At 38.5% G+C, this 60,948-nt stretch overlaps 3 protein-coding genes across 3 annotated transcripts; 2 read left to right on the top strand and 1 right to left on the bottom strand.

Annotated features, from left to right (window-relative positions):
• Window positions 1-431: 431 nt before the first annotated feature.
• On the bottom strand, window positions 432-10,984 carry si:dkey-12h9.6 (macoilin-1). Its single transcript, XM_034699938.1, has 11 exons — window positions 10,779-10,984; window positions 9,376-9,517; window positions 8,697-8,823; window positions 8,444-8,567; window positions 7,967-8,145; window positions 5,694-6,159; window positions 5,449-5,607; window positions 4,015-4,185; window positions 2,398-2,524; window positions 1,560-1,734; window positions 432-648 (listed from the first exon to the last, which is right to left on the bottom strand). Exons 1-11 carry the CDS (start codon window positions 10,853-10,855, stop codon window positions 458-460), a joined length of 1,938 nt encoding a protein of 645 aa, XP_034555829.1. The 5' UTR covers window positions 10,856-10,984; the 3' UTR covers window positions 432-457.
• Window positions 10,985-19,917: 8,933 nt separating this feature from the next.
• Window positions 19,918-22,936, top strand: LOC117824454 (cysteine-rich secretory protein 2-like). The gene is made up of 8 exons (XM_034699941.1): window positions 19,918-19,972; window positions 20,076-20,096; window positions 20,173-20,273; window positions 20,520-20,610; window positions 20,776-20,918; window positions 21,055-21,149; window positions 21,459-21,541; window positions 22,802-22,936. The coding sequence occupies exons 1-8, from the start codon at window positions 19,966-19,968 to the stop codon at window positions 22,927-22,929; spliced, it is 669 nt and encodes a 222-aa protein (XP_034555832.1). The 5' UTR covers window positions 19,918-19,965; the 3' UTR covers window positions 22,930-22,936.
• Window positions 22,937-25,520: 2,584 nt separating this feature from the next.
• On the top strand, window positions 25,521-28,315 carry LOC117824453 (cysteine-rich venom protein triflin-like). The gene is made up of 8 exons (XM_034699940.1): window positions 25,521-25,575; window positions 25,679-25,699; window positions 25,776-25,876; window positions 26,152-26,242; window positions 26,423-26,565; window positions 26,702-26,796; window positions 27,207-27,289; window positions 28,119-28,315. Exons 1-8 carry the CDS (start codon window positions 25,569-25,571, stop codon window positions 28,244-28,246), a joined length of 669 nt encoding a protein of 222 aa, XP_034555831.1. The 5' UTR covers window positions 25,521-25,568; the 3' UTR covers window positions 28,247-28,315.
• Window positions 28,316-60,948: the final 32,633 nt, after the last annotated feature.

The following is a 60,948-nucleotide window of genomic DNA, read 5'->3' as shown; positions in this document are numbered from 1 at the left end:
AGAAAAAGGAGGAAGGATTTATTCCATAGTTTTATCTCTGCACCATGCAGAGGGCTGTGTTTGAGACAAATCTGGCCTGATTTGAAAGAAATTGTGCTTTTCTTGGTTGCATTCCCTCTAGATGCCTTAAGGACCAGTGTGTGTTATAAAAAAATGTGCCTATCGCAGCTCTGCATATCAGATTTCTTACTCTGGAGTGAAAGTGATCACCCCTTGATGTGGCAGGAATCAGCAAATATAAATGATAACGTCAAGTTAGCACCATCAGTGCAGCAAAAGGCATTTCCGTCGTGGAGGCTCTGGTTCTCCTCGTGGCTGGAAGAAAATGATCATCATGTCAATTAGAAGATGCCTTTGTAAATGATGTCTCTGGGATGAATTCTTCCCCCCTCCTGTTTTAAGATGAAGGGGTCTGCTGAAGAGGTGTAAGGGTCTGAATAAAAAGACAATCCTTGTATTATTTCTTCAGACACTGGTACATCAGTGCTCGTGGATTCAGCACGTAGCGCTCAGAGTTGAGTAACTTAGTGAGATATTGCGGCACAGGAGGCCGAGGAGCCATGTAGGACACGCCGGGGCTGACGGCCATCACCTCTGCTATCTTCTGCTTCATCTCCTTTATCTCCCGGTCCCGCTTCATCACTTTATCTGCAGGACAAACAAAGGTATTACATGAGGGGGTGGACACTGAGGGACACAGTGATTCATTATATGGTTTCCCGATGTAAAACTAGCTTTATAAAGTGGTCCTGTGGTGATTGTCTCTGAGCTTCAATCCTCTTAAGGAAAGAATAAAATACTATTATTAATTATTATTACTATTTATAATAATCCCTCCTAATTTAAATAAATAATGAGACACTATTTACTATGTACGTTCAGTTACATAAGTAGAGAGAGAGAGAGAGAGAGAGAGAGAGAGAGAGAGAGAGAGAGAGAGAGAGAGAGAGAGAGAGAGAGAGAGTAGATCAAACATAACTGGCTACATATAAAATGTAAATTTTCAAAGTGTTTGCTGTATGTTTTTGCTGATTGTTAATGTTCTGTTTTTTGTTTTTAACTCTGTAAAGCACTTTGAATTGCTCTTTGTATGAATGGTGCTTTATAAATAAACTTGCCTTGCCTTGCCTATTAAAAAAACAAAATAAATGTGTCACCCTGTCTCAAATTTTTTGATTTTGTTGTTTTGTTCGAAGGGTTAAAAATCTGTTAAAGAAAAATAAGTGTCATGGCAGATATTTGTTCAAAAAATAATCTGTGCAGCCAAAGCTGAAACATTTGTGTGTGTGGGGAGGGGGGGGACTTCTTATAATGTTCCTGATGATGTCTTCCGGCCACATGGTGGTGCTGTAGGATCAAAGTTTCAAAGAGAAACTCTTCACTTGTTCCTTGAATCATGGTCTACAGGCCAATATTTCAGATGTCTTCTGAACAGGCACAAGGTCAGTGGCCTTTTTTTTTCAAGTCAAAGCAGTAAGTCATAAAATCAAACAAAGGACTCTGCATGAAGAATTAGGAAGAGGTTGTTTGGAAAAAGTGTTAAAGGAAAGAGCGGGAACCTTGAGCGATTTCCAGTTGTCTGCGTGCATCCCCCAGAGCAGAGAACAGGTCCAGCTTGATGCGAGTCTCAGCGCTCAGGTTGTACTCCAGATGTTGAGCTTTCTCCTGCATGGCTGACAGAGTGGACAGCAGCATGTCCGTCTCTTTCTCCACACAGCGGTACTTCCCCAAAGCCTGAGTCCAAATCAAAAGTGGAATATAAATCAGAAGTCTGGGATGACTACAAGAATAATAAAAAAAAGGTGTTTTGATTCCCCAAGTGTTTGTCAAATTACAGTTGTATTTTTTTCCCTCCATAGACATGCGTGCAGGATCGTACACTTGGGAGACCAATGCACCACACAGAAAACAACTTCCACACACTGATGATGAGTTGGCAAGCCAGTCAAAAAACATGAAAGCTTAACATTATCACAGAAACACTCTGAGAGGTGATAGTTTCTGTGTTCGAGGGAGGCGTCCGCTGATCTTATATCAAGGCGGTGCAATGTTTTCATGAAAGACCCAGCATCTGTTTCAGCATGCTTCATGAAGAATATACCACCAACATGAATCAAAACTCACACAGTACAACAATGTGCATACCTAATTTCAAAACAACAAAAACAACCACACATAACTGCAAACTGATGTCATGACAAAGTGCAAAAAAATAAAATAATTAAAGGTCTCAAAGAAACAACAACATTCTGTTTCTACAAAAATACACGAACCATCATAAACACACGATCAAAGAACACAACAAAGCTGCATGGGGATGACCAGATACTGAACCACTTAAGACTGACAGACACTGAAAACCACAAGTTCATTCCCAAATAGTGTAAAAATGGATACCTCAACATCACTCTCTAGATCTATCACACGACTCTCTTTGACTTGAAACTCCAGCTGTAGTTGTTTGTACTCTGTCTCTAGATCTTTTACTCTTTTCCTTAACATTTGGGTTTCACAGTGTTCCTGCCTGGTGTAGGAGACGGAGAAAATCACAGGGTTGAGTGTCAAGAAAAAATAAGAGGGGGGAGGGGGGGGCTCACACAGAAAGAAAACATGACATTTCAACTTTTGTTTTTTTTTCACATGTTTTTGTTTTTTAGATTTTCTGACTAATTAATAACTTATTGTGTGTGTTAAGGGAAATACTTCGACTTTTGGGGACATATCGTCATTCAGATCCCTTCAAATACTAGATGCAAAGATGGATTACACATTACATATGTCATCTATCATATAATATTACTTATCAGGAATATTGAGACGTTTAAAAGTAAATTAAAGACCCATGTATTAAGTCTGTCTTTTATGTAGTTTATTTTGTAACTTCATATAATTTTTCATTTTAATATCACTTAATATTTATTTTAATATTCTATTGTTTGAAGTCTTCAATTTTTATTATCTAGCTACAAATTTGTATTGCTATTTGTAGTAATTTTATTTATCTTAGACTTTTATTTTAGTTATGTTTTATGTTGTATTTACCCATTACTTAACTATTTCCCTTTATTGTTTATTTATATACATTTAATTACAATTGGTTTGCATTAGTATCTACTTCTAAATCAATTTCTGTTCTATGTTTAGTTGCTGTAAATAACTTTGAATTGCATTTGATTTGTATGAAATTTGTAAGTAAAACTTGATTGATGGATGGATGGATGGATGGATGGATGGATGGATGGATGGATGGATGGATGGATGGATGGATTGATTGATTGATTGATTGATTGATTGATTGATTGATTGATTGATTGATTGATTGATTGATTGATTGATTGATTGATTGATTGATTGATACCTGATTTTGAATAAAAGGTGGCAGCTACAGTTTGCCTAGCTTAGCCCAAAGACTGGAAACAGACATGACTGTCAAAATGGAACCAAATTTCCCTGCTGGTGTCTTAAAACTTCACTGATACACTTTGATTAAAGTCATATGTTTGTATTATTTGTCTTTTGTCTTGTCTTATTATTTGTCTATGATTATTACAGCTGCCACATTTTTAATCCAAAATAATTGTTTTCATAAAGTGTTGTCCACAACTATTCCTGGGCCTACACTGAAAAATGTTTGTGTTGAATCTACTAACTGTCTTTGGTTCTTAAATGTAAAATACCTCTGGCACATCATTCTGTGAGCTTTAGGGTTGCTATTTCTTACCCTTTGACACAGTCAGGATATCTGTTTCCCCTTGTATCAAATGTATGCTAAGCTATGCTAATCACGTTCTGGTCAAGGGTCATACTGAAAACAGAGAGAGAGAGAGAGTTGTCTTCGTTCTCTTTATTTCAGCTATAAAATAAATAAGCCTGATTTAAACCATTTTTTAAATTTTTTAAGAGAAACCCTTACAGAATAATTTTATTCTACTCAGTAGCCAACCAAGGGAGGTCAAAATTTCATTCCAGGTCTCAGTAAAAAACGAATTTACAGGTTTGTTGGGTGTGATGTACCTGTTTGTCATGCTCCGTGCTGTGTTGGCTGCTTCCTCCAGTTTCTGAGCCTGAAGCTCAGCCAACTGTTTCTCCAGAGAGAGTCTGGCCTCCGTCTCTGCTCGGGTCTTCTTCTCCAGCATCGCACTGCTCTGTTTGTCCCTCTGCTTGTTTTTAGTCAGACACAAAATCCTGGAGGGAAACAAAAGGTGTAAGAGCTACCTGTCAAAAATAAGTGGGTCAGTACCGCATTCAAGTTATTTGAGATTAACTTCAGAACATAACCAAAGATGCAAACGTGTTCTCATCTGTTTTTGTAGTTGTTGAGTCACTGGAGAGCACCGTGCTTTAAAAACTGGAGCAGTTCATATCAAAACTGTGCAGAACGCACGCATCTCAAAAAAGATTACAAGCTTCAGGCTGGATTTGATGTGGTTGATGTCTTGTTGGTTTAAATGAGATTGGACTGAATGAGTACATTTTTTACCTGCAGAGATTTTGATGTCAATTTTCCCTGTGCTTCAGTGATTGTACACAGTAAGTGATTTGGGTTATGAGGAAAATACAGCAAGAAATGTACATTAATGTAGTTTTTGAAGACAAAATGACAATAAATTCAATTTCAGCTTCCCAAATATGGATTTTTCTGGTAATCACGGTTGTTTATTACACATTTTTCAACTCATTGACCAAATAACTATAATGTTCCTAAATGTATGATGAAGAAAATCATCAACATAATCAGCTTTTGAGATAATTAGCTTTTAAGCGATAATATGGAGACAAATACAAATAAAACAAACTAATAAGTATTTTTAAAATAATAAACTATATTTTAGTAGCCCCAAACTACAAAATGGTTTAATTTAACACTTGTAATTAAATATTCTAATGCATTTAATTGCTCATGTCCTGTTTTTTGTTGTTGTTGATGTTGTTGTTTGTCTCTATCCACCTCTAACTTTCAGCATCTCCCTCTATCTCTGCTTTAATTGTCATTTAGTTAGTTAATTGCTATGACCTGGATGACTGAGAACCTTCACAGACATCTCCCTCTATCCCTCTTTCCAATCCAAGCATGGTCTCAGCAGATGTCTGTCTAACATGAGTCTGGTTCTGCTTGAGGTTTCTGCCTGTTAAAGGAAGTTTGTCCTTGCCAGGATCCTGTCTTTCCCCTCTCTCTCCTCTGTCTGCCTGTCTCTTACTTCAACTCTTCCTATCCCTTTAAAGTTACTAACCATAGACCTTTCTAGAGTCCCTGCATGCTGCAAAGTGCTCTGCTCATGGTGGATTAAGATGAGATCAGACTGACACCTGTCTGTAAGATGGGACTGGATCAATCACTTCAAATGTCAGTTCAAGGCACTTAACAAAAAGAGTCTGGTGTAATGTTTTTATAGGCCCACAGGAGGAGCCAGAGACTGCCTCTGGCTAAGGATGTTACTCATGACTCACTTGCTCTGCAGCAGCATGTTGGACTGCCTGAGCAGAGATACTTCTGGTCTCAGGCTTCTCTCACTGTTGGTCAGGTTGCAAATATGACTCTTCAGCTCCTGCTCGCTCTGCCTGCTTGTCTGCAACTCGCCCTTCAGCCTCCTCAGTTCCTGCTCCAGCCTGAAAGATGAGACCCAAAAGGTTACAGGGAAAGGACGAGGTGTTTTAGCCCCGATGTAAACTCTACTGAAACAACAGAGGCATACTTGGTAGTCTGTTCAGAGTGGTAGTTCTGAGCTGCTGTTGTGTTCTTGTCTGTTATGTCCCTGTTGGGGCTGATGGTTTTGGAGCTGGTTCTCTGTTTCTTCTCCATCCTCCCAGCAGGAGGTGAAGGAGTGTTTGTGCTGCCTCTACGGGCTTTTGGCGAGGAGCTTTTAGCTGTTGCGCGTGTGGCTTTGCTTCCTTGCTCTTCTTGAGGTAGATTTTCTGAGGCAGTGGAGGATTCTGGTCCTCCTGCCCCACTGTGGTGCAGATCTCTGGACTCGCCAGCTTTGATTGATGGCTGCCGCCGGTTTGAATCAGCTGACCTCACCTCCTGTGTTCCCCGCTCTGTTGCCCTCTCCTCACTGCGAATCTGGAGGCAGTCGACAGTGTGTCCCTCATCGTTGGACACTACAGCACCATTCTGACACTGATACTGAGTCGACTCGGGCTTTGTCTTCCATTTTGAGCCTGCAAGAACAGCAAAGAACAAAGAGTCTTAGCTGCAGTCTGCTTTGATCTATTTCTGCTTTCCTTGACGTGAAGTGCAGTTGGCTTCATTTCTGCATTGCAAAGATTCACTACATCGCCTGCATCTACATAAAAAAGAACTCATCTCTAAGATGACCTCTCCTTGTTTGAAACATTTAAATGAACAGCCCTCATTTTTTTTAAATTATATTTTTGGGCTATTTACGTCTTTAATTGATAGGACAGCTGAAGAAAGACAGGAAACACGGGGAGCAGATAGTGTGGGAAGACATGCAGGAAACGGTCAGGGTCCGGAGTTGAACCGGCGACCTTCGCTCCAAGGACTGCAGCCCCTGCAAGCAGGGCGCCCAGACCCACAAGGCCACCAGCGCCCTGAACAGCCCTCATTTTGAACTGTTTTTAAACCACTGGTTGAATGGTGCTTATCTCTGTGTAACATTAGCATCTACTTGGTCCTGTTTTCATTGTTTTTACTGTCAGAAAAAGAAATGAGCGATGGAACAGTGAAAGGAGTCTGCCAGTTTCTAAAACGGGTGACTTCCTCTTCAAATTTGATGGAATCTTTTCAGCTACTTTCTGGAAAACTTGAAAATATGTTATTTAACAAATTGTATAGCTGTGGTTATACAAACTGCAGGGATTCAGTGGACTTAACGGATATATCTGACACTTTCTATGGCCTTTATTGTTGTTTTATGAACCTGTTGTTCCAGCTATCCATTTTGAATAAACAGTATTGTTGGAGCCATGAGTACGGTGGCCCTGAAGTGCAAATCACAACAGCAATCCAGAAAATACGACGGCAAAAAAAAAAAACACTTCGGCAAATCAGAAAACACTATGACTAATCAAATCAGAAGAAGTCGGTATCCTCAACTTGCCGCTGATTGGACTGGTCTATCCTTTGACCCAGAAGGACATGGTTTACATGTTTTCCAAATATGAGTGCCGCCAGTGACAACGTACATGCTGCTATTACAGTATTTCTCAATTGCTAAAACACATTTCTTGACTCATATTTTGAAAACATGTAAACCATGTCCTTCCGGGTCAAAGGATACACCATCCAATCAGCGACGAGTCATGTCTCCCGAGGGTACCTACTTCTTCAGGTTTGGTTAATGTTGTAGTGTTTTCTGAACTGCCGTAATGTTTTCTGATTTGCCGTAGTGATTTGCACTTCAGGGCCACCGTACATGAGGGATTCAAGTGTTTATATTATGTTATTTTGAGGTTTAGGGTAGGTTATTGTTTGTTTACTTTTTGTGGTGTTATTTTTGTTGTTTGTTTACGATATGGTTTATTGTGGGGTCAGTTAATCAGATTATTTACGGGTCATGTGTTAGGGGCGGGATATTCTGTTCATTTAGGCCACCTGTTTTCTTTGGTTTGGAGGTAGAGAGAGGGGGTGAGCTGGGTCTCACCGCTTTGTTGACCGCTTAGTTTACGCTTATGATCGCTATGTTCTGTTTGTGCACTTTATCATGAGTTGATTATCCTTTTTCCTTAATAAAAGGTTAAACTTACTTTTTTGTGCATTAGTGATTTTATGTTTTAGCGCGTCCAACACTAACTAGGCCCAACCTCACTCTCCCAGCAGCTTTTGGCTCTGTGTAGTCACTACAAGTATGATGCTCAGGTTTACTTTGAGTTCCTTCTGCAGAATATTTGGTCCATCTCTTAGCATGACACTACTTCAGTAAAACACAAGTAGATTAGAAACATCCTGCACACTGTGTGAACTGCAGATAAAAGGGTGTAAAAATGCAAAGTGCAGAAGACTCACTGCTGCTGCCATCTGTGCTGTTCTTGGGGTAAACCTGTGAGCCTGGAGGCAGCGAGTGCTGCAGGAGGTGCATGTGGAAGTCGTTCTCACTCTGCACGGCCTTCTGTATGCGCAGCTTGAAGATGTTGGTGAAATAGCAGGTGGCGTAAAACCCAAGGTACACTACAGGATATCCAATGCTGAATGTGAAACACAATGGAGGGTAGACACATTAATAACACATAACACATCTCGACCACTAGATTTTTAATGTTAACGCTCTCTGTTAAAATATGTTTTTGTCTTTTATTTCACACTTCTTTGGTCATTAGCCAGCAGCATCAAAGTGAGTTTCTGCTGAAATATTTGATGAGCAATCCTCAAAGCCAATTCTTGATATCACACAGAGAGCTGATAAAAGTTTAATATTAGCTCAGTTCAATAACTTTTTAAGAGTGTACTATTCCGAAAATGGGGATTCGCACTGAATCAACGTACCAGTGTGCAGCAAAAAGATGAGACAGGTTTGCATGAGAGGTTTTAAGGTCTTTGAGTCGAAGTGAAGCTTCTGTGTACACGAGAAGAATCCACAGGGATGCCGTTGATATACAGATGCCTTTTTCTGGACAAACATTGGAATACAATGAAATGTGTTATTAAAAAAAAACTACTGATTCCAAAACATCTAACAATAAAAAAGCTTGATTTTTTTGTTTTGTATATCTTGTCATATGTGCCACTAAATACTCACCTGTGTGCCATATGTAGTTGAATAACACATATGTACTCGCCACAAAGAACAGCCAATGCAAAGGAACAAAAATTAAACAAAAGATGTCCAGAGTGAAGGCAGCACAAACAAAAACAACACATATAACCTGCAGATAAAAGAAAACAGCTATTTCAGTGGAAATGCATGGGATTCATTGCATGTCATTAGGGTTGCAAAGGGGTGGAAAGTTTCTGGTAAATTTCCATGGGAAGTTAAGCTGGGGAATTTTGGAAATATTCCTAATTGGAAACTTTTCATGGGAATTAATGGGAGTTAACTGGGAATTGAGGGTAATTTAATGGAAAGATATCATATTCAAGCATAAATATTTGTTTTGTTATAAGCAGACATCCATCCAAAATACAAATCATCTGCGCATGTGATGGAGGAATGCACTGTGCATGTAGGGGGCATGGTCTTAATAGCATAGATATTCAACTGTACTTGCATGAAATCTGGTTGTTTTAGTCAGGATTATGCTAAAATATATTTTCCCCAACTATATTTAAGTTCCCTATTACGAGCCAACCTTCAATTTAGTAAATTCCTGGTTTATTCCCATAGAAAGATTCCAACTTTGAAAATTCCCAAAATTTTGGAACCCTACTTGTCATCATCATCACCACACAATTTAAAATCCAGTATTAGAGGCGCTCACAAGTCCATGGCAGTGAAACGTGGTGTAAACGCTGCTGAAGAAGAGCCAGCATGGCCACAGGTACTCCAGTCTGAATTCAAGGATGAAATCTGCCAGCAGCACCACTGTCCACATCATCATGAACTTCAGGACGGTGTAGGCACTGCAAAACACAGTTTACTACAATCATTACACAGAAAACATCAGCAGACACGGTCGGAGGGTCAGTTTGGATACGAGATAGAAATGTGTCTTCTTGTTCTTGATTCTAGTAAAGAAACTGAAGTTAAAGCATTAAACATATAAAGACATCAAAGACTGAACACATCTCTAAAAAACACAGTCTGTGATTTGAAGTGGAAACAATGAAGAACAATGACAGTCCCTCCCCTCCGTTTGTTGTATTAGCGACCACGAGACAAGCAGGGGCTGTGGTTTGCTCCTTTGTTCTGTTCATCCATAGGCTGCTATCACATCAGCCCCTCTTTGTTTGGTAACCATGGCAATATTTCATCTGGAGGAGAGGGGGAGCACCCGCAGCAGCATCCTTTTGCACATGGTTCAAACCCCTGTTTTGAGTACAATTTAAAAACTGTATCTTTACTTTAGGGACACTTTTGAATCTAATTTGCAAGTATATTCAAATTATATACTAAGCATGCAAGTAAGCCCACAAAAATGTGAGGTGAGATAGATGGAATACAAAAGCTTTGTAATTTAATTTTTATTTCACATTTGTCTCATTACAATTATGACATTAATTTATTTACCTATTGCAGCATATTTGTCATGACTGGCAAATTATTTCACACGAATAGAAGCAGACCTCTATATTTTGTGGTGTGATCATTTTTTCAACACAAAAGAAGACTCTTTATTATTTATTTTTTTTAAACTAAAGTGGATGATGGTGATTAAATTTGCTGTCCCATGTGATAGCCCTCATATGAAGCAGTTTATTCTTTCTTAAAACGAACGCTCTTAAATGAGGCTTTTGTGTACCTAAATAAGATTTTAAATGGGGAAAATACTGCGAAACATGAGAAGCAGAATGTAATAAGTGACAACAGGCCTATTATTTGTACAGAGATCACAAAGGAAGAGTGTAAAAGCGGAGAGACATCAGCCTGAGGAGTATGAGGCCGATATTAACTTGCACATTTACTGATTCTAGTCTGTCTGTAAACAATGTCGGATGCACTAACACGCACTATACGTTTCCAATCTTCTCCTCCTGATATGCTTTAATAGGGCCTTTTAATGCGTTTATGCATGACACGTTGAAACATGAATGAAGTGATGGGACAAGAAGCACACAGGTGAGCAGGATGACGACGGCCACATTTCACACAAAGACGAGCACCACAACAAAAGCAGCCTCCGCCAGGCTGTCTGCCTGCGCGGCTCACGGCGGTGTTAGCTACCTTTCAGACAGCCTCTCCGTTATTTTCAATTTTTTCATTTTCCGTAGCCTGTTCGCGTCCACATATCGTTTCTTCATCTTATGGCTTCTTTTCCCTCCGTGCTGATTGTTTTTTTTACACAGCAGTGTCAGTGTCAGAAGGGAAAAAAGACAAGTTAATGAAGAACGATTCCTCCTCTTCGTGGAGGAAGAGGATGTTCACTTCAACCTGTGATGATGTCTGGGAACAAATATAGGCTGCCGCGGCCTGCGCATGCCCAGTTGATGCTCTAATGACAAATGTTCAGCGCAAGGAAGGGAGCGCATCATCACAGTGTGCTCGCTGTACACACTGTACCAGATGAGTTAATTATAAATACAAGAGACAAACAATTGTCCTACACACGCAAAAATACAAGTAGTCCCCTAATCATCTATACCAATCAAAAATCACAATAAACATTTCTTAATCTCATTTTTAACTCCATTACTGACCATTTAAATCAATATTTAGTGCAATGGTGTTCTTTAATTCTCACAGATCATAGTTTAATGTGGATAATTTACTTTTTTTCATGAAAATTCATGTTAAAACTTTTTTAAATGTACATTGGAAAGACCTAAACATAAATACAATAGTCTAACACAAAAATACAAGTAGTCCCCAAATCATCTATACCAATCAAAAATCACAATAAACATTTTTTAATCTCATTTTTAACTCCATCACTGACCATTTAAATCAATATTTAGTGCAATGGTGTTCTTTAATTCTCACAGATCATAGTTTAATGAGGATAATTTACTTGTTTTCATGAAAATTAATGTTGAAACTTTTTTCAATGTACATTAGAAAGCCCTAAATATAAATACTATAGTTTTACATGACTTAGATTTTTGTTTATTTTATTTTACATTTTGAATTTTTTTATTTTTATGAAGTGATGTTCACGAGACACCTCATCTGTCACATGCTGCCCAGACTGTTATGCTGCAATTATCTGGTTTGGAAGGCATATATTGCCTAAAATGGAAGAAACCTCTGAATGCCTCTAACCTCTCCACTGTGGCATTAGGGCCTGGGTTATAGAGTAGTGAAAGTTGCTCTTGTCCCTCACTGTTCTAAGGGCTGCCAACTTGTCTCTATTCGATCCCAGCTCCTACAGTCAAATGCCAAAGTGTCCTTGGGCAAGCCATTTTTATTTTATATGTTATTTACACTAATTAAGCCAAGCAGAAGAAGTTTCAAAATGCTTTAAAAAATTATTTTTCAGACTTTTGAACTTTAAAATGGGTCAATTTGACCCACAACATAACAGGAGGGTTAAGTGAACACATGTAGTAGAAGTTGTCTTTTCTCATAGGAATGTCAGAGGCAAAGTGGAAGGACTGAAAGAAATATTAAATGTCATTGAGAGCAACTATGCTAGTGAAATAGCAAACCAACTGAAAGGGGTGAGGATAACATAATGTTTCAGTATTAATGTACCTGACTGAATCAAATATAGAAATAGAACATATTATAAGTCTAAAAATTAAAACTAATTAAATAACCAGTAAAATAAAATTCATACTGTTTTGTTTACATTGTCTTTGCATTTTATTCATAAACTCTTTGGATTTAAATGCTTTTTAATTTGGAAAATGATAGTCAAAGAATCTAACAAATTGCTTCACTGCAATGACATGGATATATTCTAAGGCATATTTGTAATCTAATGTTTTGTCTTCTACTTCTGTGAATAGCATGTTTTTACTATGTTAGAATCTCAAATGCATCTATGTTGTCATCTTGATGTTTCATTATTATTGTTATTGTTATTATTATTATTATTAGTAGTAGTAGTAGTAGTAGTAGTAGTAGTAGTAGTAGTAGTAGTAGTAGTATTTAAAGTAATAAAAGAAAGATAGAATAAATACCAGAAAAAATATTGAATAAAATTAAATAAATGGTTATAATGATAATAATGCAGTGCAGGGTTAAACAAATACTCCAAATTAAAAGCCATATAGGTCTTCAGTTTACTTCTAAAACACACATTAAAGGTTTTTTCTACAAACAATCCTGATCACAAGCCAGATACTATTGTTTTATTTCATTGCTCTTTGTTGTCACACTCATTCTGCAAAAAAAAGTATTGTCAAAATGCTGTGAGCAATAAGGAGTAGCACATTGTCTTAGTGGCATCCGTGTTCCTTATTTATTAAGACTTTAAGACTTAAAGCTCATGACCTTGAGGAAATGTTAATCTCCAGGATATCTGTAAGTCACAAAATGTCATGTTTTTATTATTATTATTATTAGTAGTAGTAGTAGTAGTAGTAGTAGTAGTAGTAGTAGTAGTAGCAGTAGCAGTAGTAGTAGTAGTAGTAGCAGTAGCAGTAGTAGTAGTAGTAGTAGTAGAAGTAGTATAATTATTATTATTATTATTATTATTATTATTATTATTATTATTATTATTATTATTATTATTATTAACGCTTTTCAAAGCTGGATCACAAAGTGCTTTCCAAAAACACATTAACAGACACAATCAAAAACAAATAACTTTTTACAATATACAAGAGAGAATAGAAAAATCATGTGTGTAACTTGTGGAATAGCAGCAGTAGTAGTTTAAGGGCCCTTAAGGATATCTTTGTTGACAGATTATGTTTGCAGAAGTGATCCATTTGCCAGAAAGGCAATATTGACCAGTAGGGTGCTGCTGAGTTTGTGAAGAACCTGTTGTTAAGTGTGGTGGATCTCTTTGATTTTAGATTTATTTTTCTATGTATTAAAACAAAATAAGACACAACAGAAAATGAGCACAACAAAGCTAAACAAATAGAGAGTAGAGAGAACTGTGTACACAAGTATGATTAAGATAGGTGTATCCACAAACGTAACCTACTTTGTGTATTTATAAAGCACTTATGACACACAGAATAAAATGTCATTGTACAAGTCAAGTACTTATGTAATTAGTAAGTTATGCAAACAGTTTAAAGACAAAATAAAACTTATACAATGTGAGAAGTTAGCTGGTATACATATCTAAATTGGTCTATATAGCACATTGGAGTGGATTTACAAAGAAAATCAGCTTGAAAATGGATGGTGATATGTAGTATATGTTAAAAAATAGAACCTGCAGTGGTGCTTTCTTCGTGAAGGATGTGCAGTGGTGTTTCCAGGTGCAATCATAGGGTGAAAATGTCAAAACACTGGCATACAGGTTGTTGTTTTTCTCAACTAGTTCCAGCAGCTACACATTTTCTCTATTTGCAGTCTTATCATCACCACTCAGTCATCTGCACACTTGATAATTCGTTAACATCAACAGATGCTAAGTCGGTGGATCAGTTGTGAGCCAATCAGGTTAAAGTTGACTGAAAACTCATTCCAGAATTAAACTGGTGGGAGCACAGAAGGTTGGACCCAAAGGTAGATTTTTAGATTCCTTTAGTATATACAAAAAAAAGCAAAACTGAAATTGTGTTATAACTAAGTCCATGGAGAGCAGGTACAATTAAACAACCTTGTGTAGGGATGGTTGTGTTGAAGGGTGAGCTAAACTTAAGAAACAGTATTCTCTTGCCCTGGTGTGACATGGGGTGAGTTTAGGTCAGAGAAATGGTATGGCCCACAAACCTGTTGGGTAGACATTAAGCACATCAAATCCTGCCACTGGACACAAGATTTGAAGTGACTCATGGATTCTCTGGGCACTTTTGGGTGGTGTAATGGCTTCAGGTCAACAGTTGTTGAGGTATGTCACTGCTTCTTCTTTTTTTCTAGCATTGGTAGTCTTGAAGTAAGATGGGATGACAGCTTTGCACAGGAAGATCCACAAGTCATTGATAGTGCATCTGGTTGCTAATCACACATCCAAAGACATTGTCAGGTCTAACAACCTCAACCTCTTTCTTTAGGATGTGACTGTGACGGTGAAAGGACCTTGTAGGTTTTTGTCTTCTTTTGGGTGAGGGGTGGGTTGGGGGTGCAGTCTTCCTGGTGTGTGGCTTCAAACAGTGCATGAAGTCATTCAGCGCCTCTCGGAGAGATCTGTCATGTTACAGCCGTTTATCATTGTCTTGTAATCAGAGATGGCTGCAAGCCCAGCCACACACACCCAGACTGAGTCAACACTAAATTTTACGATCAAATGTGTACTTTGCTATCATAATGGCAACGCGAAGGTCAGCCCTGCGAGATCTGAAGGCTCCTATTCTGTACTCAAAGGCTATGTGCCGGGATACAAGAATAATCTGAATAACATTTTTAACTTCTCTTTAGCTAATTTTAAGATAGCATATACATATTATTGAGAGTCAATTTAAATTTAGGTTGTGCTATAGAAGTAATCAAGTTTATAGGTCCCATTGGAAGCTTGTGTATGAAGTAAATATACTGTATTTAGAGAGAATAAATTGGTCAAATAGCAAATCATCACTTGACAAACAACGTATTTGTGATGTACTGTATAAAGTATGTTCATCATTGAGTTAATTGTGAGTTTTTTTGTGTCATCCGACATGACACATTTTTCTTAAGCTGTATAGCCTCTAAAGTACAGGAAGTAGGAGTACAACATGGTCTTGTCACTATGCACATACACCTAATGTGTCTGGTAGATCTAAAAAAAAGTAGTGTATTTCTGAGTAAATTATTTATTTGAAACTCCTAAGTATATCGAGGTAGCGGCCTCATTTACGACATAGCCGAGCTAATACGACAACATAAAAACCAAACAGAGGATACAATCATACAAAATATGTGTAAATGGTATTTTAAAGACACAAAAAAAGAAAATAAGTAAAACAATAAAACCATTAAAATGATATACATTGCCTCAAATGACTGAAGTATCAAAAGTATTGATATTTTGATTTGAGAATCGTCTTTTCAGCATAAAGATCTGGTATCGGAAGTATCGATATTTCAGTATTGATCCGCACATCACTATACAGTAGAAGTTAGAGGTATAACAATAACACAAATGCAGAAATATGTTTCCAGAGAGGGATTTTGATCTTCCATGTAATGTTTAAGATAGTGTGAATCTTGTTTGTAGAGTTATAGTAATTTCCTGTTTCATGGCCTGACATCAAACTTTGACAAGATTCCATAGCTACATCCTTTGAGTCATGTACATAAACTCAAGGACAATATCTACTTAAAAGTATCTTCTGGTGTTACAAAGAATTTGAGGTGGATTGGATTAACTCTGTAGGAGAAATGAATCCAAGTGTGACTCAAGTAATTGGGAAAAAAAACCTTCTTTTCAGATGTCTAACTTTGATGAGCCACCATGCCAATGCCCATGTCCACCATGCCATGCCCACCATGCCATGCCCACCATGCCATGCCCACAATGCCATGCCCACCATGCCATGCCCACCATGCCATGCCCACAATGCCATGCCATGCCCATGTCCATGCCATGCCCACCATGCCATGCCTACCATGCCATGTCCATGTCCATGCCCATGTCCATGCCAACAATGCCCGTAAGGTGTCTACTAGTACTTCAACAAATTTAGAGTTGATCCACCATGCCCACCATGCCCACCATGCCCATCATGCCCATCATGCCCACCATGCCCACCATGCCCATGCCCACCATGCCCACCATGCCACCATGCCCATGCCCATGCCCATGCCCATGCCCATGCCCATGCCCATGCCCATGCCTATGCCTATGCCCAAGCCCATGCCCATGCCCATGCCCATGCCTGTAAGGTGTTGTGGTAGCGTGGCCCAGTGTGAGGCGATCATCTAGCGGAGCAGTGACCAGAAATGAGGCTTCGAACACAGTATCAAAGTTAAGACACAAAGTTCTCAAGGAGCATCCGAAGTTCTCTGCCAAATGACAGAGATGCCCAATACTTTATAGTCCTTCAAACATAAGGGAGGAGAAAGGGAGGGGGAAAACATGTGTATGTGTGATCTTAATACAGTTGTTCATAAGTAAGGAAAACAAAGGGGGGGGGGGGGGGGGGGGGGGGGGAACAGGTGTGGGTGAGTTGCAATCAAGGGTGAGCAAAGGGTCATGTCAGGTGAATATAGTATCACATCCGGGCCGAACCTGCCTTGAACTTGCAGAAGCTGGGGCTCTGACCTCAGTCTCACCTTTATTCAGAGATCTGCACAGATCTCTGGCCTTATGCCTTACCATTTGCTGGTTTCTTCAATAAAACATATAAAATGGAAAACATATGAATATAATTGTTAAAAGAAGAATACATGAGCATAAAATACATGAGCATAATAAGAAACACATGATTATAACTTTAAGGAAAATGCATGATTATAATAGAGGATATTAATCAAGATTCCACACTATTAAGAGAGAATATATGAATATAACAAGAAAAATACATGAGCATAATAAGGAAATTAAGCGAGATTCCACAGTGTGTACTAGTGCTTCAACAAATTCAGAGTTGATCATAATATCTCCCTTGAAAATAAACCTGGAACGACCTCTGAAAATGGCTACATGTTTGCCTTTTTTAATAATCAAATTCAAAATTTCCGACTTCCTGTTGGTTTTACTATATATGAAGTTAAGGTGTTAACTTAGATTCGGGAGCAGGACCACGCCTAAACCACACCCTCAATCACCTGACAAGCCTTCTTAAACGTAGCTAGCCTACTCCAACTGCTTGTCCGTGATTCTCCAACCCACCCTCCCTCACCTTACTCTCCTGCACTTAACCTATTTCCTTGTCCTCTCCTACTCAACTCGTGCTCGCTCCTTCTATGCCCTGTCTACTTCCAGGTACAACCTGGGTCAAGATCAGCTCTGGCAGGATAACGCTGAGACGGAACCCCCATCCTGAGTCTCCTTCTGCTGGGCACACCACGCACAACTAATTCATTAAATGTTCAACTTATATCCTTGTGTGGCGTGGTCCTTGCTAGTGAAGGGTCAGTTAGACTTTTTTTGTAAGTTTAAGCATGTATAGCACCTTTCATACATACAAGCATGCAGCCCAAAGTGCTAAAGACAGACGGAAAAGAACAGTAATGGAAAAGACTAAAAAAAGAAAGAAGATTTTAATAAAAAATACTAAAAACTGAAATAAAATGAATACAATAAAAGATAAAAACAAACTTTAAGTCCATTAAAGTAATAAAAAAGAGATAGAATAAATACAATAAAAATATTGAATAAAATTAAATAAATGCTGTTAACAATCATTCTACAAAAAACGATCAAAATGTTGTTAAAACACTGTGAGCAATAAAGAGTAGTGCATTGTCTTAGTGGTATCCGTGTTCCTTATTTATTAAGCCTGTAAGACTTTAAGCTCATGAACACACAAAAGTTAGTAAAACCAGGACCTTGAGGAAATGTTCATCTCCAGGATATCTCTAAGTCACACAATGTAGGTGGTCAAACAGATTATAGTGACCAGTAAAGTCAAGTATGTTAACACACAAACAAGGCAGGCAGCAAGTATAGTAAATATTTAATTCAGCAGATTAATATATTTACTGGGTACCAGGAACAGGATATGAAAAGTATGGGTAACACTTTATATTAACTACACACTTTTAAGCATTAGTTAAGCATTAATTAATACTTAACTCATCATCTGTAAAGCATTGTTCATACATTAATACTCATTTATATATCATGTACAAACACAGTTATAAATGTTTTATTATTCATGAATATGACTCTCTATAATGTGTTAACTAACTCTTTGTTCATACTTTATAAATGATGGATTCACCAATTACAAATGAGCTATTATGGTCATTATAAACCAGTTATAAGCACATTTACAGGTTATGATTCTAACATTTAGTAAGGGTTAGTGAACACCTTATTACATAGCAAATTATGATTAATTAAGGTAGTCACAAAGGACTTATAAGCTGCTTGTTCATGGTTTTGTGAGCTGATCTAAAGTGAGGACTTTTTATGCTTTACCAAGAATTCATTAATGAGATTTAAGACCAGCAGCACCTTAAAACACAGAAGTCACAGATATTGATTCAACAGAATAAGGAAACAGACACAACACATGGACTTAAACTTGTTTTTATTAAACGGAAACATCCTCTGTTTAAAACCGTGTTTATCAAAATAACTCTTCATATGAAATTTAAATACTCTGCAACTGAAAAAGAAAATCTCTCAAACTTAAAGTGCTCACAGTGGAAAAACTCAAATAAAATATGACGTATCAAATATATAGAAAGACAGTAACATTTAAACGCTGGCTGTATAAAACCAGTTGTAAACACAAGTTCAAATGCAGCTGCAAAACTGAACAATAACTTGGATTCTGTGTTTTAAGGTGCTGCTGGTCTTAAATCTCATTAATGAATGCTTTGTAAAGCAAGTCCTCACTTTAGATCAGCTCACAAAACCATGAACAAGCAGCTTATAAGTCCTTTGTGACTACCTTAATTAATCATAATTTGCTATGTAATAAGGTGTTCACTAACCCTTACTAAATGTTAGAATCATAACCTGTAAATGTGTTTATAACTGGTTTATAATGACCATAATAGCTCATTTGTATTTGGTGAATCCATCATTTATAAAGTATGAACAAAGAGTTAGTTAACACATTATAGAGAGTCATATTCATGAATAATAAAACATTTATAACTGTGTTAGTACATGATATATAAATGAGTATTAATGTATAAACAATGCTTTACAGATGATGAGTTAAGCATTAATTAATGCTTAATAATGCTTAAAAGTGTGTAGTTAATATAAAGTGTTACCAAAGTATGTTTAGGTATTATGAAGAACACATTTGTACAGTGTAAACACCTACACCTTTCCACCCATCATCAAGGATCTACAGAGGGGCCCTGTGAATTGCTTAATGTTTGGTCATTCTTTGTCAACAAGGGTGGCCCTTAGACTGCTTGTGTTTCGGTCAGCTGTCTGAGGGGTCCAGGCTATATAAACTAAACCTGTGGCTCTCAGAGCTTGACTCAACCATGACTGCTCATTTGACCATTTGCTGTGCCTTGGGCCTTCTTGCTGCTGTTCAGGTGCCCAGCACCTCAGCGTTCTTGATTGTAAGTAGAATTTAATGCCCTATGTTACAGGGAATAACCAGTATATTTGGGGTATGTTTGTTGTTTTGTTATATTGAAAGTATTTTTTCAATGTTATATTTCTCATTTTTGCATGTTATGTCTTGTAACGATATCATTATTTCTTTTCTGTCTCTGAAATCCACACCTGATGAAGGGTGAGTGATGTTAGTTTTTATTATTATGATATTAGTACTGCTCTAAATATTCAAGTTTCACAAAAAATGTTAATATCTCCTTTTGTTTATTTAACGCCCTTAGATGGGGATAACCAGGTGGAAGGTGAGTGATTGTAATTATCTTTGTTAATATAAGGAAATTCAAATTAACTTACTTTGATTGGATTTTTTCTGTTAAGGAACCGTCGGTGTCTCTCCAGCTGACGAGGCGGAGATTGTGGATAAGCACAACAGCCTGAGGAGAAATGTGAAGCCGACTGCCAGCAACATGTTGAAAATAGTAACCACCTGATAATGCCTTCAAAGTATTTCATAATTTCAAATCATTATTATTTTCTTTTGAGCATGAATTCTCTATCAACACATCCTACTTGTGTTTGAGTTTGTAATGGTAGTCTTTAATGCAGTGTAATGCTAAACAATTTGTAGTACAGATGAAACAATTTTCGGTACAGTCTCACAGTACTTCAGAACATTTTTGGTGTATAAAACGTACTGATCTACATTTGTCTTCTACCCTACACAGAGCTGGAGTAGCGAGGCTGCAGCTAATGCTCAGAAATGGGCCAACACTTGCTCCATTAAGCACAGCTCTGCAGGACAGAGAAAGATCAGCAGTAATTGAACCTTTCTCTGCAAATACAATGTTTTCTGGTTGTTTTAAAAGTGTGCCTTATTCTGATTAATGAGGCTGTCAAAAGTGTTTCTCTTAATCAATTCCTTGTGAGCAACCGATCCAACTTATATATTTAGATTCTCTTTCCCTTGCCTTTAACCTCTAGCTAGTGGCTGTGGAGAAAATCTGTTCCTGTCCACCCACAAGAACAGCTGGAGCAGTGCTATCCAGTCTTGGTATGACGAGGTGAAAGACTGGCAATATGGAGTTGGACCCATCCATGGAAAAGAAGTTGGACATTTTACACAGGTAATCTTATACATTTATCATTTTGGACAGCACTTGTTCATACTGATAGACTTCAGCGCAGAATATCACAAAATAAAGAACATCAATTCCATGAGCTCCTTGGGATTTTGTGTTTTATCTCTTGTTGTCTGCACAGCTTGATTGGTACCGCTCCAACCATGTTGGCTGCGGAGTGGCCCACTGTCCCGGTGAAAAGTTCAATTACTTTTTTGTCTGTCAATACTGCCCACCGTAAGTGTGACTCGTTATATGAAACATATTTATTTTTTATCCTTCTATAAAAGTACAAATGTACAAATTTTCTCAGTCTCTCACACAACATGCAAACCAAGCAAATGCAACAACAGCACAGTCATGTTCTGTAGTATTGATGTGGTGTAAACTGACACTTGCATATCATGTCTCTTTTATCTTGATGAGATTGAATTCAACAGACTCTCAAAAGTGCAATTCTGTCAAATGCTATATATCTGTGACATGTTGTGGTTGTGTGAGCTTTTTGAACTGATTTGATCTTTGACTCACTGATCTACATTACAGTGGTAACTACCAGTTGGCTACACCCTTCAAAAAGGGACCCTCCTGTGGTGACTGCCCAGACTCCTGTGAAGACAGACTGTGCAGTAAGTGGCAAATCTACAATGTAAAAACACATTTCATGCCAGGTGATATTAATTCACAACTTAAAAAAACTCTTTAAAATTAACAAACAATAAAAAACAAATTTTTGACCAGTAAAATCCCTCCAAGTCAAACTGAAACAGGTCAAATATGAGTCATGCATACCATTGGAACTAAAGAAACAGAAATTCAGTGAGTAGAGCACACACAGTGGTGGACAAAGTACACAGCTTCATTACTTAAGTCAAAGTATAGATACTCCAGGTCAAATATTACTCCTATACAAGTGAAAGTTGCTCTGTCAAATTATTACTTGAGTTAAAGTACTGAAGTACTTGCTTTTAAAAATACTTAAGTATTCAAACTACTTGAAAAATCTCAAAACATTGTATTTTCAAGATGTATAAAAGCAGTCATTCTGTTTATTTAGAAACCATTACTTGAATTCTCTATAAACTATACCATGTAATAAATACAGCAACTAAGTTACTCCAAGCACAAACAACTTAGTTTGAAATGTTCATCTGGATTAAACAAATGTTACATAGCTCAACACGCTTTCTCAGGTTGGACAGTGAATTTTTGTATGTTTGGGCAGAGTGGGAAACAGGGAGAACATTTCAAACGATACGTATCATTCTTCATTTCAAAAACCTCTAACACGGGCTGAAGATATGGACATGGGTGCTCATGTGGAGAATTATAGCCATCATTACCACCTCTACATAGACTGCCTGATCTGAGTGAAATCTGCTCTGTGTTTGATCCACGTTCAACTGTGGAGACAAACGATATACAGGTATGACTAAACCACTGAGACAAACAGAACTACACAAACACATTTTACTGTCTTAAGAGAAGGACATTCATGAGCTGACTTCAAAGCAAAAGTAGTGAGTAACTAGAGCATTGATAGAAATGTAGTGGAGTAAAAAGTACAATAGTTGTCTTCTGAATGTAGTGGAGTAAAAGTAATAAGTTCCCCCCCAAAAATAATATTCAAGTAAAGTACAGATACTCAAAAAATGTACTAAGTACATTACTCAAGTAAATTTTATTTGTTACTGTCCACCACTGAGCTCACAAAGGTGCTTCAAGACTTGATACTTTCCTGGATCTTGATTGGACAATGCAATTACTGTCTTTAGCAAATGTTTAGAAGTTGTAAGACTTTCAGACCTCTAATCCAACCAGAAAATTCTGGTGATTATTACTTTTAATTTTGAACCCATTAATTTTCTCTATTTTTCCATCTCTTCCAGCCAACCCCTGTGAATACTCTGACAAGTACAGCAATTGTCAAAAGCTGGTGAAGAAGTATGGCTGCACCCACAAGACACTGGTCACTGGGTGTCCTGCCTCCTGCAGCTGCAGTGATAAGATCATTTAAATGCATTGTGTCATCATGGTCTCTGACTTAATGTTTAAGTCAGTTTCAATAAAAATACACATAATGTGAGCTTTTGTCCCCCTGAATGATACTTGATATCTCACACACATGATTTATGTACAGTATCCACATAGCAAAATTGGTCTGATAGGTCTTGGCCAGATCTGGCGTCAAGCCGGCACTGCTGGCTGACTGCTGGCATGGCAAGTGGTATGTCAACCGGATGTGGACCAGGTCTGGCAATGATGGCATTGTATATATGATGGCATGCCACATCTGGCCCGATTGTGGCTTGGTTTATATGGCCCAGATCTGTCCATGCCGTATCTGGGCCGATTAAGGTTGAGCTTGTGATTAGCTAGCCCATGTGTGGGCTGTCTCTGGCAAACTATATCTGGGCCACTTAAGGGTCGTCATTCTTTGTGGTATGTTGGCCGAGTCTAAGTGTATTGTGGGCCAGAACTGGGCCAGACCAATTTGGCTATGTGGGTACTTGTATGGTTCTCAAAAGTCACAAGTTATATCCCCATGATTGAGAACAGTAACATTTGTTTGACATCAAAGAATTGAACCTAAAACTAATACAAATACATTTCTATCTTTAAAAATAATTAGGACTAAAAAAAATCACCTTTTACTTGAGGAGCTGGAAACATTAAATGCTTTGTCAGGATCTAAGACAATAGTTGTGTTCAAAATCTCAAACTCATTTCCTACTCTCTACTTCCTATGTAGTGAGTTGAATGCAATGAACAATATAGTGAGCTAAAAAACATTTTGGTCACTACTAGTAATCATGTGGCGGACAACGTCATTGCTGTCGCACATTTAAAACATGCAGCTCAATACGACCAGGGTAAATAACAGCATGAAATTCAATGATAACTATTATTCTGAGCACATTTTCACAAATAAAGATAATGAACACATGTTTTTAATACACTACAGTACAACACAATAACCAATAACGCTTCATGACATTACTGTGTTCTAAAAATAATCTGAATTAACATCACATAAAGCAAAGATCTTGCCTTTCTTGTACACTGTGATGAATAAAGGGATATATTGCTCAGTTAGTGACCATCAGTGGTACACGGGAGTCCACTATTAAGCATAACAAATCTCACTCCAAATTTGGACAGCTCTACCAAATGGCATATTCATTATGATATAATGCTATATACAGTGAATAATAAGTGATGTCAGACACAGCCAATGGCTTTTTATGATTCCTCCAAATGTGTATACTGATTTAAGTTCAACAATAGAAGGAATGCAGACAGTCAAGGCACCTGGATAATTCCAATGATTTATTGGTAATTCAAGGCTCACATGCAGGATAATAAAATAAGTGGATAGGTTGATACAAGTGCTGGTAGAGAGAAAGGCAGGTTCAGGTATGGTTGGGTAGTCAAGATAGGATTCAGGCATTTCTCAGGTAATCGCGATCATCTTTCAGTTTCCAACAAAGTGCTGCTCAGTAAATGTTGGTTCATTTGAAAAATATTTAACTGAAGTCTTTAAAGCCAAATGGTAAATATTCTACAGATCAACTTCTAAATTCCCATCTAGTGTGAATGTAAACAGCAGCAACAAAATACTATGGGCATGATGGCTGGAATCTTTTAATCAAAATTTCACATGTGGAAAACATAGTCAACTTTGCAATCTCACTACACATGAGCCTTAAGCATCATTGAAGTTGACAGAAAGGGCACCTCAACTCACCTTGACTATTCTACCCATTGCAGTTCTATGCTCATACATGGACACATGTTGACATCTTTATAATAGACTGACCCAGCACACTGATTCAGAGCGCAAGGTTTAAAAAAATACTCCAAATTAAAAGCCATATTAAAAAGGTCAAAGCTGTGAGCAATAAAGAGTAGCACATTGTCTTAGTGGTATCCGTGTTCCTTATTTATTAAGCCTTTAAGACTTTAAGCTCATGAACACACAAGAGTTAGAAAAAACAGGACCTTGAGGAAATTATCATCTCTAGGATATCTCTAAGTCACACAATGTAGGTGGTCAAACGGATTATAGTGACAAGTAAATTAAAGTATGTTAACACACAACCAAGGCAGGCAGCAAGTATAGTAATAAATATCTAATTCAGCAGATTGATATATTTACTGGGTACCAGGAACGGGATATGAAAAGTATGTTTAGGTATTATGAAGAACACATTTGTACAGTGTAAACACCTACACCTTTCCACCCATCATCAAGGATCTACAGAGGGGCCCCATGAATTGCTTGATAATGTTTGGGCATTCTTCGTCAACAAGGGTGGCCTTTACACTGCTTGTTTTTTTGTTACCTGTCTGAGGGGTCCTGGCTATATAAACTAAACCTGTGGCTCTCAGAACTTCACTCAACCATGACTGCTTATTTGACCATTTGCTGTGCCTTGGGCCTTCTTGCTGCTGTTCAGGTGCCCAGCACCTCAGCGTTCTTGATTGTAAGTAAAACTAAATGCCCTATGTTACAGGGAATAACCAGTATATTTGGGGTATGTTTGTTGTTTTGTTATATTGAAAGTATTTTTTCAATGTTATATTTCTCATTTTTGCATGTTATGTCTTGTAACGATATCATTATTTCTTTTCTGTCTCTGAAATCCACACCTGATGAAGGGTGAGTGATGTTAGTTTTTATTATTATGATATTAGTACTGCTCTAAATATTCAAGTTTCACAAAATAATTTAATATTTATTTTTGTTTATTTAACGCCCTTAGATGGGGATAACCAGGTGGAAGGTGAGTGATTGTAATTATCTTTATTAATATTAGGAAATTCAAATTCACTTATTTTGATTGGATTTTTTCTGTTAAGGAACCGTCGGTGTCTCTCCAGCTGACGAGGCGGAGATTGTGGATAAGCACAACAGCCTGAGGAGAAATGTGAAGCCGACTGCCAGCAACATGTTGAAAATGGTTACCACCTGATAATGCCTTCAAATTATTTCATAATTTCAGATAGTTATTTTGTGATTTTTAAAACTAGGTCCTTTATTATTTTCTTTTGAGCATGAATTCTCTATCAACAAATCCTACTTGTGCTTGAGTTTGTAATGGTAGTCTTTAATGCAGTGTATCGGCTTACACTTTACAGTACAGATGAAACAATTTTCAGTACAGTCTCACAGTACTTCAGAACGTTTTTGGTGTATAAAACGTACTGATCTACATTTGTCTTCTACCCTACACAGAGCTGGAGTAGCGAGGCTGCAGCTAATGCTCAGAAATGGGCCAACACTTGCTCCGAGAAGCACAGCCCTGCAGGACAGAGAAAGATCAGCAGTAATTGAGTCTTTCTCTGCAAATACAATGTTTTTTGGTTGTTTTAAAAGTGTGCATTATTCTGATTAATGAGGCTGTCAAAAGTGTTTCTCTTAATCAATTCCTTGCTTTTACAAAGACAGTGAGCAACCGATCCGACTTAAATATTTAAATTCTCTTTCCCTTGCCTTTAACCTCTAGCTAGTGGCTGTGGAGAAAATCTGTTCATGTCCACCTACAAGAACAGCTGGAGCAGTGCTATCCAGTCTTGGTCTGACGAGGCGAAAGACTGGCAATATGGAGTTGGACAAATCCATGGAAAAGAAGTTGGACATTTTACACAGGTAATCTTATACATTTACCATTTTGGACAGCACTTGTTCATACTGATAGACTTGAGCACAGAATATCACAAAATAAAGAACATCAATTCCATGAGCTCCTGGGGATTTTGTGTTTTATCTCTTGTTGTCTGCACAGCTTGAATGGTACCGGTCCAACCATGTTGGCTGCGGTGTGGCCTACTGTCCCGGTGAAAAGTACAATTACTTTTTTGTCTGTCAATACTGCCCAGCGTAAGTGTGACTGTTCTCTTGTCTTTTAGCTTGAAAGTTTAACATATTTTCTCAATTTAAGTGACTCTTTGTCAGCTCATTCAATTGAATGCATCCAAGATCAATCACCATTTTGTAATATGAAACATATTTGTATTGTATCCCTCTATAAAAGTACAAATCTACACATGAACTCAGTCACACACACAACATACAAACCAAGCAGCTGCAACAACAGCACAGTCATGTTCTGTAGTATTGATGTGGTGTAAACTGACACTTGCATATCATGTCTCTTTTATCTTGATGAGATTGAATTCAACAGACTCTCAAAAGTGCAATGCTGTCAAATGCTATATATCTGTGACATGTGGTGGTTGTGTGAGCTTTTTGAACTGATTTGATCTTTGACTCACTGATCTACATTACAGTGGTAACTACCAGTTGGCTACACCCTTCAAAAAGGGACCCTCCTGTGGTGACTGCCCAGACTCCTGTGAAGACAGACTGTGCAGTAAGTGGCAAATCTACAATGTAAAAACACATTTCATCAGTGGTGTGTCCAGAGGGGTGGCCAAGGCTGGAACTGGCACCCCTTGAAATCCAATTGGCCACCCCAGGGGCCAGCACAAAATCCTAAACTATGATTGGCTGTCTGCCTTGTCAGAGGTGGGGTTTCTGTTAAAATCTATAATTTGGGATGAGTTAAAAGGCTTACTTTAGATACCTTTATTAGTGCCCTCAAATGTGACTTTGAAAAAACATATTTTGTAAGTCCTTAAATAATTAAGCTTAGAAGATTTATGCCACTTTGTCATTTTTTTTTAAGTCAAAAGGAATATAACAACTGTTTAATACTTTAATGAAAGTAGGTTGTGAAGACAGAAAGGGTAAATGTTATTTATTTGTAAATGCACTGGCCACCCCTGCCTATGTGAGAGCCTCAGTTGGGCCACCCCAATCAAAAGGTTCTGGACACACCCCTGCATTGCATGCCAGGTGATATTAATTCACAACTAAAAAAACTCTTTAAAATTAACAAACAATAAAAAACAGAATTTTGACTGGTAAAATCACTCCAAGTTAAACAGAAACAGGTCAAATATGAGTCTTGCATACCATTGGAACTAAAGAAACAGAAATTCAGTGAGTAGAGCACAAAGGTGCTTCAAGACTTGATACTTTCCTGGATCTTGATTTGACAATGTAATTACTGTCTTTAGCAAATGTTTAGAAGTTGTAAGACTTTCAAGGCCTCTAATCAAACCAAAACATTCTGGTGGTTATTACTTTAAATTTTTTAACTCATTAATTTCCTCTGTTTTTTCATCTCTTCATCCCAGCCAACCCCTGTGAGTTCATTGACAAGTACAGCAATTGTCCTGATCTGGTGAAGAAGTATGGCTGCACCCAAAAGACACTGGCCACCTGGTGTCCTGCCAGCTGCAACTGCAGTGATAAGATCATTTAAATGCCTTGTGTCATCATGGTCTCTGACTTACTGTTTCAGTCAGTTTCAATAAAAACACACATAATGTGAGCTTTTGTCCCCCTGAATGATACTTTTTATCTCACACACATGATTTATGTACTTGTATGGTTCTCGAAAGTCACAAGCTATATCCCCATGGTTGAAAACAGTAACATTTATTTTACATCAAAGCATCAAACCTAAAACTAATGCAAATACATTTCTCTCTTTTAAAATAATTAGGACTACAACACTTGCCTTTTACTTCAGGTGCTGGAAAAATCAAATGCTTTGTCAGGGTCTAAGACAATGGTTTTGTTCAAAATAAATCTCAAACACATTTTCTACTCTCTACTCCCTATGTAGTGAGTTGAATGGAATTAACAATATAGTGACTACTTGTAATCATGTGGCGGACAAGGTCACTGCAGTCACACATTTAAAACATGCAGCTCAATACGACCAGGGTAAACAACAGCATGAATTTCAATGATAACTATTATACTGAGCACATTTTCACAAATAAAGATAATGAACACGTGTTTTTAATACACTACAGTACAACACAATAACCAATAACACTTCATGACATTACTGTGTTCTAAAAATAATCTGAATTAAAACCGCAAGCGGATATGTGCGGGCCCCCGCACAAGCACCGCCTGATGTGCGCCACCGCCTGATGTGCGCCACCGCCTGATGTGCGCCACCGCCTGATGTGCGCCACCGCCTGATGTGCGCCACCGCCTGATGTGCAGCAGGTGTTGCTGTGCTGCTCTTTATGAAGCCTAGACTGAAACTGTGAGGATACTCGTGCAGTTATCAGCACAGTGTACATTACAGTACTACCTGCCACCAGTAGGTGGTGCTGTGACTTTAATTATGTTCTGAAGGATTGTTCATCACAGATCATTATAGAAAGAGTTGTGATCACAAGCATGTTAAAACATGTTCTGAGAGTGAATATCCCTTGTGTCCATTAGGTGGCGCTATTCATATGACAAACGTGTCTATAGATGAGTTCAGGCTGGGTCCATGATGACATTTGCAAAATTTGGCAGAGATCGGGTATTGTATATAAATGTCAGAACCATGTCTTTCCTGTGGGTGGCGCTATGGCTGTAGTAGATAAATGAACCCATAGATATGTTGAGGGATGGACCCTGATCATGTATATACAATTTGAAACAGATTGAACACTGTATGAAGGAGCTATAAGTATTTCCTGTTTCATGGCGAGACATCAAAGTTTGAGACGTCCCCAGACACACCCTTCAATGACAGGTCACAGTCTGACCTGTTATGCTTCATGAAGGTGTGAAGGCCATTTCTGAGCACATTTGAAATAAATACACTCAAAAGAAGGAGAGCTATACACCACAAAGTAAGATGTGACTTCCTGTGGCCAGTAGGGAGTGCTATAGCATATAGGTGAATATTTGCCAATTGAGGCGTTCAGGCTGGGGCACTTATCATGCATGAGCGCCCTGGTCCTGATCCAACATTGTATGTGAGTGTTATAACAGTTTTAGGTTTTAGGCAGATTGGCGGTATGACCTTGAGTTTTGAACCTCTGCTACGCCCACACCCATTGACTTGGGGGAAATTATTTTTGATAACTTTTAATCGTCAATGTGTCTACTATAGAATGTGCCTGGTTGGGAGTTGATCGGAGCAAAATTGTAGGATGAGAACTCTTAAATACGTACCCGCAAATTGCCAAAACAGACATTCAACACAAATTTCTACGCTTTCTGTTGGGTTTAGACCTCGACCATAATATAGTTTTTTTTAAGTCTTGACATGATAGATATGCAAAAAAAATGTCATGCATGTAGGTCTTTCCCAGTGGCGGGTCTGATTTTCATGGGTTTAGGTGGCGCTATAGAGCAAATTTTAGGATATATTGCTCAGTTAGTGACCATCAGTGGTACACTGGGGTCCACTATTAGGTATAACAAATCTCACTCCAAATTTGGACAGCACTACCAAATGGCATATTCATTATGATATAATGCTATATACAGTGAATAATAAGTGATGTCAGACACAGCCAATGGCTTTTTATGATTCCTCCAAATGTCTATACTGATTTAAGTTCAACAATAGAAGGAATGCAGACAGTCAAGGCACTGGGATAATTCCAATGATTTATTGGTAATTCAAGGCTCACATGCAGGATAATAAGATAAGTGGATAGGTTGATACAAATGCTGGTAGAGAGAAAGGCAGGTTCAGGTATGGCTGGGTAGTTAATATAGGATTCAGGCATTTCTCAGGTAATTGCGATCATCTTTCAGTTTCCAACAAAGTGCTGCTCAGTAAATATTTAACTGAAGTCTTTAAAGCCAAATGGTAAATATTCTACAGATCAACTTCTAAATATCCATCTAGTGTGAATGTAAACAGAAGAAACAAAATACTGTGGGCATTTACTGATACAGAATGGGTCCAGACCGCTATCAAAATACTTAATACTTAAAACTGCATATTTACTTATGACAATTGCTTTCATACAAAATTCATACAAAAAGATACATCCTACTTAAAACTTGGATGATGCTCTCCCTGAGACAATCATAATAAAACCCACAACCAGGGCAAATTTGGCCAATTTCACATTTGACATAGTAAGTAAACCTAACCTCTGTTCGCAGGGAACATCTGAAAAGTGCAATTTACAGCAATTACACCCAAATTAAATAAAATGGTTTACTCTTTGACAGTAAATGTGCCTAAATAAGTCAGATACATGTACCTTACAGACTGCTGCTTAAATTCAAATTTAAACTTAAAACACGAGCCCTACATGTGTGCAGCAGCCCATTATTTTTTCGGTTAATTATAACAGGAGATATCGGCGGGTTGGCCGATATCTGATAGTTCATTTTAAAACCAATATCAGCCGATATCGATAATGTGCTGATAATGTTGTGCATCCCTAGTAGAACTATAATTGTTGTTTTGTACAGTAGTGGTTTAGTGGTAGGTTCCCACACCTGCGAGAATCTCTCCATATCACAATCTGTTAAGGGACTGAGCACTCCTAAAAGTCTGATACTAAAATCGCCCCCATCGAGAGACCAGCCCAACTGTTCTATGTCTCTTAAGGAAATAATGCAAACCAAACAACGAAGTCAGCAATCTCAGGCGCCATTTTAAAATGCAGGTTATGATGTCAAGAAAGTTCAAACCGGGAGAGTGAGGTGAGTGCAGGGCAAATGGAGTGAAAGGGTCTAGAGTAAAAGGAGGAGAGTCAGAGGGCATCTGGTGGCCAATTAAAGTATAACACTCAAAGGGTCTGGGGTAGAAACCTTCCCAACATGGGTCATTAATACAGCAGGAGATTATTACCACAAAAAATACAAGAAAATGAATGTCAAGTTCCATTTTGGAATCATATTTTGTGACTTTTATGCCAAAAAGACATCTTGATAATAATAACGATAAAATATCTTTTACAATTTCAACAGTCTAACTTTCATATTCAGAAAAGATACTAATGAAGCAGTTATATTTAAGAGACATGTTGTTGATAATATCTGTTGTGTTTCAGTTCAATATTTTAAGCATAGATTTGATATCAGATTTAAGGGTCAGCTCATTATTAAAGCTTTGTTTTGAAATACAAGGGCAAGTAAGACATGTTAGTTTTATGTTCACTTACGAAATCAAACATTATATAAATGTATATAATTACAAGTTAAAACTGTGCTGAGTTGGATGTGTTATTATGAATGTAACTGAATGGGCGTTATCAAAAAAAAAATTTCTCCCTTTCAACCCTTTGAAAGGTTTCCTTTTTTCTTCTGTACATACTTACAGATTAGTCATTTCAATTTTTACGAGATGGGTTAATGGTCCATATTTAATAGAAGCCAACTAGTACATTTACTCTGCAAACACCGTTTAAATGTACTTTTATGGAAGAGATACTAAAACCTCTCAGATTGAAAAGCGAGTCATCTTGGTTACGTGACTTAAATGAAAGATAATGAGTTTACATTATTTATTAGATGATTCATATTAAATATTTGCTTATATGGGACCTATTAGAATCAGAATCAGAATCAGCTTTATTGGCCAGGTATGCTTGGACACACAAGGAATTTGAATTTGGTAAACTGTGCTCTCTTTGTACAAGGCATAAGAATAAGGCATACAAATAAAAATAAAAATATGATTAAAAAAATAAAATATATAATAACAACAACATCAGCTATAAATACAAAGAATAACAAATAGGCATGACTTATATGTACAGACTAAAAATATATGATAATAGTGCAGTGGTGGGTAGCAGAGGTAGTTTTTACATTTAAAAAAATTGTAGTTAAATAATAAAATAAATAAAATAAGGGCAATTCTGCTTGGAGAATTGTTACATTGTATATTTAGATGTTTATTTACAGAGAGTATTGATCTGACAGGTATGACACTGTTATATTTTAGTGTTCATCAGAGTAACAGCCTGAGTGTATTAGTAAAGTATGTGTTTTTATTTTGTTGTACTTTATTTTATTGTAAATTCAAATTGAAATGAGCTGAATATGAAGAACATTAGTATTAAAACATACTTCATGAATAAAAAATGAAAAACCTGTTTGAAAAAAAAAGACCAAACTTTGATTATAACCTACATAGTTCTTATTTAGTCCAAAGCTTGATCTGTAAGGCAACTGGACTGGTAGAAATTCTTGAAAGTAATAATAATAATAATGATAATAATGATCAGCAACTGTAAACCTTTCCCATTCTTCATGAATTGTCAGACCAACAGCACCTTACACAATACAGTGTAGCGTGTTAGAAGACAATATTAATATATTATATATATCATATATATATTATATATATATATATAATAAGAAAATATTAAAACCCTCCCTCTCCATAAAGACAAATGAGGGTGAAGTGTTTTAAATCTTCTAAATGCTCCAAGCGTTCGTGTAACGTTGTAATTATCAAAGTGGTTATTGTTGCGTTGCCAAATCTTCTCTCATATCCTTGCCAAAAATATACTGTGTACAATGTAAACACACACCATACCACATCGAGGATGTTTTTACTGATGCCACGTTGACAAAATGCTTTCTTCAGTTTGGTTGTTAAAAGTGAGGAAGCCCTTGAGTTTGTGTGTTTATTTGTCACGTGTTCCTGTAGTTCTGTATATATAAATCAAACCTGTAGCTCAAGGAGACAATCCTGGATTAAACCATGTACACATCAGGCTTCCTTTGTGCCCTGGGTCTCTTTGCTTCCCTTCAAGTGCCTGGCACCATGGGGGATAAAGGAGTAAGTGTCAATCTTACATCAAGTCTTCCTGCAGGAAATTGTATAGTGTGTGTATTCTTTGTTTTGTCCAGATAACTTTCTTAATCATGTATCTGTGTATTTAACTTCTATTGTTTAATAACAACCAATGTTTTCTGTTTTCCCTAAAACCACATCAAAAGGGTGAGTGTCATAAGTGCTGAACATATTATTCAAATGCTTCTCTTAAAGTTAAATTTGGGATTAACATACTCTTACAAACTTTGCAAAATATATGATATTTTGTTTACTGTGACTTTTTTTTATTTAGTTCCCATCCATCTTTCTCCTGAGGCAAAGCAAGGGACAGTGAAAAGGCACAATGCTCTGAGAAGCAGTGTTGATCCTCCTGCTTCAAACATGCTGCAGATGGTAACAACAGAAAAATGCATTGAACTCCTTTCATAAATTCCTTATATGCAGCATGAACCGAGCCCTCTGGAGTTTTCTGTCGTATGTTGTGTGCTTAATGCTTACCTGTTATCTGCTCCCCACAGACATGGAATGAACCTGCTGCAGAAATGCTCAAAAATGGGCCAACCAATGCCGTGTGCAACACAGCCCTCACAGCTACAGACATGCTGAAGGTATCAACTGCTCGTATGCCCTTACAAAACAAGCAGAGAAAGAGAAGTACAGTTTTACTTAACAAGTTAAACAAGTATTTTATTCCTGCCAGAGTGAGATATCCTTCGCAACAGCATCATGTGACATTGAACTCTAACCTGATGCCTGCACTAATGACATTTAATAAGTAAGCATCTCTCTGTAGTGTAAAAAAAACTAAAATTTGATCTAGTAGTTTAATGTGATATTTTGTAGTGGAGTTAATTTAAATACAACTAGTTTGATTATGTTTTTCATTTAGAGAAGGGAAGTGTTAGAATATGGCACAATTGAAAAAAAAATGTTATGTTTCAATGATTTAATAACCAGTCTGTATGACTGTTCAGCTATCGGCACATAACAAAAAGAAAATTTACTTTGGCATGGTATTTTATGACCAAACACCGCCCTCAGAGCCAGCTGCCCTTTGACTTTATGGAAGGTGAACACTTACAAAGAGGAAGGACAGGAATGACTTCCCAAAAGAGAGCCAAGGAAAAACAACAGATTAAGACCAAACCCACTTGCTGTGGCTTAAAAAAAGATGAAAGAATAAATCCCTAATTTAAGCATCCTCACACTTCCTGATTTATTTCATGTACTGTGTGTATCATGTCCATTATTAGTGTTCTAGACCAATAAGAAAACCTTTAATTGATCATGGTACACTGAAACACAGTCTGTTTATTTTTGGGAATGCTTCCTGGGAAATGAAGGCTGATTTTACAGGAACCTTAAAAGGTGTTTTTTTTTGTTACATAAGATGTTACCTTAAAACAAATGGCTTCCAATTTTAAAGGAGGTAGAGAACTAACTTCCTGGTATTGGATTGAAAAGAAAGTACATTCCCTGAAGTACTTCCAAAGGAAATAAACTTGTATTGTATTCTACAACATGTCTTGGGGGATATTATACTATATATTGTTTGTTTGTTTTTTCAAAAAAGAAAAACATAGACCAAAGTAGCAAAAACATTTCAACCCTTTTTACAAAACTGTTTTGTTTTTTTTTATTACAAAAAGCTGAAATATTCAGACCTGCACAGCATCACTGTAACGACTCACCCCCTGCTCACACATTAAAGCTGGGGTTGGTAATCAGATTTAGATACACTTTTTGTTATACTGGTTAAAATTATCTTTATGTCCCGATGGCAATCAATACATAATGGGCCCGATCTACTAAAGGTTTGCGTGTATAAAAACAGGTGCAAACTTGATAGCGCGCGCAAAGGTGACGTACTAACCGGGAGCACCGAGGATTGCGTCTGTCAAATGAGCAAAATAGCACTCGCAAATCATTTGTGTTTGCCTTCATGAATATGCAGAATACATGTAGATCATCAGGACGCGCAAAATACTGGGAGGAGGAGATGCAAATGTAATCATTTAGCACACGCAATGTGATCTATCAAACCTGAAGCAGATAGCGAGCGCTGTTTTTGCGTCTATATTTAGCACGTTTGAAAGGCAGGTGCAAACTGGCACAGCATTACGCACACATGGCTGCGGTCACTGTAAAGCTCATCATAACATCGCTTTACAACATGCCCACAACAGCGGGGTTTACAAGCATTACTACATGTTTTAGTCAATCAAACCAAGAGAACAAAATAATAATAATAATAATAATAATAATAATAATAATAATAATAATAATAATAAAACACAAATTCAAAGCAGTTCAGCACCACGGATAGCGACCGAATCATTCTGACACCCACTTTAACTTTTTCTTATAATGAGAGCACATTAGGTCACTGTATCAACAACTATAAAGTTTATCCAAATTGGCACATTAGCCCACATGTTCACATGCAAACACAAAATCAATATGAAGTACTCGGCCTACTCACCACTGTTTGGACGAGCCTTAAGCTCCGCGGACTTGTCCACGATGCACTGTATGTCCATTTTCTTTGATCTGTCATTCTCAATGTACAACATGACATGTCCACTCAGTCTATTCTGTCCCATCGTGCTCATCAAGGGGTTTTTGGTTAGTTTTAACTTGGAGAATGAGCGCTCACTGAGCTGCGCCAGGCAGCTCTGCGTAAATCCTCATCTCGTGCTTGCAGCAGTGTGTTGGGGTGAATTGACTCAAACATGTTCCCAGTTCCATTTAAGCTGGTGAATCTTTGGGACAGTTGCTGGATGATGTTATCAGGCATTAAAAACGTTCACCCGAAAGTTGCTCTCTGCGTCAGTGAGGCGACTGTCTTCATCCAAGTGACGCATAACTTTTCTAGAGCAAGAGTGGCAGACTAAGCCTCATCAAATCGCTCTCTAAACTCCATCAAAACACTGATTGCGTTTTGGAGTAGAGTAGATGCGTTTATTTCATCGGCAGATCTTCTGTTTTTTCTCACAGCATTCACCATTTCACAGATGGCCTCCAAAATCGCGTTTCTAACGCTGAGATGTCTCTGCTGGAGTTCACTGATGTGTTTATTTCCCTCCTCCACAAAGATCTCCATTATACATTTTTGTGTCCGGAATTATATATAAAAGTTTGGATTAAAGCCCAAAAGTCAAAGCATAATTATTTATAGAGGAAGCTTATCAATGAATTACTTATTAGGATCTTAAACCATCCCTCCACCAAAAGCAAGTAATGTTGCAGAAGACAAAAGAATAAAAAGTGATGCGAGGTAGGGTCAGAAGTATAGGGGGAAATTAGTTACAGTTTTAGAACTGCTGTGGAATCAGTTGTGTGTTAAAATTCTAGACTAATAATAAAAAAAAACAATGAAAAAAAATTGAAAAAGTGAAGCACTTTAAATTGACATGATCAATATAGTGCTGCTAGGGGGCAAAAAATAAAGCTTAATGTCTACCAAGCTCAGTAGCATAATCAGACCTCAATGAGCAGTGGGTTGTTCTCATTCACGTCAGACTGTGATTTCTTTTACTTTATTTGGTCTTTTTAGAAGAACAAAGGAGATGATTGTGGATTTCAGGAAGGGCAGACACCAATCCCCTCACCTACATCTACATCGGAGGAGCCACTGTGGAAGTGGTCTCCAGCTTCAGGTACCTGGGAATACACCTTGCTGAGGATCTCACCTGGAGCATGAACACTTCCTGTCTGGTAAAGAAGGCCCACAAGCGCCTCTACTTTCTTAGGAAGCTGAGGCGCGCAGGACTTGGGAGCTCAGCTCTGAACTTATTTTACAGATGTGTGGTGGAGAGCGTCCTGTGCTCCTGTATCACTGTGTGGCATGGCAGCTGCTCTGCTGCAGAGAAGAAGGCCCTGCAGGGGGTGGAGATGGCAGCACAGAGGATTGTAGGGAACAGCTTCCCACCAACCACAGACATTTACACCAGCAGATGCAGGAAAAGGGCCTCTGGCATCATGAAGGACATCTCCCACCCTGCACACACACTGTTTGCTCCTCTCCCCTCAGGTAGGAGGCTGCGGAGCATCAAAAGCAGAACCACCAGAATGAGGAACAGCTTCTTTCCTGAGACCGTAAGACTGCTGAACTCTGGTGGTGCTCTTTAGTCTCGGCCGCTCTCAGACATACAGACTCTGACATGAACAGTACAATAAAACGGACTACCTCAAAATTAGCACATTTTACATTTGCACATTCAATTGCACTATTACATAAAAACTCAATCAGTCTATTCCTCACATGCGCACAATATCTGTATTTATACTATTATATTTATTATTGTTGTCTTCTTTTTTTAATTGTGTGTTCTTATTGTGGCTTTCAACAGGACCTGAGAAACAAAATTTTGTTCCATCTCATGCGACAGCTCGTGTTGGTATGGCAATAAAAACCTTGAATCCTTGAATACTGAAAGATTCTCTTCAAAACCAGTCTGAGAAAAGGCTCCTCTCTTCAGGGGTCAACCACATGTTTTCTGACAGCTCAGCATGCTCCTGGTTCAAATAAGGCTGTGTTTGTATAAGTTAGGATCATGCAGGGCACATTTGAGAAGCACAGATGGATCTACAGACACAGCAGGTTGGACTTCATCAAGAGAGGATCTGCAGAGGTTATTTTTTGTCTGAGTTTCCCCTTCATGTTGTTTCCATTTTAGCTCATAAAGTAATCTGCTCTAGTTCAACATTAAATTTCCTATTGCCACACTGTTACACGCACAGCCATTGTGTTGGAATTTGCACCCTCTCATATAATAGCAAACTTCTTTCATTAAAAAATAAACATTTGGGCTCAATTTTTGTAATCTTGTCAGCTGGCCAAAAGGGCCTGGCTCGCCGTATCCGAAAAAAAGTCCAAGCCTCTTGTTTCTGCTCCCTAACAGTAATCCCCATGAGGTTAACTTAGGAGACACATGAGAGCACTACCTGAAAGAGCAGACAGGGGAACTACAAGTAAAGCTTTCCCTAGAAGAAGAGAGATAAGGGGATGAGTTTTTCCTCTGCCAATGGGTCCAGTGATAGCAGAGCTTCTCTGGTTTGGCGTGGCTTGATAAGGCTTGCTGTGCCATCCTGTGGGGCTTATCAACTCCACCAGCAAGCCTCAACAGTTGGCCCCAGGGCCAGCAAATGTTTATGACTTGTGGCGTCAGTTGGTCTTCTGGAGTGTTGATTGTGTAACAAGTAAAAAACAGAGACATTTACATTTCCAGCATTTCTCAAAGTGTTGATTTAGATGCAGCTAATTAAGTTTCTGCAGCTGAAATTGGTCTATTCAGTTAGCTTACCTCATCTAAAGCTAAGACTAAATTAAAGTCAGAGAAATTATGTTAAGACTTCATCAGGTAGCTTCCCGTGAGTCTGGTGACAGGAATCAAGTGCAGTATTTATTTTGATGAAACAAATGAAGATGGGGAAAATAAAATAATAATTGAAGCAAGAGAAAGTTTGTGGAAACTCAAAAAGGCAATTTCAACAAGCAGGAAGACACTTAGAGATCAGTAACATCAGTCTATCCAGACTGAAGACAGCTCGTTTTAGTCTGCGCTGTTATCTCACCACATCACAGTCCCTTTGGATTAGAAACAGGATGCTGAAAACAAAATAAAACTTACTCCATCTGAAATAGACCAACGATGTGGAAACTGCAGTTAATGTGCTATGTCAAACTGGCTTTAAAACCAATACAGGTGGGACGGTGAAGGACTTATTAATTTAGTTCATTTTACTTTATTTATTATTTTTGTATTTCTATATTTTCTCTCCCATTTATTGTCTTTCATGTATTTACTCATTTGTTATTGTCTTAATATTCCAAAACATTGAAGCATTGTTTAAACTAAAGATGGATGTATTTTTGATACACTCTTTGCTTCACAATAAAAATATTTGAAGTAAAACCAATACAAAATACTTAATGCAACTGGATCAGCAAGTCTTCAAAAACACAAAGTTTGTCTTAAACTGCTTGTAGAAATAGATCTGAGGGTTGTACAAGGACTCAGAAAGTGTTTCAGTTTTACTTCTAATGTGAAAACCAACAATTAATTTGGTGTAAACACATCTGGTTGAGACACTGAACTTGGAAAAGTTGACAAGGTGAATAATTGCCACACTTAGACACTCACAAAAATATATCTGTGCGTTCAAATTAAAGGGTTTATTAAAATAAAATTGAAATCCTGACTCCTAAGTCAATTACACCAAACTCAAAAAATAAATACACATTTAAAAAAGAAAACATCAAAAATTCTGTAAGTCTACTAAAATACAAGCTTCTAAACCAACATCATTGGACTTAGTCTGAAGTTGGGGGAAATAATTAGAGCCAATCGTGCACCTTAAGCCTAATGGGCAGAAACCTTTGGGTATAATCTGGATAAACAATTAAAACTGCAAACTCTTGAATGGTAGGCTTCAATCACCCCACCAAAATCCCCCCTTACAAAAACTTTCCTATTGAGTAACCTCAACAATAATTCATTTGCCATTAACCTTTTTTAAGATAGTCAGTTATTTAGTTAGTTATAGTCAGTTAGCAGACCCTTCCCAGGAAGTAACAGGACACAGAGGCCTGTAAGATCGCCAATGGCAGTGCGAAGAAGCCTGAGGCCTTTTAGTGACAAGCCTGGCACTGCGGTTCTCAGGGAGATCAATCGTTATCTCAAATCCACTGAGCTGCCCTTCCAGCACTTGGTCCGAGAAATCAATAAGGACCTACAGAGCGGCCCGTGTTTCCAGCACTCCACTGTCATGGCTCTGCAGGAGACAAACCCGGCAGCTCTGATTGAAGACACCAATCTGTGCGCCATTCATGAGAGAGGGGGTTAAAACCATTAAATCAGTGACACAAGTCTGTGAACCAATGTGAACCCTAAGAGAAACAGAGCCATTAGTCCCCCCCTCCCTCTGGAAATCTCTCCCCAAACAAATCTGTAAAATATGACAAGATAATCTTCAGCTGATCCCATTCGGTGTCGGTGTCGACCTGCCCCCCATCCAGGACTTGTACCGGTCCTGGGCCAGGAAACAGCAGGTAGCATCACCGCTGACCCCTCACACCCTGGACACAAATTCTTCAAACTCCTCCCCTCCGGCAGGCGCTACAGATCACTGTGCGCCAAAACAACCCGCCATAAGAACAGTTTCTTCCCCCAGGCTGTCACTCTGATGAACACTGAACCATAACAGTGTCATACCTGTCAGATAAATACTCTCTGTAAATATACATGTAGATATACAATGCAACAATTCTCCAAGCAGAATTCGACATTTCTATTTATTTTTATTATTTAACTACTATTTTTTTAATGAAAAAAACTACCTCTGCTACTCACCACTGCACTATTATCATATTATTTTAGCCTGTACATATTAGTCATGCCTATTTGTTGTTCTTTTGTAATTAAAGCTGATGTTATTGTTATTACATTTTTTATTTTTATTTTGTATGTCTTATTCTTATGTCTTGTACAAAGAGAGCACAGTTTACCTAAGTCAAATTCCTTGTGTGTTCAAGCATACCTGGCCAATAAAGCTGATTCTGATTCTGATTCTGATTCTGATTCACACATCACCTGTGGAAAAAAAGCTCCTGCCCGTTGAGCTAAACAGAAACATTTAGATTTCAAGCTAATGACAGACAACCCATGTAGTTGTGCAACTTCCTTTTTCACTGAGTTCTTCAAGGTACAACAAAAACTTGCAAACAGGCTGCTCTTAAGCTTTCATCACAACAACGAAAAACCACCCTCAAGTCAAAACCCACTGACAACACATTTCCTCTATCACATGGCAAAGCAATGACGGATTACTTTCATCAGTAAAAGCCTAAGGTACAGGCGATTGTAACCATGTCAGTCACTTAAGTTCTAATCAGTCAGTGGTAGCTTGTTCTTTAGTAACCACATACTTCCCCATATTGTCCTGAGGTGCTCGTATCCTACAGACTGGGTGCACAGTATAAGGGGCTTTAATATGCCCTTTACTTCCTCCAGTTCTTGCTCGTGGGACTGTGGTTATTGTTTCATGATCAAGCCTGATTTGTATGAGTTCAACCAGGGGCCAAAGACTGAGCTTCACCAGCATACCGTGCCGAATGAAACAGGCCTGCTTCATTTCAAGCATTAGCAGATGGGTGTTGTTGCTTCTCCGCTGCCTGTTCGATAGCTTTTCTCACTCAAAGGCCCTCCAGCAAACGTACATTAAACAAATATTTAGAAAGGGGTCTCAAGCCAGCAGAGGAGGAAATGGTTAAAGTGGGTGTAGGCGTATCCCTAACACAATGAAAAGCACAACACTCATTTACACTCAACAACAACTGTGGAAGAAATAATTAATGAGATTGGAAATAGGGATGGAAGATATTATTTACATTTTTAAAGATGGAACACATTTTATCTTGTTTTAGGACAAAGATGTAATTTAAGGTGATGTTAAGTTTGTGAAAGTCAACTGAAAATTTCAGAAGAGTTCACAAGAGAGTAGTAGAGACACCATACAAGGTTTTTTAGAGTTAATGGTTTCTTTACATTAGAAAGTTGAGGGAAAACAGGTTTATTAATAAACTGTTGCTGTTAAGTTCCCCTTTTCTAGAAGGTAACTTCCTACAGATGAAGTCTGTCGCTCTGAGTAGGAAAAAATATGGATTATTAAGCTATTACTTAATTAACATACTTTTAATTTATGTAATTAATGAGGAAAATGATCAATTGCCCCCTTTATACTATTGTTTCCATCTGTCCTTTGCTGATTTGTTTTTTATTTTATACAGCTTTTTTTAATTTATGGTTGTCATTTTCCATTTTGATGCCTAATTGTCACTGATTATTGGGGTAAAATCCTAGACTGTATAAAATATGGACGTAGTATCCGTGACGTCACCCAACTGTTTCTGATGCGCTGTTTTGAGACCAATCGTCGCGGCAGCCATATTGCTGCTGTTGAGCCAGTGTGACGTAAAAAGTCGGGCTTTGAGCCTCCTAGCCAAAAGCTACAGTGTTCCCGCAGGCAGCTCTGCCTCCATTGGAAGACTCGTAATCACAATATCTTCGTAATTGCCGCGTTAGAAAAAATTCCCCCCCCTCACAGTGTGTGCCGATGGAGAAATGAGCTATCCAGACTACACTCGTCTTTTGAACCAGGCCGTAAACATGTTTATTTCTGCTATAAAGATTGTCTTTTCCCATTCATGTGTATGTGACTTCCGGTACCTCCGGAGCCAGCCTCAAGTGGATCCTCGATGAACTGCAGCTTTTAAAACTTCCGCATTGGACTCATATTTTTAGACCGGAGGTTGCGGCTTGGGTAAAACGTTAATGTAAGATGAGATTTATTTTGGTCTAAGTGTCACCAAATAGTCCTTATTTAATTCTACTGTTATTTGTATCATTGAGTTCTTTAATGAAGTTCAAAAGACATATATTTCATATATTGCACTGCCTCTTTAAGGTTGCTCAGGGTGATATGAAGTGAAGGTGTCATATGAGTTCGATGTGCTGTTGTCCTATGTTGATGAAGAGTCATTAAAAGCATCACGACGCACAGTAGAAGTTGTCCCGTGCTCTTTCTTCCCCACAGCCCTCAAGTATAATTCATTAAGTTTCTAGTTAACGCTGTTGAAGTTTAACAGTTCCGAAGAGATTAAACATGTTATGGCGTTACATTAACCTTGGCTTATTATTAATGTAGTAATATTGAAATATTAAAATATGTTTCCATAAGGGACTACGGAAGAGGATTAGGGCTACTGAAAAAGCAAAATGTAGAGGGCAGGTGAGCAAAAAACATTTGTATCAGAATTCTGACTTTATTCTCAGAATTAAAAATAAAAGTTACACCTTTAAAAGAAATTTGCTTGCCCTCTCCCTTATAAAATATCTTATTAGTGTCCCAAATCCTCTTCCGTAAGGGACTGCATCTTAAAAAAAATGCTTTTACTAATCTTAAACACCTTCATTAAACTTAAACTTTGAAACCATTTCTAAAGAGTGTATCTACTGTGTATCATTGAGGATGCCAAATGTCACTAACAGACTTCCAGAAATGATTAATGAAAGTAGGGCAGCTATATTTACAAGTAGGCCTGTATGTGTGTATGACGTATGCATGCATCTGGAAAAATGATGACTCCATAAAGATAGAGGACTAACACAAACATGGCTGAAGTTACCATCTCCAAACATATTGACTCTTCAACCATCAACAGTTCAAAGTGTAAACTGACGTCTAACTTCATCTTGTGTTTGCTGTATGCAAACATGGCAAAAAAATGAAGGTGTCTAGTGTTTTATATAACTTATCAAAGATGGCATTGTTCACTTAGATGAAAAAATGTTAAGAAAAAAATTACTAGACAGTTGGTCAGATATAATTGGGAGCCCATCACTTCACATTGTGTCGGCTGTTCAGATAAAGTCTTCAGTTTATGTTTCAATGTATTAGTTTTCATCACCATGAACTGTTTTACAACAGTGATGTATTGTTTGATGTATACATGCAAACCGTGACAACAGAGAAGAAAAAGCATGTAACAGAATGTTGCTAAATTTGTCAGCGCTTTCCTGCAGTGTTCATACTTGTGACGAAAAAAGGCATAAGTGCTCTTTGTAGTGAAAAGGGAGACGATCAATTACACTGCAAGCGAACCAAAGCTGTCAGAAATGCATACGGGCTAAAGCAAATGATGTATGAGTGTGTTATTTAGTGCAATAATAGATGTCATGAAAGAGTCCTTGGCTTCTTTTTTTGTCATTGAAGACAAAACCTCAAAGGCATTTGATGGAAGGGCCTGAACTTTACTGAGCTTAGAAATCATTTTACAAGTTTTGAGACATTTCAAGCGATCATGATTTTACTGAAGCCTAATTCACAGTATTTCAAATTAGATTAACATGTTTGTACAGGTATATTGAGTTGTAAAAACATGAAAATGCAACTTGCCTGAACTAAGCATCTTGTTGGATCAATTTATAATTAATACTTCTGCAAACATGTCTAAAATGTTAGCTCAACAAAGTGTTTTGTTGAATCAACTTATCTTTTAAGGCAGCCAGGTAACTTTTTTCCTGACTTGTTCATCTTACTTTTAACATTACATTCATTAAAAAAAAAAAAAGTACTAGTTATTTCTTAAAACAACCTAAGCCTCAATTTTCAAAAAATCCTACACACATTTTTTTTCTCAACATGGCACAACATTCAAAATACTTTATTCAATGTCAAAACTGACACTTTTTTGTATAAATTTGACTTGGCATCAGAATGCTATCATGAAGAATGGATTAACATGGCAACAGCCATATGTTTAATACTTTTCTAGAAGTCAACACTTAGCTCACAAAACTGTAAGTAGAATAACAGAAGAGTGCTCGCACTATATAAGAACTATGTAGGTATAAAAACAGAAACTAAGTAGTAAAAAAGTCTACAAATATCAAACATTTCTCTTTTGGTAAACACTTAGCTTCTGCACTGCATGCAGAAAAGTATTCAAACATTGATCCAAACCGAGTGTCTCTTGCAGCACATGGCACTGTAAAGGTTGGTCACTGCAGTGACTATAAGGGGTTTCCTGTACATTTGTGAAGGGGCCATACTTACATCTAGTTGTATCAACAAGGAAATCTATGTTACCTGAACTGCTTTGGTTGGACTGATTAGTTGGACACTATTTTACTTGATATTTCAAGTAAAACTGACATTTAAGTTGAACTGACTTAAGAAAGTGAGCTGAGGTAACTAAAACCTAAAATCCCCTTTTACAGTGTATAACTTTGCCTGGTTGGCTAATAAGAACATTTCGGGAGAGACTATGTCAGAGAAAAGGTTGGACACTTACCCTATGTTTATGCATTCTCATAGTCTTGCAGACAAATTCTTGCCTGGGAAAATCTATGAACCCTGAAACTGTCCTTGTGTAAAATCACACAAAGTGCGCCTTAACAAAACTTGCATGAGAGCGCCTTATTTTCTCACTGGACTTCAGCTCTGGCTATTTCTTCCACTCTTAGTCTTAATAATAAATAACCCCCGTGGGTCTTTACATCTGCTTATCGCTACTGCCACGGTAATCTGACACAGACATTCGCCGGGCCTGACATTTACACAGCAGACGGGGAGTACATTCCTTTTTCTTGTCCTGGTAAATCTGTTAGCCATTAGCCTGTGTCAGACCAAATCCATAAGCTTCACTCAGGAATGGCTTGGTCATGCAAGGGTCAATCACTCACGGGTCATTATATCAGCAGCAGGCGATACATTCCTTGTGACGTGAGAGGAGATAGTTTGAAAGGTCAAGTCCTCCTGGATAAAGTTCAGGACTAGGTTGCGACAACAACTTGTCTGCATGTCCTTCACTAAACATTTGTGAAGTCCTTACTAAGTTCTTAGTTATTACAGTAATGGTAACTATAACAGTTAGTTTTGGACTACTGGTTAACTAAATTGGGTTTCACCAATACACCTTGAAAAATGTCTAGGAACAATTAAAAGCAGGGCTGGGCAATTAATTGAAAAATGAATCAAAACCGTCATTCAGAACCTCTAACCCACTTCATCTTGCCCATGTGGGTTATTTTTATTTTCATTTTTTAAATTCAGTCAATAATTGGGATGTGATTCTTCCAGATTGACCCAGAATTTCAGCTTTTCTGACCTGAAGAGGTGTCCCACACGTGGATATCATGGATATCCTTAAATATTTTAAACGAATGGGGGTTATAAGCTTCAAAGGACGGAACATTTTAGGGCATCTAGAGGCTTATGCTGAAATGATAACATATTTTTAGGGGCTAAATTCAAACTGTTGATCAAACCATGATAGCAGTTCATATTTATTCACAGGCTCTGATGCAGTTAAAAATATTACATTACATTAGCCGCCATCTAACAGCTGGTATAGTTTGCTCCAGTTTGGATCTGAGTATCTTATCTTATCTTACCTGAACTTTCAAATATGAAGCATTTTACCAAAATTTCAAAAGACCCAAATGAAAAAATAAATCCTTTTTGAGAAGAATGTCCTCATATGTTTCTTATAACTTCTATGGGGAGACACATCTGTATCTGGCTGAGGGAGACTAGATTTATGTATTTTACTTTGACAGCCAGAGCTTTCTTAAGGAATGTAAACAACTGAGCATGAGGGGGATTCATCACATTAAGCTATCTCTATATTTGCATATTCAAAGGTCTCAGTTAACTGATGAATACTATACAATCATAGTTACAAAGAGCACCAACCTGCTGGGGAGCAGGGAGCACAGACAGGGACAGGAAAAGACTTAACAGACTGGTCAGGAGGGCCAGTTCTGTCCTGGGCTGTCCTCTGGACTCCATAGAGGAGGTGGGTGAGAGGAGGATGTTAGCCAAGCTGACATCCATCATGGACAATCCCTCTCACCCCCTGCATGAGACTGTGGGGTCCCTGAGCAGCTCCTTCAGCAGCAGACTGAGACTCCCACACTGCAGGACAGAGCGCTACCGCAGGTCCTTCATCCCATCTGCAATCAGACTGTTTAACACCAGCACTGCTGTGTCCCGTTAATCAGCTGTTCTCATCTTTCATTCCTCTACATGGAAGTTACTATGTGACTTGGCACATTCACAAATAACTACTGTATCCATCTGAATCACACTGTTCTTCATACTGTGTATGTTTGTTTTTAAATAACCTGGTGCAATTTTTATCGTGCAATAACTTACCTATCTATTTATCAGATAGAAGTGTACATAGTGTGTATATATCTGTGATAGTTGCCATATTTTATTTTATTTTTACTTTATTTTATTCTATTTCATTTTATTTTATTTTATTTTTACTGTTATCATATTTTTTAACTATGTTAGTACATTGTTGTATTCCCCTGTCCCGTGTTGTAAGCTGCTGTAACAAAAGAAATTTCCCCCAACAGGGGACAAATAAAGTATATCTTATCTTATCTCTTAACCTGACTTACTAATTCTTAGCATGTGTGAGGATTGTACTCGTTATCAATTGGTTATGACCCACCAGAGCTGTTGTTGTATGTACTGAAGCAAGTATTGGAAACAGGGGTTTTTCTCATTTTCCCTTGCAGTGCCCCTAACCCTAGTGTGGGCATATTTGGTTTACCTCTGTTGAGTATTCCAACCATGCTACAAGTGTGGATGAACTACTAATGTCCTTGGACTGAACACATTAGAAAAACCCTGGTTCTTTCTGTTATTTGTCTTTTTTTCCCTTCATATTTACTCTTGTCTCAGTTTTTTTTTTTTTTTTTCATTTTAGCTAAAATTTAAATCTTGCCTTCTTTTATTTTGTCCCAAAGTGTAAGTTTGAATGCCCCTGGAGAATTGGCATCTTTTCAATGACTTTCAGTCAACGCCAGTCTGATACCATGATAAACCCAGCTGTCACATTTACGATAATAAGTTGGCAGATAAGTTGTAATTGATTCTGAGTAGATTAAAACAATAGACTGTATAATAAATGGACGTAGTGTCTGAGACGTCATCCATTTGTTTCTGAAGCGCTGTTATGAAGCCAACTGGTGCCATATTGGAAATGCTGAACTCAGGTACAGAGGCGAGCCTTTAGCCTCTTTGCTAACAGCCAGGGGCGTGTTCAGAACTTTTGACAGGGGTGGCCCAACTGAGGCTCTCACATAGGCAGGGGTGGCCAGTGCATTTACAAATAAATAACATTTACCCTTTCTGTCTTCACAACCTACTTTCATTAAAGTATTAAACAGTTGTTATATTCCTTTTGATTTAAAAAAAACATGACAAAGTGGCATAAATCTTCTAAGCTTAATTCTTTAAGGACTTACAAAAAGTGTTTTTTCAAAGTCACATTTGAGGGCACTAACAAAGAAATCTACCATCAGCCTTTTAACTCATCCCACATTATAGATTTTAACAGAAACCCCACCTCTGACAAGGCAAACAGCCAATCATAGTTTAGGATTTTGGGGTGGCCAATTGGATTTCAAGGGGTGCCAGTTCCACCCTTGGCCACCCCTCTGGACACGCCACTGCTAACAGCTACAGGATGAACACTTGCCAATCAAGTCAGCCATGGCCTTAATTAGGCAAAAATCATAAGTTTAATATCTTCAAAAATAACAAGTTATAAAAACATGAATCCCCCGTACAGTGTGTCCCCATAGAGAAATGAGCTCTTCAGACCTAAACTGTTTTTTGAACAAGAATGTTAACATATTTATTTCTGCTGTAAATAATGTCTTTTTTTTAATGGGTTTGTGTGTCGTTTCCGGTTTTTCTGCAGCCAGCCTCAAGCAGACACTCAATAAACAGCAATTTATAACACTTCAGCATTGGCTTCTGGAGGTTGCTGCTTGGTTTCAACACAGCAAAATGTGAATGTTTACACGACTCTAAAATCACACAAAAAGGCATAATAGAGAAAATGGCACCAAGTTAAATGAATGTAGAAGCAATAAAGGGAAGATATAAAGAGGCTAAGCCAACATTAAGTGAAATACAATGACAACATTTCAATGGGGATCTAAAGCTGACTGATTAAACAGGTAATTTTAATGAATTTTAATTCAAAGAAATGTTCTTTAGAGCGATCTCAGCTTCCCAGAAAGAAAATTCTTAGGTAAGAGTAACAGATGACTCCCTGTGACCTCAGCAGTGAACTTAAACACTGTTTGCACTCACATATACAAACACATACCATCTAAGAGCCCTGCATACACTTATTTAACTTTATCAATCAAACTGTTTGTTCAACACAAACGTGGCTTGTAACATTTGAAGTTAACCATATCTTCCCAGACTGACAGGGTTTCTGTCACTCATTTGGCTATAGCTGTTAAACTGTCATGAGAAAATATTTCACAGAACAAACATATGGCCTCCCATATACAGTGAATGGACTCCATACTGTACATCTGTGTGGCCCTTATGTTATTAACATTCCTCCTATAATAACTACCATGTGGGGAAACATTTAACCAGCTGGATCATCACATAAAAAACCTAATTCTACTTATCTGATATAATCAGTTAACTGCTTTGAAGCAATATTATTAATGAGGGAGATTTTTATTACACCACTGAAACCTGCACGACTGGTCTTTGTCCCGACTGCAAGCCAACCCCTTTGCAGTGGGTAAAAGTCTTATTGTGTCATAAGTTTAACAAGACTCATACATTTTTCATGTACACAAAGCTCCTCCCAGCTGTGTGGTCTGCTGTGTTGCTTGCGTGAGAAGTCATTTTCTATTTTCCTGCCTTTGCGACTTCGCCGACATGCCTCAAACCACCAATCTCTCTACATCCTGTGCACTGAGAGCACACTCCTCTTGTCGTTAGAGTCAGGATGTTTTGTTTTTTTTTTCCTTTTTTTGCACAACACCCTCTCTGCTTCTGTGTTTCTGTTTTTTTGATAGGAAGTCCTGGGTTGTGGTCCAATCATTTTAGTTTTTATTAAGATGTGATGATAACGCGGCAGGTTGATTGCTACATGAGGAAAGGGTGCGGCAAAGGCCCTCAATTAGGCGTCATTTAAAGAAGCTGTGTTAGATAAAACAATTATATCATCACTGCAGGGGGAGTGTGGGTTCAAAAATGCAGCATGACATCAGGATGTAGTACAGAGGAAGCAGCAGCGTTCGCTATCAAAGGCTTTCATCCAACAATGATATAACAGCAACTCCTTTCAGGCAGGGTGGATTTAACATTTTACAGATAAAGATTGTGGGAAATGAAAGCGAATAAAAAAACTGGATGCTTTATATGTCTTTTAGCACATCTCTGCTCAAGCTTTGACTGTGCTATGCATACAGTCAGCTTGACATTTAAATGTGAAAAGCAAAATGCAACAATTATTATTATTCGTAGCTCCTCATCTGTCAAGCATCACACCTCGTCGAATGCGTCTCTTGTCACTTTTGTCACAAGCAGACATGTCAGAATTACGATGTAATACACTGTTATCATAGGGTTTGTGCTTGCAGGGGCCTGGGGCGACGACTTGCTTGGGCTATCTTTGTAATTGCGGAAACTGGAAAGTAAAGCAAAGATTTATCTGTGTGTGAGCAAATGGAAGGAGCCATGATACCTAAAGGAAATAAAGTAACCCAACCCAACCTCTCAAAGAGATAGTATATAAGGGGCGCTGGTGGCTTAGCGGTCTAAGCACCCCACGTACAGAGGGTGCAGTCTTCGTCGCAGGGGTCGCCGGTTCGATTCCTGGCCGTGTGACCATTTCCTGCATGTCTTCCCCCGCTCTCTGCTCCCCACAATTCCTGTCTCTATACAACAAAGGCAAAAGGGCCAAAAAAAAAAAAAAAAGACAAAAAGAAAAAAGAGATAGTATACTGTAGCTGCAAACAATGAGTTGAAATCATAGACTGTATAAAATACGGACGTAGGATCCGACGTCACCCATCTGTTTCTGAAGCGCTGTTTTGAGGCCAATCGGCAGCGGCAGCCATATTGCTGCTGTCGAGCTAGTGTGAGGTAAAGAGGAGGGCTTTGAGCCTCCTAGCCAACAGCTACAGTGTGCCCACCTGTCAATCAAGTCAGCTGTGCCTCTCATTGGAAGACTCATAATCTCAATATCTTTGAAATTGCTGCGTTAGAAAAAAATTCACCCCCCCGTACAGTGTGTGCCGATCGAGAAATGAGCTATCCAGACTACACTCGTCTTTTGTACCAGGCTGTAAACATGTTTATTTCTGCTGTAAAGATCGGCTTTATCCCATTCATGTGTATGTGACTTCCGGTACTTCCGGAGCCAGCCTCAAGCAGATCCTCGATGAACTGCAGTTTTTAACACTTCTGCATTGGACTCATATTTTTAGACTGGAGGTTGCCACTTGGTTGAAATGTTGAATTTGTAGACATAATGGCTCATAATGGAACCACACTCAGGAAACCAGCTAATGCCATCAAAATGTTAAGTAACTATAAAGGTACCATACTATATAGGGAATCTTTTCTCTTATTTTGTAATTGCTAGGTTTGATGCACCTTTGACTGAATTTATATACGTTCTGCAGTGTCAAGCAAACTGCATGCTTTATGGCTGAAATTTGAGCTTATTTATGTCTTAAACCTCCAAGGATTGAGACTGGAAACCCTCTTTCAAAAGCTATGAACAGGCTTCAGAGGGTCTCTTACAGTACATCTTCCAGCTGCCCTGAAAAAGCACATAACTGCAGTTTCTCTGTATCACATTTTGAACATGTGGTTTTGGTTCCACAGCATTCATGCTGCACTCACGCTCCTCTGTCTGCACTCCTCTTGACTGATGCCTATTGCATGTCTCACTGTAAAGCTATAGGCACGACACTAAATCCTCAGCACACCTGTTAAACATTTGAGAGCTCTCAGCCGTCTTCAAACAGCGCTGCTTATCAGCGACTGCAGTAGCGTGCTAAGCCTTTTAAGTGCATGGTTCCTAGTGTAAGAGGGAATGTTCCTGAAATAAAGATGCAATTTGATCGACAGAAAGGTCTTTTTCTCTTGTCTAAAAATGATCAAGTCATCAAAGGCAAGTTTAAGTTTCAATTTGGCCTTGACTTGATGCAATAATTCCTTTCAATTTTACCAGAAAATTAAAATATTACCAGTTAAGTGCCTCTGATGTGAAACTCTACAGGATGCTTTGTAATTTCCCTGCACTTATATAGCATAAAGGGCCACCGCAACGTAAACATGATGGAAGCTTGTGATTGTTCTTGATTGCTAGAGACTAACATGCTGATTACCCGGCTGCATAGTCTTCCCTCCAAGCGGGCTTATCAGGGTGTGCAACTGTTCCCCTCAGCTGCAGCTACAGGAAACGAGGGGTGGGGTACGTTCAGGGGGGTGTGGTGAGAGTGCAGCCTGGGGATGGAGAGAGCAGTGTCTACCCACTATCATGTTCTTCTTACTTACAACATGTTGCTTGAGTTGTGTGATTGGGAATTAAATATGGAGGCTGAGGACCTCAGATGTCTACAAGAGTGAAAAAAATCATGTAGTACAGCTGGTGATATTTCTCAACTACTAGTTATTGCATTTGACAATGGTGATCTGTGTCATTTTGATCCAAGTTAGATTTATTGCCAAATGCAGATTAAAATCAAAGAAACAGCCATGTTAAAGTGAAACCACAGGAACTTTAAACTGGTTTCAAGTACAAGAGGTGCATTTCAACCAAGAGTTCCGCGGTCTTTTAGCCCTCAGAACTACTTTCCCCGGAACTAAAAGGTTCCTGTGCCCCCATTGTTGTCTGCGTTTCGACCACAGGCTGAAAATCCCAGGTAGATTGTGCAAATCAGGCCAGTGATGTATGGAGAAAAAAATGTATATTAAATAATATTTTGAAATCTTAATAAAAAACTAAACTAGTATGCATTCTCAGGAACTCCCTCTGTGTTTCAACAACTGTGTAAACTCCACAAACACTGTAACGTTCAACTGAAAGTCCCAGGACCTTTGAAAAGTACTACCCCCCAAGCAGGGGCTTTTCAGGGGGGAGATTATCTACCCCTGAACTAAATTTAGACCGTGGTTCCTCCGGTTGAAATGCACGTAGTTCAGGGGTAAAGTCCCTAGTTCCGGGGTAAAGTTCCTGCGGTCGAAAAATGCCTGAGGTCAGTTTGTTTTAGAGGGGAGACCTTCGGGGGTGGATGTGTCAGCTGCAAAAACTCTCATGACCAAAGTACACTTTAGAGAGCTTCACTTAAAATCAACTACACAAGATAGCTCATTATCAGATCTTTGGACTTAACTCGTGGGCAGAATAAAGAAAAACTTTACTTTTCTTTGTTATGTGAATATGTCTATGCAAAAACTAAGTTAAATATTAGGAAACAATTATGAACTATGTATTGATTCGAATTAGGGCAAGAGTTGCAGGACATGCTGGACATACAATAATAAGCATATGACCTGAAACACCCAACATGTTATGCTGTCACTTTTTTGTTGTTTGATTCAAACAAAAGTCACCTGTTTCTCCACTTGCACAATTCTAGTCAAGAGAGTTCTGTCTCATATCACTTAGTTGCACCTCTTTGCCGGAGAGCAAAGTGAACTGACTGCTGTGCATGCAAAGTCACCTCTTGTCACCTGCCTGTAACCATGTTCGCGTAGGCAGCTGCTGTCACAGTAAATAACATCTGACATTGACCCAAGAGCTCTGGGCAGAATCTATTCCCGTGATCAGTAGCACGTCGTCCACATGCTCATCAAAGCTGTGATTACATGCATGGGCTGTTAATGGAGCAGACGCGCCACAAAGTGTTTACTTTTTGCGGTTACACCTGCAACGCACTGTCCCGTGAGTCACAGGACGGTGAGACTTTGTTCCCAGAAGTCACTGTCACAGTGTTGGTCATGCAGACTAAACATACATTGGAATATGGAAACGTGTTGATGACAAGTAACACAATTGCAACACGTTTATTTGTGAAGATTAAAACCTTGTTCCTCTACCTGAACTCTCTCCACCTGTTATCTCACTTCTTGAATGTAATGTAGTAGCCGGCAGAAAGCTGAACGGAGATAGTAAAAGTATGGGAGGTGGGACGGGTCGTAAAAGATAGACTTCAGAGTCCTAGACAACAAAAAATGTAAAAAAAGAAAATGTATATGCTCTTAAAAATATGCTGCAGTTTTCTGGTTTAATTTCCTATTTTTAATATCACAATTACATAGCAGAAAAATAACAAAATCACATGTGCTTTTATTTCAGGATTGTGCAGCTCAGTCACCTCTTGAATTTTATTTATTTGATTTGATTTGATTTATTGATTTCAGTTCAGTTTTCCCCTAAATACACTTGTGTAATGTACATTATAACCAATGAATGTATATTCTGAAATAAGATAATAATGTAGTGCCAAAGATTTTAGTTAGAGGTAATTGTTTCATTGATGATATGTAAAGGTTAAGTATAAAGGGAATAAATCTCCTGTATGTGTGCTTGTTGTGTGTCAATTGAAAAAAATATAAATAAAAAGTTCAACAAAAAAAAAAAGGATTGTGCAGCTCTTGTTGAAATACTGTTTCTCTTTGAAGACATCTGAGTAGATGACATCCTTCCTCTTTGTCTGCTGAGCATTGGGAATTCTTTCTCCTCATTCCCCTGATTTTAATCTTCAATATGCATCGCCTATCTAAAGTCTGAAGTGGACTGCTTTTTGGACTCATGCAGACACACTGACCCCTACTCATGCTGTCACATTACACCAGGCTTAGAAGGCTGCAGTTGCAGAGTGATAACGATGTGAGAGCAGAAAAGAGAAGACTTGATATTCAAAGTAAACAAAGACAATTGAGTTTCAGTAAGCTTCTGTAAAACACATGCAAGTTCAAAGAGGATTAGAACTTTGAAAGCTATGTACCACACATATGATGCATTCCATTCATGTCTAATCTCAAAAATATGTATTAATTTACAAGAGATTCCTGGTTTGACTGTGAGGTCGAACAAGAGTCGACACATGTTTGCCTGTCAGAGTGTCCCTGACTGAATCACTGAATATTTGAAACAGCTTGATCATCCAACCTGGCCATGACCTCGATAGTTACATGCTTTGCTTTCAGTATTTCAACAATGCCACAGAGGGATGTAAAGAAAGGACAGCTCAGGCCATATGTCTTAAACATTATGAGAATGTTTAAATAGTTTCTCAAAGCTGTCAGTGTGGAGAAGTGTGTTTGACCTCCATGGATATTTAGTGTTTACTATTTGCCACAAACTCACAGCTTTGCCTCAGAAGACTGGTTACTTTCCGATACAGAAACGCGGTGTCAGTCAAACATGCAGTATTTTTAACATGCGCTTCTGGTATTCTAAGCTCCACAGGCAGTACAGACCTGCAGTGTTGCTCCGAACCTGCACCACATTGGAAACAGGAACATAACAACCACATCTCAGTGGATGCGCTAGCTTCAAACAAGACTTCAAAGTGTCTCACGTGAGGCTATATTCACTCGAGGAACTCTCTTCTTATTTACAAGCAGCTCTCATAAATCAAGCAGGATGACAAAATGCAAAGCTCAGGAGATCTCACGCACATATATGTGGAAAGCTGTATATGATGTTGCATAGTTACCCCGCCCAAAGAAACGGCTTCACAGTTGTGATTAATGACGCGGCAAGACCTGGTTTTTGTCTGTCATACAGACCGCCCTCTGGTTTTACTTAGACATATCTCCATACGGCAGAATCCTCCAGGCAGAGGAATGCAGGGTTGATCCCCTGAGAATCCAGAAAGAGGCGTGTACGAAAAGCTTCACACGAGAGAAGAGGTCTGCATCATGCTGTGTGACGGGGGGGCAGGCTGATCTTCATTAGGGGTGATAAGAAGTTGATAGTTAAGAGTTTGGGGTCACCCAATGATCATGTGTGTGGAGCTGACCTTTGCATGAGAAAGAGCTGGTGGGGGGAAAAGAAGCAGCCTTGTTGAGGAATGTTCATAAAAAATCAGCCACACGGTCATCACCCCATAAAGCACACACAAGGGTTAAAACGCCTAGTGAACTCTGAGATGTGAAACAATAAATTAAACTAAAGCTGAATTAACTAAAATGAATTAATAAAAGCTTTCAGGTAGATGTGACTTTTCAATAATAATGGAAGACAGTTCAACAGTATCTGCTTGGTTAAAAGCAATTGCGATCAGCATGTGGTTGAGCTTCATCAAAAAGCAATCGCTAAAGCAGAGAATATGAGGCAATGAATCTCCAGACCTCTCTTTGACCTTTACATCTGGCAGACAAAGGCCCATCCAGGAATGTCCAGAGGAATAAAAACTAAATCCAGCTAGAGCCATCATCTATCATCCAACTCCATCATTCTTTGATCCCTATACTCTCACCCAGTTGTCTTGCTGTTACAGGAAACATCACGTCTGTGACAGCTGGATCAAGTGAACAGAGAATTTACTGTGCAGTCAGTCAGTGTAGGACATCAGAGAGGGGTTGTGTATTCATGTATGTTGCATAATTGCACATGGGGAGGCTGTTACAGTCAGACACAAAAGATGGAGCACATTTGAGCCTGATGGCTTGTTTATTTTCCACAAATCTATGCTTTACCGCGGGGTTGTGAGCGAGCGGAGATAAATCGCTTAATGGTTTTCCTGGAATGTGAGGTTCAGAGGAAGGCTAGATTAAAACTGATAAAGTAATTAGTTGTTTAGCTTAGCTGTTTTTTTCTATGCTTTGTTGCTTCAATGTTCAAACTCTCTTAGTTTCTGCACGCTTAAACAACCCGACACATTTATTTCCAGCAGCAATAATAGGGTTTGTTTGATGACACTGCCAAACTATTACGTATAACTATTCAACTGGCGACCCTCGGCTTAATCCAGACCACAGGCAACCTCATACATTGGGGCGGCTGTGGCTCAGTGGGTAGAGTTGGTCGTCTTTCAATTGGTGGTTCGATCCCAGCTCACATGCCGAAGTGTCCTTGAGCAAGACACTGAACCCAAATTGCTCCCGCCGTTGTTCAGCGGTGTGTAAATGTGTGCGAATGAGATCAGCTAATACTGATGGTCCCTTACATTAGCAGCCTCTACTATCAGTGAGTGAATGGGTATGAATGGGTGAATGTGACAAGTAGTGTGTAAAAGCGCTTTGAGTAGTCAGACAGACTAGAAAAGCGCTATATAAGTACAAGTCCATTTACTGTTTACCATTTACATGAAACCAATATATGAAAAAATTATCAGATAGCACAAACTCCAAAGTAAATTGCAAGTGAGCCATCTTACTCATCTTCCTATCTTTGTCAAGAGTTGCACATGCACAGTGCTAATCAGAATAGTGATTCACAGAAGTAGTCATGTTCAAAACCTTCAAACCATGCAGAATAGTCAAACAAAAAATGCTGTTGTCCACACTAAAGCGAGAAAATAGTGGAAAAATACACAGCAAAAACTGGCAGTACAACCCTACCTGGACTGCAAAGTATTAACATGTTTACTGCTAACTCCAAAAGCAAAACTAACATGCATCATTTGCGACGAGTGCTTTGCAGAAATTACAGAATGTAACATTCTGAGGCATCACTTTGAGAAACACCTGACTTTGCGGTTCCAGCTTTTCCAAGGGATCAGACGAAGGCCACAGCAGTTTCCCAGTGTGTGTCCTGGATGTTGGAAAAGACAAAGCCCATTCATAGACTCCAAAGTACTGAGAGAAAGTGTGCTGCTTGAGGATGAAGTGACAGGTGATGCCAAAATTGTGTTTCAATCAAGCGGCAACCTCCGAAAATATGAGTCCAATGCGGAAGTGCTAAAAACTGCAGTTCATCCAGGATCCGCTTGAGGCTGGCTCCGGAAGTACCGGAAGTCACATACACATGAATGGGAAAAAGCCGATCTTTACAGCAGAAATAAACATGTTTACAGCCTGGAACAAAAGACGATCTTGATCAGCACACACTGAGATATTTAGATTACGAGTCTTTCAATGAGAGGCACAACTGACTTGATTGACAGGCAGGAACACTGTAGCTGTTGGCTAGGAGTCTCAAAGCCCGCCTTTTTACCTCACACTGGCTCGACAGCAGCAATATGGCTGCCGCCGCCGATTGGCCTCAAAACAGTGCTTCAGAAACAGATGCGTGACGTCACAGATACTACGTCCATATTTTATACAATCTATGGCTTAACAGTACAATTCAAAGGCCGAATCTCACAATCTACAGTATCACTGATTCGGATTATTCATTCCTTATCATCAGGCAAAACTGTCTTCATCAGAGCATCAAGTTAACAGTGGAACGAGAACTTCTATGATGCCAAAATGAAGGTTAGCGTGGCATCTGCTTTAAATATGTACTCCTGTCTGACATTTCAAACATTTGCAGGGTTGCAATTCTGGCTACGAATGAACTGAAAAAGACGTCATGTCTGAAGCGAATCCGCAGACAAAACTGATATGTCCACTTATTTCACTAACCAACTCAATGTTGAATCCTGGCTAGAGGAAAGATGTTGACATAAGCATAAGCAAGCTAAGAGCTCTGGTACCTCTGGGATACCCCACTGAAATGTGACTCTTTGAGCGTTAACTTTTATTTAACAGCAGCAATTATGCGAGCAGTTCTCATGCTCTGGATCAAAACTCAGACAGATTACAAACAAAGAAAGCAAGATCCTCTCGGTATTAGAGTGGGAAACTTTAGACACAATAATGGGTTGGATAATTTCACTCCTACCATTATACAAACACTTCTCAGGCTTGAGGCAACATAAGTAGTTGGTTAAATGGCAGGAGTCAAAGTTACACGGTGTGTTTTAAAGACTGAAATCCACTTTTACAAGAAGCTAAAAGAAGATCTGTGAACATCATGAATCAATGACTGACAGCCAGGCCACAAATCCCCCCATGCTGTTCAAGTTTGAAAGCTAGCTCCATAGTCCATGAAAAACTAGGGCTTCACTCTTTTAAAAGCTTCCGCTAGTGGACAAATGCTATGAGAACACTTTGCAGTATGACAGAATAACAAGTCAGCAGGAGTAGAGAAGTTCTAGCGGTGCTGCACCAGTTTTGATACCTCTCAACATTTGGAAGTAATTTCCCGACTGGGAAACCCTTGGTGGACTCGGCTCCAAGAAAAACAAAGATGTGTCACTGGGAGTGATTAAGGACTCTGCTCATTCATAAAGCTCTGGTCCCATAATGAAGGACCTCTGGTCTGTGTTCATGATTTTTTGTAAGAAGTTCAGAGGTAAACCAACTCAGTCTGCATTTACCTATTTCAAATTGGTTATATCATACTTTCCCATTCAAACTCTTGTCTTATATGAGTGTTCATTCATAAAGAACTTTAATCTGATGACCTCCATCCCCCCCTTCTTTTTTCTTCTTCTACTGTATGTGTTGACTATCTTCATCACAAACCTGTTAAGCTGCAAAAGAAGGTTTATATAACAGGAAAAGTCGCACTGCAATCAGTGCATTTACAGGAGGTATGTAACAGAGGATGTCTGTGTGTGTGAGTGTGTGTGTGTGAGTGTGGTGTGTGTGTGTGTGTGTGTGTGTGTGTGTGTGTGTGTGTGTGTGTGTGTGTGTGTGTGTGTGTGTGTGTCCCTTCTGCAAAGCGCGTGTTCAGATCCTACTTTCAAAAGGTACGGGAGGGGTAGAGACAGAGGGGACATTGTCTGCTTCTTGATTACTTGGGTCACAACGTTCCATCGGATGCATTAAATAATGAAATTATCCAAGCCAAGCTAAGCAACGTGTTTCCACCATGTTTACAAAGCTGAAGTGAATGGTTATATGATCAGTGACGTTTGATGTTAGAGTGCAACTAATGTGCAAAATTAACGTGTTAACACTTTGAAAGCCCTGAGAGAAAAAAATATAATATCCATTTAGAACTATATTAAGTGAGGGCACGGTTTGGACTAACGGTTAAATCATGCACCCCATGTACAGAAGCTACAGTCCTCCTGTTCAATCCTCTCAATAAAGGCATAAAAGCCCCCAAAGATAAATAAAAAAAACTATAATAAGTGATCTAAAAGCCATTGACCATGTAGTTATACTGTTTTCAGATATTTAGGATACTTCAGGATATTCTATTGATGACATGTCTGTACTTGAATCCAAGACTTTTACTTGTAGTTATCTAATGTATGGAGTATTGATTTGATACTTTTCAAAACAATCAGGCCTGCTCATTCATTCCGTTGTCCTCAGACAGGCCATTAAAGAACATCTCCAGACATCTTAATTCTCCACGCACTTGGCTAGCTCACCAGTGCTTTCTGCACCTATATCTCTCAGAATAGAATAGAATAGAATAGAATAGAATATCTGTATTGTCATTGTCACAAGTACAACGAAATTAAGTGCAATCTTGTTTCAGTACATTCATAGACTGTATAAAATATGGACGTAGTATCCATGACGTCACCCATCTGTTCCTGAGCGCTTTTTTGAAGCCAATCGACGGCAGCAGCCATATTGGAAATGCTGAAATCAACCAGGCAGAGTGTGACGTAACGGGGCGGGGTTTCAGCCTCCTAGCCAACAGCTACAGTGTTCCCACCTGTCAATCAAGTCAGCTATGCCTCTCATTGGAAGACTCGTAATCTCAATATCTTCGAAATTGCTGCATCAGAAAAAAATTCACCCCCTGTACAGAGTTTGAGCCTCCTAGCCAACAGCTTTGTGCTCCCGTCCGGGAATCAAGTCAGTCATGTCCTTATTTGGGTACAAACTCGTAATCTTAATATCTTCTGAACCGTCGCGTTAGAAAAAAATCCCTGTGATTGCAACACGTTACTTCTAAAATAAATTGAAAATTATTTTTAACATTAATATTGGCACCACTTAATCTGAGGGTAGCTGATAATTTAGCTTTAGCATAATGTTACAGCATCAAAAGGGTGTGACAGCATGTCCCTTATGCTAAGATGTCC

This window comes from Notolabrus celidotus, chromosome 13 (assembly GCF_009762535.1).
Source record: "Notolabrus celidotus isolate fNotCel1 chromosome 13, fNotCel1.pri, whole genome shotgun sequence".
In the NCBI taxonomy this organism is placed as follows: Eukaryota; Metazoa; Chordata; class Actinopteri; order Labriformes; family Labridae; genus Notolabrus; species Notolabrus celidotus.
Note: the sequence above shows the minus strand (reverse complement) of the source record. Positions and strands in the feature narration are given on the sequence as shown.

What these genes read in the sequence shown, in the direction of transcription:
- si:dkey-12h9.6 (XM_034699938.1), bottom strand. Translation starts at nt 10,855, where the DNA reads ATGAAGAAACGATATGTGGACGCGAACAGGCTACGGAAAATGAAAAAA. An exon ending in CGTTTCACTGCCATGGACTT is followed by an intron (nt 8,824 to 9,375) that starts GTGAGCGCCTCT and finishes TTTTATCTGCAG; the next exon opens with GTTATATGTGTTGTTTTTGT. An exon ending in CACTCTGAACAGACTACCAA is followed by an intron (nt 5,608 to 5,693) that starts GTATGCCTCTGT and finishes CTCATCTTTCAG; the next exon opens with GCTGGAGCAGGAACTGAGGA.
- LOC117824454 (XM_034699941.1), top strand. An exon ending in TGGGGATAACCAGGTGGAAG is followed by an intron (nt 20,097 to 20,172) that starts GTGAGTGATTGT and finishes TTTTCTGTTAAG; the next exon opens with GAACCGTCGGTGTCTCTCCA. An exon ending in CTGTGAAGACAGACTGTGCA is followed by an intron (nt 21,542 to 22,801) that starts GTAAGTGGCAAA and finishes CATCTCTTCCAG; the next exon opens with CCAACCCCTGTGAATACTCT.
- LOC117824453 (XM_034699940.1), top strand. An exon ending in GTCTGTCAATACTGCCCAGC is followed by an intron (nt 26,797 to 27,206) that starts GTAAGTGTGACT and finishes TCTACATTACAG; the next exon opens with TGGTAACTACCAGTTGGCTA. An exon ending in CTGTGAAGACAGACTGTGCA is followed by an intron (nt 27,290 to 28,118) that starts GTAAGTGGCAAA and finishes TCTTCATCCCAG; the next exon opens with CCAACCCCTGTGAGTTCATT.